This window comes from Arachis ipaensis, chromosome B10, assembly GCF_059453495.1.
Source record: "Arachis ipaensis isolate K30076 ecotype BB chromosome B10, ASM5945349v1, whole genome shotgun sequence".
NCBI lineage: Eukaryota > Viridiplantae > Streptophyta > Magnoliopsida > Fabales > Fabaceae > Arachis > Arachis ipaensis.
Window position 1 is genome coordinate 50,285,270 of NC_142435.1, and position 72,089 is coordinate 50,357,358.

At 34.3% G+C, this 72,089-nt stretch overlaps 1 protein-coding gene and 1 long non-coding RNA gene across 3 annotated transcripts; one reads left to right on the forward strand and one right to left on the reverse strand.

Annotated features, from left to right (window-relative positions):
* Window positions 1-6,999: 6,999 nt before the first annotated feature.
* LOC107623985 (uncharacterized) lies at window positions 7,000-10,526 on the forward strand. Of its 2 annotated transcripts, XR_001616713.3 has the most exons (4): window positions 7,000-7,257; window positions 8,849-8,920; window positions 10,000-10,079; window positions 10,319-10,526. It is a non-coding gene; the product is annotated as an uncharacterized LOC107623985 (long non-coding RNA). The 2 variants fall into 2 exon arrangements; XR_015907258.1 differs by having other exon boundaries at window positions 8,849-10,526.
* A 2,432-nt stretch (window positions 10,527-12,958) lies between these two features.
* Window positions 12,959-17,334, reverse strand: CYP707A4 (cytochrome P450, family 707, subfamily A, polypeptide 4). Its single transcript, XM_016326843.3, has 9 exons — window positions 16,938-17,334; window positions 16,517-16,841; window positions 16,085-16,234; window positions 15,554-15,802; window positions 15,291-15,380; window positions 14,240-14,318; window positions 13,740-13,846; window positions 13,448-13,566; window positions 12,959-13,307 (listed from the first exon to the last, which is right to left on the reverse strand). Exons 1-9 carry the CDS (start codon window positions 17,168-17,170, stop codon window positions 13,214-13,216), a joined length of 1,446 nt encoding a protein of 481 aa, XP_016182329.1. The 5' UTR covers window positions 17,171-17,334; the 3' UTR covers window positions 12,959-13,213.
* Window positions 17,335-72,089: the final 54,755 nt, after the last annotated feature.

A 72,089-nucleotide genomic window follows, 5' to 3' on the forward strand; every position in this document is an offset into this window, starting at 1 on the left:
AGAAATATAAATCTACAACTACCCAATACAAGAAAATAATAATAACAATTAAAGAAAGCAATAATAACATGAAAACACAAATTGCATTAATGGAAATCAAAATTAACAAAGTATCATGAACATAAAGGCAACAAGATAAAGAAAATGACAAGTAGAACAAGATGCAAGAACAATAAATTACACGAAAAAGTAAATGAAAACAAGAATTAAACCTAAATCTAAGAAGAATCTACCCTAATTCTAGAGAGAAGATGCAGCTTCTCTCTCTAGAATATGACCTAAAGCATGTTTCTAAACTATCCTCATTACTCTCTCCTTGTTCCTTCTTGAATTTGCCTCAAATGTTTCAGAATTGAGTTGGATTTAGGCCTCAGTTAGCTCAGAAATTGCCCCCAGCGTGTTGCCTTTAATGAGGTCACGTGCCGCTTGTCACGCGTACGCGTCACCTTGATGAGTTTCTTCTTCACGCGTACACGTCACCTTGAATCTTCCAAATCTTTATTTTCCATGAATTCTCCATCTTGCATGCTTTTCTCTTTACTCCTTTGATCCATTCCTTGCCTCTTAACCCTGAAATCACTAACAAACATATCAAGGCATCGAGTGGAATCAAAGTGAATTAAATTTAACTAATTAAGGGCCTAAAAAGCATGTTTTTAACCATTAAGCACAATTTGGAGAAATTCATAAAACCATGCTATTTTGTTGAATAAATGGGAGAAAAGTTAACAAAATCCACCAAATACAATACAAAATAAACCATAAAATTATGGTTTATCAACCTCCCCACACTTAAACATTAGCATGTCCTCATGCTAAATTCAAGAAAGACAAAAGGGGTAATCAATTTATTCAATGCAAACTATCTAAATGCAAGCTACCTACATGCATCTAGCTATTCTAATTACTATCTATCTATATATATATAAGCATATATGTGGTCAAAGTGAGTCAAATTTCCAAGAAATCATATATGCACAATCAAGGGCTAAATCAATCATATCAAAATACATTCACAATTGAATTGAGTTATTCAAAAGATTTCACAAACTTGCAAGATAAGCAGTGATCAAATATGAAAATATGGAATTGAGCAATTGAACCCTCACTGGATGTGTATATGCACTCTAGTCGCTCAAGTGTTTAGGGTTAATCCGCTCAAATCTCCTCTAATCATGCTTTCTAAAAGTTTGTTCTTCATCTAACCAATCGACCAATATTTAGTGTACATATGCAAATATCATGAGGGATTTTCAAGGTTGTAATGGGGCTAAGGTAAGGGTGAGGATATATGTATGGCCAAGTGAGCTATCATTTGAATCTTTGACTAACCTAAGTTCTTACCTAATACATACACATTTTATACAATTCTAACATCAAACTTAGCTACCCAAAGTCTCACTTTTATATCTATACACACACACTCATGTATCACATTTAATTTAATTACATATGCATTGATTTTTTATTAAATTTCACATTGGGATAATTTCGTCCTCTTTTTATTGTTTTTTTCTTTTTCTATTTTCTTTTTTTTATATATATGAAAGCATAATATATACAAAGGACATCAATGCATATGGTTTTTATACTTTCACATGAGTATACACCCAAATTCTTAATATTTCTCAATAAAAATAAAACACATTCTCATCAACCAAAGTTTCCACATTTCTCCATACTTAATTAACACATACACTCACTATTTAAGCTAACCAAAGATTCAAATAGGACAATTAGTTATTTTTCCGCTTAAGGCCAGTGATGTGGTAATATAAAGAACAAAAGGGGGTTGAATAGGCTCAAGTGGCAAACAAAGGTAAATGAAATGGTAGGCTATTTGGTTCAAGTGAACTATAATCAAATGATGGCCTCAATCATATAAATGCATTAATATACATTAAATAATGGACATATAGAATGGAACAAACTAAAGATTGCAATCATAGAGAAGAAAATACACAAGAATCAAAATCATGGTTAAATAATGTAACCATGCAATTAGGCTAAAAAAACTCACAGGTTGTGTGTTCTTAGCTTAAAAATCATATTCCAAACTATATATATATATCATGCAAGTCTCAAAAAAGTCTTAACTCAATCAATTTGAATCTTAATGCCCTTTTTAACAGAAAAGAATTTCTTGAAAATTTCATCAAATTGACTAACATTTATTATATACTAACTAAATGCTACAGTGTGATTGTGAAAAGTTAAAAATCCTTAGTTTATTTCCCATTTTCAACCAAATCAATTTCTCATATGCAACGGAATAGATTAAGCTCAATTATGCGTATTTTTTTCAGTCACAACTAATAAAGCAAAATAACTATATATATATATATATATATATATATATATATATATATATATATATATATATATATATATATATATATATATACTATCAAACTAAAAAGTGTAGATAAAACTAAAAGCAGAAGTATCTGGAATGGTTCACCAAAATATAAACTCTGCCGATATCGGCAACCTCCCCACACTTAAACGACAGCATCATCCTCGATGCTCCTCAGATCAAGTCGAATGAGAGGGGTCAACGCCTGCATCTCCACCATCGCCTATGGGTGGATGTGTCTCTGGCTCTGTCTGCTGAGGCTGTGGCTCTGGCTCTGGCTCCATAGAGGTCTGCGACTCGGTAGGGGCCTGTGTCTATACAGGGGCCTCATGATGGGTCTCCTCTAGCTCAGCCTCCTGCTGCTGAGCCTCCTCTGGCTGAGCCTCCTCCTCCTCCTCGGACTGGTCGGATGGAGTGTCGGGCTCAAAGGGGATATCAGCGCCGTCGGAAGTCACAATCCGCCTCAAGTGCTGATAACGGTTCTTGTTGCGACGTTCTATCTGATCCATGCACTCAAAGAGACGCTGCACTAGATGGTAGATCGACTGAGATGTGGATGATGGTGCTGGTGTAGAAGGTGCTGAAGATGCTGCTGAAGGTCCTGCTGCAGCTGAAGAAATAGTCGGTGCAGTAGCTGCGGCAAGTGCAGCTCGGTCTCGGCATCGGGCTACTGGATGATCACCAAACCAGTTCCCATAGGGAATGACTTTTTCTTTCTTACCATGAAATGTCGGTGTCTCATCTCCTTGCTCCCAGGGTACCTCAGCCTGGTGAGCTAACTGTGTGATCAAACAGGGGAACGGCAGGTTGCCTCTGACGTGGGCCTGGGCCATGTTTCACCTTATGAGTCTTGGAAGGTAGAGTTCCTTCCCCTCCAAGACACACCATATCAGAACAATCATATCGGCCTGAACCTCTGTAGCATGAATGCTGAGAATGACATAAATATTCAGGATCTGCTGCCACACCTTAGCCTCCTGCGTTAAATAATCAAACTTGATGCCTTTGGGAGTTGGTTTAGAATGACCATACTCCCAAAGGACATCAGGACGAATAGCAACAACCTGGCGCATTGCATCCCAATAAAAATCCATACAATGAATTGCCTTCTTGAGCTCACAGTATAGATTGGAAAACTTAACTGGGTTGGAGGAAGGCGTAGCTAGGTCAGCCTTCTCCGTCTCAATAAGTTGCCACGTAGATAAAGCTACATTCGCTAACTCAGCGGATGGCTGTGACCTTTTCCTTTTACTGGAGGTGGCCTTAGCTTTGCCTTTTCCTCTGTCAGCCATCCTGAAAAATAGAATTCACAAGATATAGAAAATCAAATAAAAGCAGAAGAATGGAAAGCAAACAGTATACAATCAAACAGACAGAAAATAAGAAACAGAAGAGTTAGAACTAAAACATGAGGTAAGTGTATAAAATGTAATTTCTTGGAATGGACGGAAGACAGAATTCAAAATCAATAAAAAATCGCATTCCAAGAAATTAAACACAATAAGATTTAGAATGCTTGTCCGTTAAGAAATACAAATTGTTATGCCTTAAAAGAATTTAAAAAGAGTTGATTGGAAAAGGAAAAATTAAAAAGAGAAGTTAGAAAGTTAGTTAAACCAAAAGTTAGAAAAGAAAGTTAGAAGTTAGAGGCATAACAATTAATGATATTAATCAGGATAATTTTAAAATTTTTGAAAGACAAACATACTCACATTCATGAAATGCAGTGCAAGTCATTGATGATGAAAGTGTAATGCAGCATAAGCACGAAGAGAAATGAAAGTCATCATCAATACGTTTGATCACTTAAGTGCAAAAATTAGTGTGGAAGAATTAAACATGTACTCATGTAATCGAAAGTAAACTGAAAACTAAGAGTTTATTGAAAATGGTTACAAAAGTAAAAATGCACCAATAATTACAACTGGAAAGGACCTCAATAAAAAAGGAACAAGATTAGGCCAATTTTGAAAATTTAGGAAAACAACTTCAATGGTTAAGGAAAAATTAAAAATGAAATAGAACCATGAAAAAGAAAAACTACTGACCTAACTTGAAAAATGAAAAACATAAAAGAGGTTCAAAATCGAATGGCCGACAAAGGCCTAATTCACACAGAAATCCGTCAAATAGCTCCTTGATGCCGTCAATCATTAATTCAAATATAAGGGAACCAAAAAGAGCGGAAACACCAACCGACCAATTCATGAATTGAGTTTGGTAATAACCAAATGAAACCAAAGTCAAAATGTACCAAATTCAATTCATAAATTGGAAATTAATAGCACAAAAAATTTAGAAAAATTTGGCAGCATTCCAGCAGTAAATTGAGTGTTCCCGAAATACAATTAAGCAGCAAACTCAGCCCATATGAATTCAAAACAATTCCAACTTAAGCAGCAGCATACGAATTCATATAAACTAAAGTAAATAATCAATTATGAGCAGCAACAAAAGCATCAACACAATATATATATATATATATATATTGAAAAAGGAAATCACCAATATCATCACATACATGAAACAATCAAGCATAAACAGCCATTCAGACAACAAAAACATCAAAATTCAAACCTAAGAAAAACTAAACATGCAATTCTGAACTAACTAATTCAATAGAAATGAAACTAACTACTAAAATTAAAACTGAATTTAATTAATAGATATGAAAAACAGAATTGAAAAACAGGATGAAACTGGAACCTGAAGGAAGACAGAAATGAAAATGGAAAAGGTCAGGAAAACTGGAGGAGGGAAGAGCTGCTGCTCCAGAGGTGGCAGAAACGGCGGTCCGCGGTGGTGGTAGAAGCACCAGGGGAACTGAGCAGAAACAAGGGCATGCTCTGAGACAATGCTCGAAGAATCAGGGAAGGTGGTGAACTGAATAGAGAAAAGGAGAAGAGGGATAATAGTGGTGGGTGGCAGGGATGGCGGCGACGAAAGTGGCCAGAAAGGAAGGTGAAACGGGTAGAGAAAGGGGGGAAGAGAGAAAAGGAAAAAAACAAAGAAAAGGGAGGAGAAAGGGTGGTCGGTGATGGGTTGCGGAGTCGCTGGACTGAGGGATGGTGGTCGGAGAGGATGGATGATGGTTGTTATGGAGGTAGGAGGGGAAGAGAGGGAGGCAGATAGACATTGGGGAGAAGATGAAAGGGTCACGTGAATGAGCTAGGGCTCCTCGCGTCAGGGGTTAATGAATTCCATCCACGCGTACGCGTGGGCGACGCGTAAGCGTGGAAGGGGAAATGGGCACTGATGCGTACGCATAGGAGGAATCTATGCTAGACGCACAGTTCCCGCACGCCTTCAGCACAACTCTCGGTCAGGACCGTGCGATGGCGGCACGATCCTGGCACGTTTCCTTTAGGCTCCAGAATGAAGGGCTCACGCGTATGCGTGAGAATGCTATTTTTTTTTTTCAAAGAAGCATAAAAACAGAATTAAACACTCTCCTAACCTATTAACACTCTAAACTAACCAAAACTTACACTTAATAAAAATCTTTAAGGTTTTTGAAAACTTTTCAAAGATTATTCAAACAAAACTTTTATATATATATATTAAATTTATATAACACAAAATCTTTATTATTATGTTTATATTTAATATTATAATTTTGTTTCATACAAAATAAAATTTATTTAAATTTTAATATTGTATGCATAATATGTATTTAATATTATTTTTTTCTAAGATTCTAATATATCTTTTTTTTTTGGATTTGGTGCATGGATTTTCAACTTATATTTTATGAAGTATTTATTTTAATTCTAAAGTGCAGTAATTTTTTTTTGTATCGATATGTTGCTTTTAATATTCATATACTATTTTTTGTTTTGGACTTTAGCCCAATATCCAAAATTTGCAAAAAAAATTTAAAATTTATAAAAAAAAATAGTTAACCTGATTGCCTTTTTAAATCCAAACCATTCAAATAAAATATAACAAATAAAAAATTTAGATTTAACAAACTAACAAAATGTATATCACTTCATACTTAACAAAGATAGTTTAAGAATAAACTCAAAACTCTCCACGATCCAAGAAGACCAAGGCCAAAAACTCTTGAGACTTGTGAGTTAAAAGAGTCATCCAAAGTCGAATCATAAACGTCTTTAGACAGGTGATAATAATCAACTTCCATAATTCAAGATCATCTAACAGTTGTCAAAATTTTACTAAGTTATGTAGCAAAATGTTGTCGATGATCAACCAATGTCATTCCACCGACATTGGCTAGTGGTAATTTCAGGTGTTTGTGTTGGTCGAAGGCAAGGTAAGTTGTCGAGTTATCGTTTAGTTGATGTCGGTAGGTTCGTTTAGGTCTTTTGGTAGGCAGACAGTTAATTAAATGACTAATGTAAATCATAGGTGATTGGTTGGTATGGTGATATTCTGTCGGTCGACGATATTTTGTTAATAGATGGTTAGTCGATGCTATTGATATATCTTTCTACAAGACTGCTTCTTTCACTAAAGTCCAGATCCGAAGAACAACGATATTTGCATTGCCGCATTGGAGGGGATGTATCTTCGACAGCCATGGGATAGCTTGAGTTAGTGACATCTCTGTTAGGAACTTAGAATAGGAAACCGGGTTCTGGGTCAGGGTGGGTTGGGTGTTCGGGTTCGGGAAGGGATCATGGGCTAGTCCAAGACCAAAAGAAAAAAAAATAAAAACCTCTGCAATTGTTCTCTGCTGTACCGGATTGCGCATTACGACGTCGTTTAAGAAAGCGGTGAAAAATTGAAAATGGCTTCTGCACCTAGAAGAAGGAAAAAAAAAAAAAAAGAAAAGAAAAGATGGTATAAATAGCGGTGACAACAATAGCAATTAGGATTTAGGACCTACTTGCGGGGGCTTCCATTCATAGAGAGATCACAGATTTCAGATTAGAGAAGTAAGTGTTTTACCATTTCTTTTGTGATAGTGATTATAATTTTTCTTAATTATGTACTAATTTAGCATTCCATACGGGTAATGTTTGATTTATATTTCTTTGTTACCAATACATGTATCTTGAAATTAAAGAAAAAAAACATAGTAAAGTGCAGCATTTGAAACCGCCATGAAAAAAATCAAGTGATTCAAATCATAGGGTTTGTTATGCATGTGTTTATGTTTTATTAAATCTGAGAATCGCTTTCCTAAAATAACATGGAAGTAAATGAATAGCAGGTCAGCATGATTGAATTGATGTTTGGCCAAAGAAAGGATTGTTTTATGGTCACATTATCAAAAGTGACATGTGAATCGGAATTCATTTTTATTGTGAAATTATTTCAAAAGGGACAGATGACTTTTTGTCTTAACTCCAGGTTAAATGCATTAGCATTGAGGATCAACAAGATATTCTTGTATATTTTTGGAGCACATATAGTATATGTGCTAGAAAGAGTAACCACTGGTTTTCCTTGTATAGTAATCATTATAAGATAAATAAAAAGGTGGTGGCTATAAAATTTAGACAACCGGTTCTTGGTAACGCCAGTGTTTGTTTAAAGGGACGGAACACTGAGACAGGGATACAAAGACACAAAATCATGTTTGACAGATGAGACATAGAAGAGACATTGTGTCCAGAGACACTGAACTAGTGTATTTTGTGTTCATTTTGACAGGAAAAGCACAGAGATACTAACAAAAGACACAACTTATTTTTTATTTTCTCTTTTATTATTCTTGTTAATTTTTTATAATTATATTTTTTTCCAAATTTTTTTATTGAAAAAAATAAAAATAAATTGAATTTTCATAATTTGCTTTAGTTTATTACCAAACAAAATATAAGAATACAAAATTTTGTGTCTCTATCTTTTCTATCTTGTTCTCACTGTCTTGTCTTGTCCTGTGTCAGAAACAAACGCAGCTTTTGTGCCACATAGGTTGGCTCCAATAATTGCTCGTCTAAAGACTAGATGGACTTAAAAGTAACATTCTTTAATTTAATCATATTTTTTTTTTTTTCAAATTAAAAGTGTTGCTAAATAGTAAAAAAAATGTGACTTTGATTTTAGCTACATTTTTAAGTGTTACTAAAGCTTCATAGCCACCATAGCTGTATAACCATAGACACCATAGAACACCAAATAAAACTTCAAGAATGAGGGACCATGGACTTACGGTTGCCCCTAAAACCTGCATTAAATTAAATGTACTTAAAAGAGTATGCAAGTACTTTTCTAAATCAACCCTCACCCTTTGTGCTGTACCACTACCATATGGTTTCAGTTCATAGTCTTCAAAACTCTACACTTAACTTCTGCATCAATGATAGGTGTCTTAGTTAGACCCAAGCAAAAGTATCTGCTGCTACTGCTAATAACTTCTTAGACAATGGCTGATTTCACCATATTAAATGGACTATTTAACCCCATGGCAGTTGGATTATTCAATATCAGTTTGAGTCATTTTCTGTGTTTTTGAAATGTGTTGTCAACTTTGATAACTTTGGCATAAGTTTCAATTATTAAAAACATCTATTCTTGTAGAGGTGATTGTTTCATGGAAACGACTTAACGTCATAGGTAGAAGACTGGAGATCCTACTGGTTAATGAGATAAGTATGTGCAACATATACTACAAGATTTTGTAGCATACAATTATTCTCACATTTTGCTTTTCTTTGCTAACGATATTTTTTTTTTTTGTGTGGATTTATTCTTCGCTAACGTTAACATGAAACTATAATGTCTTTCATGGGCATGGAACCATTTTTTGGACTATGGCAGTTATTCACTTCTTTACAGCCCTGTTTGGCAGGGTCCGAAGAGTGTAGATGCATCAACTTTCACAATCAATCTGTTAAATTCAGAATACTGCTAATCTGCTATCAGTAAATTGAGGTTGATAACTTGATATTATTTGTTACTAAGATATAGTTTTTCATTTTTTTTTATCTGAAAAAAAGAGCTGATATTTGAGATTACCATTTAATCACACTGAAGAGTTTTATTTTTAATTCTTTCCTTATTGAGAAAATGCAACTTCCCTGAAATTTCTGGTTGCAGTATCAATCTCATGCCTCTTTATTTTGGCAATAACAGTCTTTTGTCCCTTCTTGTTTGGATTTTTTGTTTCCTATTTTCAGTTAATATTCTGGACGTTTCAGTTCAACTTAAGGTTTCAAGAAAACTCAGTGTTAACTGTTATGCCGTTATGGTGATAAGTCTTGAGTATCATTTATCTGATCTCAGTCAATTGACACACACTTATTGTAGTTATCATTCATATCAGTAACTTTCCTTTTAAGGGATGCTGTAATAATATATAAGAAATCCATTGTAGGATTGCATATTTCTCTTCTTGGAAAAGTGGGGTTATGAAAGCCAATTATCTGGTTGCATCATCATTCATTCATTCATTCGTCAAAGAGTGCGTAGCTAACTGGAAAACTAACATGTCAGCATCACTTCTGGATATTCTGATTGTTGAATCATTTACTAATCATTTTCTCATTCGATACGCAATCCTGTTTTTGATTATTCTCTAGAGATAAAGTGATACATTGACAGTTATTTTGAATCAGATGGAGCAGTAATTACTTATAGTCATTGGGTATATATATTTTTTTCTAACTGTACTTAGGTTAAAATGTTTTGACTTTTGATCATTCCATACTTGTCTTCCACTGAATTTTCAGATTGGAGTTAATTTGAATTACATGAAGGATGTTGGAGAATTTAAACTGCATGTGTAAAAAGAGCATTTCTTTGGTGAAGAGTAAGATTTTCACTAAATTTGTAGAGAATATGTGCATTGTACATGATCATTTTTTTATTTTTGGTAATTTTTTTTATTATAAAATGAGCAATTTTCACTTCTCATTGAAATGTACAATGCACCATAGCATTATCCGTGTAAAAAAAAAAAAATGTACACTGTATAAAAATGGAGCTATTTTAGTTATAGCAAATGATCTTGAACATCAATGGCTTATGTTGTTGTTGTTGAAATTAAAGAAGGGCTAAAGTGGCATCAGCATTACATGAAAGGGGTGGCAAGGGTGACACAAATAGAAAGAATGATGATCCTAGAGTCTGTGGACACAGTAACAGTGATGTTGATGGTGCCATGTGAGTGCTTTGTTGTACAATTGTTTTTATTTGTAATGAAATTGAAAGAACACTGTTGTATATAATATCATATGGTGATAGAATGTGTTTCAATTCATTTGCATTCTTTTTTCTTTTTCTTTTTCTTTTTCAAAATCTTGTCATCTTTGTCTTAATCCTATCACCCGAGTAACATTATTGATGAGTTGACAAAACGTGCTTCCAAGATATTACTTTAGCTTGGTAATAACAAAGCAAGGTTCCTTTCTGTTTTGCCTTGTTGCATGTAATGTTATGAAATCAATTGCAGCATATAGATTGTGTTAGGATATAAAACTATTAATGTGTTATATATCCCAGCATATTAAAGTTTTTATTATTAAAATCTTCCCAAGTTTGATCAGATATTTGATTATTTGTCCCTTTTCTATGGCTGCAGTACAGTGTTGTAATGAATTCCATGTATATGGTTTGAAATCACCTCTCTGTGGTCACTATGAATTTTAAGACATTCTTCTTTTGACATAATCTGTTATGGTTAATTGTCATAGTGTGACCTTTTAATAATTGAAGGGAAGTAAACCAACTTGGGTTGATCGAGTGATCAACTAACTTGTCTGTTTAAGTAAGTGTTGGAAGTTGTATGCAGTAATTTATTGGCTAGTAACAGACCTCAAATGGAGTTCTAATTTGTGACGGACTGATCTTTGATTTGTATAGTTAGAGAATACTGTGGAAAACCAAAATAATTGAAGGGAACTCTAAGAGCAAAGATTTAGTTGTATCCGTATGATTCCAAAGTCGTAAGTTTAAACAGTAGAATCAATCGCTAACATTTACATTAAGATTAAACTATCTACATTACACATTTTGGCTGTGATCTTTTTTAAGATTCTACATAACGTGAAATGCTTGTGCATTAAGTTGCCGTCTTTTTCTCTTATAGTTAATTGCTCTTATAAGTAATTAAACCATATACATATGAATCCTCAACCTTAAAATTAATAATAATAAAAAGAAACCATAGTTATCTTTGTCCTGTTTTATTACTATTAGCATTTCAACTCTCATGTACAATTGAATTGATGGTTTAAGCTTCGCGATTATTCCATTTATGGGACCGCGATCATGAAAGTGCATGCTATATGATATTATTGATTTGATTCAAAGAAGTATTATACTATTATTCACAAGAATATTATACTTAGAAAGATAGCTTTACACGCTAGAAAAGGGAATGAAAAAGGAAAGAGGAGCGGGTAGGGATCTAACTTATAACATGATATGAAATGTGATAATGATGCTAATTGATTGCATATGAAACTAAACCATCTTAGGTAGTGGTTTTGTCCCCTTTTTTTTAATATAATTTTTGTAAGAACATGTTCATTAATTGAATTGAAGGTTTATAAAATAGAGACTAGAGAGCATAAACCTAATGAGTTAATTCTATTGATTAGTGGATAACATGGATGAGATTTCTCGTTCAAGTGGTTATATTCAACTCGAATAGATTAGTTAGAAAACACTAGAAAAGTCTACGACGATTTTGCACCACATTGCGGCTAGATCGAAAGTGTTCGTAAGGTCGTCAAATTTCTAACCTTTAACCCTAAATCTTGATCCTACGACGCAAAGAGAGAGGGGAGGGGGTTTGTTTTAGCAATGGCTTCCAAATCTCCAACCATAGTCCCATAAGGTTCCAATAATGTGATGTACTATGTTTTGGTCCCCTCCTCTCCACCAAAGATGATCAAGCTTCATGCCCATGAAAGCCTTCGGATCCCTTTGGCTAAGGGCATCTTCCCTTTTATGTTGGCCAATTAATTCCCAACATTTGGCTTTTTTATGGTCACAGCTCGTGGCCTATACGTTAAGCAATGTGAACTCTCAACCATGAAAACCAAGACACGTTGCATAAGCTATAGTTTGATTTTAGTTTGCAGTTATGTAAACAAATTTTGCCTAGTAATAATATATGGTTTTGGATTTGCCCCCTGAATGACGAAGCTATGCGAGACATGGACTAGACATAATATACCAGTAAAGGGATTAGACATGTGTTAGACTTATTCATATAGTGATATTAAGGTAATTAGTGATAGTAGAAAAAGAAAGTTATGGTATAAATATTGTATCTACCTCTATCTTATTCTAACTGATCTTATAGGATAAAGAATACCATATTGAAATGATATTTTATCATGGCTTTAGAAAATACGCTGAAATAAATTAAAATTTATTAATTTGCGTTCTTCAAATAAAATTATATGGATTAAAAACAGGTGTAAATTTTAATCCATACAAGAGATAGATATAGAGGTGGTATCTAATGAAAAAGGTGTCTCTATATATAGGTCTTATAGGGTATAGTCTCATTGAATAATGGTATAATCAAGAACACGAGGTAAATATGTTAAAATTACAGAGAATCTAGGACCACTGAGCCATAGAGCTTCAATAAATAAATAAATATTATAAATAAAAAGAAAAGAAAAATAGTTGTAATATCTTTATTATTTGTACTACTACCGGTTACACTTTTCAGATCAATTAATGCACTAAGCTATATATGCCAGCCACCATTCATTCATAAATATTGTGGATACATGCATTAGGTTACATGAACCTCACTATAAAAAGGAGGTTGGTATTTAAATTTTGGGTTAAACAAGAGGAGAGATTAATAAGATGAAGCCATGGAAGTCCTGGTAGCAAGGAATAATAATTTCTAATAATATATATATTATTTGAATAATAACCTCATCAATTTTATCATAATAATAACATATATGCTCTTTTCTAATCGTTTCTCCAAAATCTTGTAGGTAGACCATGAAGAGGGACAGGGAATGGGCTATATTGAACTCCATTCTGATTTTCAACAACTTCCCACCTGCCAGCAGAAATTATTGAATAATGAGCATTATAGTGCATATATATGTAAATAAAACATTAAAAAATGTCGTGTCAAAATTTGGCACCAGAAAATAAAAAAGGAGGCAGAGAGAATTGAAGAAATTAAACAATGTTTACCTAAATTTGGTGACCAAATGGTGAATTAAAATCAGCATGTTCAACTTTGCAAGCTCATTTCCTGGACAAGAGTGAACTCCGTTGCCAAATGGCATGAAAGTGTTGGGTTTTGGAGCCATCTAAGATTCAAACAGGAACCATACGTGTTTTAGAAAATTTCAATTAAAAATGATATAGTAAATTGATATTTTATTATTATTATTATTATTATTATTATTATTATTATTATTATTATTATTATTATTATTAGGGGAATAAATTATTTTCAAAAAGCATTATTAATAAAACATACCTCAAATCTTGAGGGGTCAAAATTGTGAGGAGCAGGGTGGAATTCTGGATTATGATGGATGTTCCTGAATAGTGGCATTACCTTCCAACCTTTTGGTATGAGATATCCTAATCATACACATCATGGGAAAAAAACAAGAATTTATAAATCACGTAGGAATAGGCAGCTGATTTTAGTATACACATAACATAATTTTAAGAGAAAAGGATAAATAAGTTCCTAACCTTTTGTTCTGCGGATATTTTTGTCCTTGATCATTGAAAAATACTTTTAAGTCCCTGACATTCACAAAACTTTGACGGATCAGTCCCTCCGCCCAAATGCCTCTGTTAGGGACTGATCCGTCCAAATGCCTCCGTCAAGAATTAATCCGTCCAAATTTTGTGAAAGTCAAAGACTTAAAAATATTTTTTAATGGTCAAAGACAAAAATATCTGCGGGATAAAAGATTAAGAACTTATTTATCATTTTCTCTAATTTTAATAGTATAGTATTTTTACCTTTATATTCTACATCAACCACAGCCTCCCTAAATGTAAAAGATATGATGCTTGCCATCCTTAGGCTTTCCAATATCACCTGCAATAATGCGTCAACATCCATAGACATGAGATCCATTCAAGAAGTTGTTTTTCCAATTAAACCAGAACTTAGAACTTTTTAGTTTTTTTGGCACATTAAGGAATGCATGCTTAAAAAAATTGTATGTTTATGTAATATTTTGTTATATGAAAAAGTCTAAAGCTCAGCAACTTTTGTGTTTTCTGACCAGTACTTAATCATCAAAACAAAAGTGAATAATTTTTTATCATTAGATATAATCTTATACCATTAAAAACACTATTAATAACCAATTGATGGTTACAAAATATCAAAATTGCTGCTCCTAGCATTCCTCTTGTTATATTAATTAATAGAACAACTTTAATAGACGTACGAGTTTATTTGGAAATAATAAATCTTAAGAGAAATATTGCAATAAAGACTTTTTTAAACAACCACATTAACAAATTATATCTACAAGTGTTTCCTAAACATTTTTACATAAATTAATCACAAATTAAAAATATTTAAATTAGTAAATAATAAATATATCCCTTTCATTTCACATTAACTGTTTTTTAATTTTGCATAAATATTAAGATAATTATTAATTTTTATTAAAAATATAAATAACTAAAAGAAAAAATAAAAAAAAATTTATATTATTTTCTTTTTTTATTTGATAAATAAAATTAATTAATAATATTTAATTTATAAAAAGCAAAAATAAAAGAGAAATGTTAGGTAACTAATAATTTTTTTGAACAACATAAACAATTATCAATCAAATCAAAACACACTATACTTTCAAATCACCTACTTAAATTTTAATATTAGAATAACCATCCGCATACCTAATAAAATGAATATTAGATATATCTATTATTCACGTTGTTTAATATTTTTATTATCTACTTATACTTTTTCAAAATAAGAAGAGAAAATTAATTTGAAACAGAAGAAATAGTACGTATAGGTTAGTAAAAGCAAAAAGTATTTATGACGTACCCTATGAGTAAATGGCATATTTCTGGTTTGACCCCATGTCAATGGCATCTTCCCTTGTTCAGTTGCTTCATATACCGCCATCTGCTCTGCCTACAATTCATACAGTGTAATCCCATTATATTATACTGTTGACTCATCAATAAATAAATAAATAAATAATTTCAACGGTTTAATTTATTATGGCCTACATAGATTTGGAAAATCTTTCCATGGGGACAAAAAGCAAAACATGAAAAATTAAACTTGATGAACTAATAACTTACTTTGATTGCTTCAAGAAGTTTCTGGTCATCATGAAGATATTTGAGAATCCATGTTAGAACACTTGCTGTTGTGTCCTGAGCCGCAAACAGAACCCCAATAACGTTATCTGCTATTTGTTCATCCGTTAATGTTTTCCCCTTTTCATCTCTGTAGTTCAACATGTGACCCAATAGATCCTTCTCCATCAATCTTTGCTCCTTCCTCTTGCTAATTATTTCACTTATTATCTCCCTGATCCTCTTCCTAGCCTTTAACATATTTAAACAAAAAAGAGAAAACATTAAATACGTGAAGAATGGAACATTTTACTTGTTTTTATTTCTTTTTAATTTTTCAATTGTAATAAGTTCTACTGTAAGTGTTAACTGCTTTTTTTTTCTTAAAAACCCAACCATATTACATAAACATGGAAAATACAGGTTGTATACTGTCAAATTAAAAATGTTAAAAGAAAAAGATGAGTAGGTTTCAATTGTAATAAGACTTTTGATTATTTTTCTTTAAAAGAAAATAATGTAGAAAAAGCTTACCAAGAGTGCTTTGGAGTATGAAGTTCCACGAATCATTGTTTGGAAAGAATTGTAGCCTTTCTCAACTATGCTGTAGTTCTCTTTAAGCTGATCTCTATAATTTCCTTCCAAGTTACCAAACACTGAGAGGATCCCAATGTTGAAAGAGAACTGTCAACAAGTGAGTTAGAAAAATCAATAATATAGATCATGACCTTACAATAATAATGGAGGACCCATATATTTATGAGGAACGAATCAACAAATAATAACAAAATCCAAATCCAAATCTAACGCAATGCAATAAAATTAAATCATCAAAAGAGACAATATTAATGGATACCTTAATTTTATTTTTATTATTATCGCATTCATCACATCAAAAATATACTGTTGTTAAGAGAAGATGTACATGAATGATTATATTTTTAGAAAGTAAGTAATGAAAGGAACCTTTTTCATTTCTTGGAAGGCGTTGACGACGTCTCCGGCGGAGACCCAGGATTCCAAGGAGGAAACAACCTCGGTCTCGATGTCCGGGATGAGTCGGCGGATGGTGTCGGGGGATAGGGAGTTCTGGACAAGCTTCCTTATAAGGGTATGGTAGTGGCCTTGGTGGAAGAACAATGCAGAAGGACCTATGAGCTTCTCTTTGCTTTTTGGGTATGTTGGCTTGAACAAGTGCGCGTGTGTCACCAACACAAACCGCGCACCCTCGGGACTCGCCAGCATCACGCATGGACAACCTAGTATGTGTGTCTTAAAAATCTCCCCATATCTGCACACCATAGGAACAATAAATAGGTTAGTAATAATATCAATAAACTTATTTATTTATGTCTAACAGAACCTATTCTTTGATAGTTTTAAGAACCTTTTCTGTTTGGACGCGAAGAAGATGTTAGGGTCCTGCGAATAAAGCTGAAGAGTCTCTCCAACGTAAGGCCAACCCATTGAACCAGGTGGAAGCTTAGGCTTATTAGCTACGTTTTCGACTTTGTCTCGTTTCTTTGTTAGAAGATTTGAGAAGAAGAATAAGAACAAGAGGAGGAAGCACATCCATGATAGTAATAATAATAAGGTAGATATAGAAGCACTAATCTCCATACAATATTATTATAGCGCCTTAGCTAGCTTTTTCTTCTTTAATTGGTGATGATAACAAAGGATTATTCAAGTTCCCGCAGTAGTTTGCGGGTGAAGAGAACGAGGAAATTATTAAATGGAAGAATAGGGTAGCTTGCGGTGTTGTGTTCTCTTTGTTCAAAGTTAATGAAGGATACGTTGGAGTTAGATGGTATATATAGAGGCAACAAGTACGCACGGTTGGGAGGCATGGGTCTTTATCTACATACTAATCAAATTTCAAATTAATAATGATTATCTTTTTTAGTTAGATTTTAGTTAAAATGAGATTTCAAGGTACATATTATTGTGAGTAAAATACTGTGTATCTAATTCATAAAAAAAGTCATTCAAATATATATTACTTTTGGAAACATAAAAAATAATTAAAAAGTCGATTTTGATTTATTTTAAGAAGTTATTAAGAGAATAATTAGAGAATGAATTAAAATTCTTTATTATTATTATTATTATCATTATTATTATTATTATTGTAATTTTTATTTTCAATAAATACACTGAAGATTTAAAATTTATTTTTTTTAAAAAAAATTTTAATAGATAAGTCTATTTAATATGAACGCTAGAAGCAAATTCTAGTTTAACAATTTGAGTTATTATAAAAATTGTTCACGTTTAACCCAAAATGTTTGAGCGCTACTATGTATAGTATATATACACTACTACTGTATGGATAACTGCGGCCAAATAGTCAAATGGATCGGACAAATAAAGCATTTCTGATGGATCTCAATTCTCATGGATAAATGTTACAAAAAGAATGATGAGGTGTGACGTGAAGAAGGAGCCCTTATATAATCTGTGTGGTCAAGGTTTCGATTTTAAGTATCTAAGATGGGAATGGTTTGTAATTGTTTTTGAGCTTTTTTTTATTTTGATTTTTTTTATGGAATAAGAAGATGTATTATTATTATTATTATTGTTATTATTATTATTATTATTATTATTATTATTAATTTAGTGATGATTAATATTATAGTTTTAGGTTAAAAGCTTACAAGTGTTGCTGATGTATGTATTTATTATGCAGAAAATTAATATGTTTAATAACAAGTTTAAATGACCATAGACTGCACTCATCCTCATTGCTGATCTATGTCAAATGTATCTAACATTCTAACTAAATATTCTCTTCTTTCTTCTTTCTTCTAATTGTAACTTACGTGACTAACCCTAAATTAAAAAAAAAAAAATTTCACAAGTAAAACAGAAATGTTTAAAATAGAGTTCAAGCATTAAAAAAAAAAAAAAATTATAAAGTATTGACATTGAAAAGAAAAAAGAGAAAAAAAAGTCAAAAGTTAAAACTAAAAGAAAAATAAAATCAAAGGTTAGATCAGAAGAAAAATCAGCGTAGCAATAATTTTATTTTTGTGTTATCATTCTAGTTTATTGAAATTGTCCTTTTCATACATGTACCATTCGGGTAAGAAGAAGAAAGTGAAAGTTTTGTATCTTTGTTGAAAATCAAAAGTCACAATTAAAACTTGAAGCTAAAGAATGGATCAATGTTTTTAGATTTTTGAAGTCAAAGAAAAAGGAAGAAAGAGAAATAGCTAGATAAGAATTCAAGCCAACTCTAATCACTGCTGCTGTCTCATTTTTTCTCTGTGTTTCTGCTCTAACTTTTAGGAAAGAAGAACAAAGTCAAAGATGTTCAACCAATCTCAAAATTTGGAAGCTTTACTCTTATTTAAAAGGATAAACGGCCAGAAATTGAAGTAAAGAGAGTGAACATACCATTTGGTCTTCATAGCTTTCGAGTCTAACCTCCTCTTTCTTCTTCTTCATGATTTTACATTAAATTTTCTATTCTTTAGTTTTATTCTTCTTTATTTTTCAATTAATAAAAAAAGGCAAATATATAGATATTAGTAAAAGCCATTGAAAAAAAAGACAAAGAGAATAATATTGGAGAAAAATAAAAAATTATGTCAAATTCTTTTGTATGTATTTTTGCTTTATATTCATGATCCTGAGAGGATTCTCTTACTAAGTTGGATGAACACTTAGTGATTAGAAATCTAGGAAGTGAACCTAGCCAAATCAAGTTTGGATAGAAGTTTAATTGGTTTGTCCTTAATAGAATATGGTTAAATCCTTAGGAATTAGTGTTTATAATCTTTGATAAAGATAGTGAAAATTTCACCATAATGGTGGAGACTGAATGTAAGTAACATTGCGCAAAGTGAAAATTGTTTATATGACTGTGTCATTTTTTTTTTCTCTATTCTATTTCTGATTTCTTTCGATATGAGACAAAGTGAAAATTGTCTCTTATTTAATCTATCTCACAGAAGTTATAACAAATTAATACACTCAAAAGTAACTTATTGTCTCTATTCCTATTCAATTGTTAAAAGATAAAATAAAATTATCTCTTACACAATCAATTTTGTAAACTCAACAGTAACTCTAATTTAAATTTGGTTTGACGTTAAAAATATATAAATTTAAAAGATGTCATAAATTTAACCCTCTTTTTTATACTACAACAACAATAACAATATTATTATTATTAGAAGATACTCTAATTTTAATTTAACTTTTAAAAATTATACTTTTTGCTTCCACCCACATTTTATTATTTATTAATTTTTATTCAATTAATTTTTTGGGTACTAAAAGGATTTATTATTGTCAACATGTTTTAAAATCTCGGGACATATTTATCAAAAGTGGAGTTACATTTTACTTATAAATAATTTTTGGTTATTTACAAACTTTTTCTTTAAATTTTGATCTAATAAAACTTTAAGGTGATAAATCAAACATAAAGTGAAAATAAAGCTGAAGAAATGTTGAAGCCGTAAAAACAAATTAATAATAGAGAATAAAATTGGTTAATATTTAAATTCGTCTTTGAAAGATCACGTAATCTTTATTTTTGTTTCCGAATGATTTTTTTAATCAAATTAGTTCCTGAAAGATAAAATGTAAATCAAATTAGTCCTTCCGTCAGTTAGATGATGACGTGTCATGTTAAGAGTCATCCCTCAAATTTTAAAAATTAGTCAAACTAGTCCTTATATAATTTTTTTTTATTTTTTTTATAATATTAAATTTGAAATATTTTTTGATACTACTAATTTTAATAGAAATGTAATTGACAAACAAAATATTAGTAATGATATCTTTTTTTCTTAAAATTTTTTTCAATAAAATTATCTCTCTTTTAATTCTTCTCAAAATCTCTCTTATTCTTTTCTATTCTAAAACATTTTTCTTACATTATTACATTTTGTTGGAATATATATATATATATATATATATATATATATATATATATATATATATATATATATATACTCAAAATCAAAATTTATATATGTTAACCTAAACAAAGTTATAGCACTATTTTTTTTACTATATCTTTTTTTTTCCATCACGGTATTACTTACATATAGAATATAATGGTAGTGATACTTAGAGTCAAAATTCAAGAAGATCCACCAATTTTGTTTCAATTCCAAACTTTACAAAATATTGAAAATTTGTTGCTTAATTATTATTATTATTATTATTATTATTATTATTATTATTATTATTATTATTATTATTATTATTATTATAAACGAATTGCTTCTTAAGCATAATACGTGCAAAGATCATAATAAATTTTGTGTGTTTCATATGTTTGAGATAGATTATATAATTTTTCTTTTAATTTCACAAATCAATGAGATAAAATAAAATAGGAAACATTATACCTATGCATAATACAGGCTACTCCGCACTAGTACATTATATAAATAGATATGTTTCGTATTAAAATAAAATTTCTTTTGTTTTAAATGAAATATTTAAAAAATTATATTAAAATATTAAGATTCAAAAAGTTATTCCATAAATCAGTTTTTCAATTATTGAGTTTTACTATATAAATTAAACAATAATAACAATTATAATTTTAAAAAATTTTAAAAATTTAAAATTTAAAATAATTACTATATTATTTAGTAAAATTTAAAATATTAAATTTTAAAATATATAATCAACAATAATTTGATAAATTCATTTAAATAAAAAAAAATTCACATAAAAAATTACAATTTGAAAATGTAAAATTTTAAAATACAAATGACAAAATAACTTTATAAAAATTTAATTATTTTTATTATTTTATGTAAAGAGAATTATGTTTATTAAAATTTAAAAATAATATTAAAATTAGTAGTATAAAAAAAGATTGTAAATTTAATATTATAAAAAAATTATATATATAAGGATTAGTTTGACTAATTTTTAAAATTTGAAGGATGGAAATAACTTATATCTGGACTTTCAAGGATTATTTTGACTATAACAAACTTTTTTACATGTCAAGTGCCATGTGTCACTGACCTGCCACGTGGCATGCCACGTGTCACTAACCTGCCACGTGGCATGCCACGTGGTACTTCACATGATACGTTATCATCCAACTGACGAAAGGACTAACTTTCTTACATTTTATCTTTTAGGGACTAATTTGATTAAAAAAAATTATTCGGAGACAAAAATAAAGATCGCGTAATCTTTCATAAACTAATTTGAGTATTAACCCAGAATAAAATAGATAACCTTATTTACATATATGTTCTTTCTGCTAGGAAGGAAAATAGGATAGGTAATCTATTAGGCCTATAACATAATCTATTATAAAATAGGTTTGAAATCAGACTATTTTAAATACCTAAATTTTTTAATTAATAGGCCAGATTTGGATTTATAAATTAGCTAGTCTACCTGTTAAATTTTTTTAGTTTGATTACGCATAAATAAATATATAAATAATTTTTTATAAGAGTTTAATTTTAATGTTCTGATAGTTTAAAATATTTTACGCGGTGAATATGTAAAAAGTAGTTATTTTTTTTAATGTGACGTTATGTAATTGAATACATGTGTAAAACGATTTTATACTGACAAAATTAATTTTTTTTCTAAAATTAAAAAGTTATTAAATATTTTAAATTTATTATATTTTATTATAACTACTTTTACATATTTTAAATATTTTAAAAATTTAAATATTCCTATAAAATTTAAATTTAAATATTTTCAAAATTTAAATATTCTTATAAGTATTAAATTTGACATATTACATATAAATAATAGTTTTTAAAAATAGTTTATTTTAAAATAATATTTTTAAATTTTTTATTTTTGTAAAGAAAATTATCAAAACTTTTAACATGTTTCAAACTAAGCCAGACTCAATAACAAGTAAATTTAGTACTTGAAAAAAAAAGTTTATAACAGATTTCAGACCAGGTTTAGGTCAATTAATTATACTATCAACCATGTTACATATACACCAAAATCAGCTACCAATATAAAGTATACGTTAAAATACAAAATATATATTTAAAATAAATTAAATTATACATGTACTTATATATAAATAATTAAATACATAGTGGTTAATTTTAGTTACTATTTTAATGTACAAAAATCATTTTTATTACATTAAAGATTTGACATATTAAAGATGAAATACGACCTGATCTATTTCTACCCCTAATTAATAAGTAAGACGCAATGAGAATATGCTTTATTAAAAAATAGAATGTGAAAGCAAAAACGTAAAATTTACACAATTGAAACAAAAAAAATTACTAAATATTTTACTAAAGAATATATAATATATCAGAGTTGCAAAATTCAGTAACCACTCTGACCTAGACCAATCTTATGCAAAATGATCTTAAATGGATAATCACTCTAGTCAAACCAAATCTTTGGCTCAAAGATGCAAATTAGTAATTTCTGATATTTCATCTAAAATTAAATCTCAATTACATCTAAAATATTAAGATCAAATAGTGTAAACACTAAAAGAGAAGATACAAAAAGACAAAACAAATCTTTCTTACTAATAAAAAAGAGAGTAACTAATGGTTTAATACACAAAACAAATGTGGAGATACAAAAGTTAAAGAAAAACATTAGAATTAACTCTCCAACAACCCTAATTCCAACTCATGAAATACCATACAATAGCTTAAATTTTACCATCTATTTGTGCTACTCCTATGTGGTATACAAGAGAAAATATCTCATGTTAAGCTTATCATCTTTGACAAAAGATAAAGAACGAGATACAACACTCTTCTAATAATATCTACCTATTTGTCCATTTTCATTTTTTAACTAGTAGATAAATTTTGATTTTTTACGATCGCCACCTCAAAATTAGTTTTGATAATATTTTCAAAATTTTCACTTGAAATAATATATTAGTACGCAAATCTAATTAATATAAAATATCAAAATGAAGTCTCCACAAAAAATCAACCAATGAAATTGATATCTAGAGAACATCTCCACCATCTTCAACAATATTTGTTGAAGCACTTGAATCACGTTTATTCATTGGACAATCTCTCTTCCAATCAATGACCTTTTAGCGGACAATATCAACATCTTCTATCTTGATAAATTCGTTTAAGGTTTGGATTTTCTAAAGTTTGAATTTCACTTTAGAAAATAAAGTGTGATTTTTTATTATTTATTTTATTGGTGGGACCAAGAATAAATATGAGAGAGAAATTATTAAAGGATAAAAGATCACACTTTACCCTCTAAAGTACAAATTTAAAATTTAGAAGATCCAAATTCTGATGTTTAAACCCAAATTTAGACTTTTTTACTCACCAAAGCAATTGTTGAATCATGATGTGATCACTCCTATCACGCTTCACCTTTTCATAACTCAGAAGCGAGGATTTAATCTCATCAATATTTAGATGTTCTCGTCCGATCCTTAGATGAACACTTCACGAAAATGCTTGTACGAATGAGGTAATGAAAAAAGAAACGCCATGGCCTATTGCTCTTCAGAAAAAGTATCGCCCATATTATTTGACTCTGTCACCAAACATGTGAATTCTACAATATGAGATATCACCAAAGTTCTTTCTGTCATGCAAAACAAATAAAAACGTTGTAAAACACATAGACGATTGGTTATTGTTATCTTGGTCATGTATAATGACTCCAACTTGGTCCACAGTGTGGCAGCTATTTTCTCTGAACGGACTTCTGCAATACATCATCCGTAATGCATAAATAAATAGTGGAGAGAGCTTTCTAATCAATTCTTTTTCAATCTGAATCATTTTTTACTGTGCTAGTGATGTATAATTTAAAGTCCACAAACTAACTGGTAAGTGCACCGGATCGTACCAATTAATACCTTAGGTGAGTGAGGGTCGATCTCACGAGAATTGATGGATTAAGCAACAATGGTTCAGTGAATTACTTAGTCAGACAAAAAGAAAATGATGTTGATAATTCAATAGCATTAAATAGTAAATTCAGAGAATTAAAAAGCAAGCAGTAAATGGGTTGTGAAGATTATATGAGAGAACAATTAAGGTTTTGGAGTTGTTTATCTTCCAGATTTCTATTTCTTACCAACTATTTTAATCATGCAAGATTCAATTCATGGCAAACTATATATGACTAAACCCTAATTCTTTAGTGATTTAGTCTCCTCTAACCTAGTTAACCGTCAATTCTTTGGTCACTTAAGTTCAATTAGAGGGTTAAGTTCAATTCTAGTTTATGTACCACAAAAATCCTAATTACCCAAATATAAGAGGATTATATGTCACGTATCCCGTTAAATCCAGATAATTAGTGATTTAAGAGAAATGATTTTCAAGCTGTTGTTCAAGTAAATTTCTTTTCCAAGGTTTACAAGGACTCAAATAGAATAAGGGCTATTCTTTCGATCTACCCAAATCATTAAGATGAAGAACGAAAATAAATTCTTGAAATTGAAATCAATACATTAATTAAAATAGAAGATTAATAGTATTAATCCATAGAATAAACAGAGCTCCTAACCTTAACAGTAGAGGTTTAGTTGCTTATGGTTCATAGAGAAAACTAGGATTCAAAAAACTGTAAACTATAGAATGATGTGCATAAAAGAAAAAGAGTTCCCGAAAAGCTAAATCTTTTCCAATTATAACTAATCCTAATTAATGTAAAATATATTTTCTAAAACTAAATAATATCTTTTCTTATTTGTAATTAAAATAAAAGTTTTAATAAAAAATAAATAGAATCTTCGAGCAAGCTTTTGAGGAAACATGGACCAGCGTTTCCCTTTGAACTGGCGCCTAACTTCAAGATATTGGAGTTATGCGTGGCCATTGCTTCATCCGGCGCCTAACTTGGGATTCTCTAAGTTAGGCGCCAATATGGCCATACAGGTTGGAGACAAAGTGTATACTATTATATATCGTTGGAAAGCTATGGAAGTTAGCTTTCCATTGCTACTAGAACCGCATCAATTGGATCTCTGTAGTTTAAGTTATTCCTGTTGGAGTGCAAGGAGGTCAGGGTTGACAGCATCATTCTCACTTTCTTCTCTTCCTTCTATACAACTCTGTCAAATCTGTCCGAATGCTACCTAAAATAAAAAAAATTGCACACAACTCAAAGTAGCATTCATAGTGGCTAAAAAGTATTTAAATCTTGATTAAACTTAACAATTCGAATACAAATTCACTAGAAAAAGAAAGGTAAGATGCTCACGCATCACAACACCAAACTTCCTCAAGCAACCAAAACTACTACAAACTTAGGATGTGAATTTGCATGAGAAGTGAGTGCTCAATTAAGCTCCTGTCTTTTCTCAAAGTGAGGTTTATACACTGAAGCTCTGAATAGTTTTGGCATTTCACTATCTTTTGAATCTGAGGAAAGTCACTGTCATTTGGAACTAGAATCCAGATAATATTATGAATTCTCTGGCCTTTTTACTTCGGATTAATCCTTGAACACAGCAAATTTTTTCTTGTTCTTTTTCTTTGGTGGTTTGCACCTTGATCCTAGCCATGACTTTAAATGTTTTGTCTCAAGCTTTACTTGACACAAAAATACTACAAGCACTTGACTGGGGAACTCTCTTTTAGTTCTGATTTTTTTTTTTCAGTTACTCCCAGACAGTGGTGCTCAAAGCCTTTGGAATACTTTGTTAAATGCATTTGATCTCGACTCTTAGTGATATATCTCAAGGATTACTTGACACATTCACACCACAAGCATATGACTAGGAAAATAACTCTTTGAGCTTTTAATCATATTTGACCTTCCTAGCCATTGAAGATCAGAGCCTTGGACCTTACTTTTCTTTATTTTCTTTTTGTTGTTTCTTTTGCTTCAAGGATTAAGCTTTTGTTTAATTTAGAGAATTCATAATAGTTATCTAAATTCCTATTCTTCATGCATCAACATCCTTTGATTCAAATTCAAATATGCACTGTTCATATCATGCATTCAAAATCACAGATAACACCACTATATTTAAGTAAATAAGACTACTTTTAAACATAGACTCAATTTTCATGTAATACATCACTTCTTTTCTTTTTTTTTTTGTTTAGATTCAAGCTCAGTGAACAGTACATGAGACAACCTTTTAAAACTAAAAGCAAATAACAGAATGAAACTAAACCTAAGAACTAAAAATACTAAAGATCATGCAGTAGATCAAGGAAAGCAACAGAAAGAGGACAAACATTATTTTATTAAGCAAAGTAAATAATTATTGTTAATTATTTATGATGATATGTTGCAGGCCAAAAATAAATATAATGAAGCAGCCCAATTGGATGAAAATAAAAACAAGGCTGGAAGGCTACTAATCAACAACAGCCCAACTCAAAGTAAGGTTTATCTATTCTAATGGGTCACAAAATAATAGAAGCCCAAAGGTGATGAATAGAAAGCAAACGGGTTGCATGAATGAAGAAAGCCAACCCAAGCCCGAGTTGCTCACCCAAGTTGATCCTACCGAGCTTCTCATACAAGTTTGAAGTATACACTATCTCTTATTGCTTCGGTCAGCAACAAAATAAAAGAAAGAGAGCTGTGTTCCTCCTGCTACTTTTATCAGAGAAGAAAGAAAGAGAAAGCTTAATCATAAAGCAAAGATCTAATCACCCACATCAATCCATATTAAATTGAGTCAGAAATTAAAAGGTGATTTATTTCCATTTGCAAGCAACTTACTTTCTTCACTTCATCTCAAATCTTCTGCTTTACCATTTTTGGATAAATGAAAAAAGTGTTCTCTGTTCTTCACTGCTGTGCATCTATGGTCATAAGTGTGTCTTGGGGACCAAGTTAGTTTTCAATGGCTGAGATAGGGTCTTACCATTGGAAACATTTGTTTATGATGACATGAGGCTTTCGGTCAAGAAAGAAGGTCAGACTCAAACTTCCAATTTGGGGATTAACTGGGAAAAAGGTGATGTGGTGTGTTGGTGAAGCACACTGCTCAAGAAGTTGACCTAGGAAGAGCAACCAAGCAACATGCAAGGAGATAAAAGAAGATTTTCTGTTCATTCAGAGGCAAGGAGAGATAACCCAGTGTATTGTGGTTTTGTTCTGTGAAGAAGTTCTTTGAAGAAGTTTCTCTACTTGGACAGTGCTCTCTTTCAAAGAAGCATTCCGCCAAAAATGAAGAACTGAATCAGAGACATGCAAATCTGGTTTATCACATAGCAAAGAGGCTGTTGATGAAGTCAATCTCCTTCATGTTATTGCAAATTGTATTTTACTTTTCAATGTTTATCTTTCTGTAATTTCTTGAGTGAAAAGGCATATTGAGAGAGCTCAAGTAAAAGCCATGAGTGGAAAGAGGCTAAGTGATACACTTGAGAAAAAAGCCTAGAGTTATTTTCAAATTTCTTTAGGTATGTCTTTGTCTTGTATCTTGTACCTGTGAGGTATCTCTTTCTTAGTTGGGTTAGCACTAAGAGTGAATAGTTAGGTATTAGCATAGCCAATGTCAAGTTTGGTTAGAACTTAAGTGTGAAAGGATTGTGTCAATTCTGTGGAATTGGTGTATGTAATACTTGTAACTATAGTGGAAATTCCTCTATTGTTGAGGAGGAGACTAGATGTAGGTTGAATAGCACAAGGCAACCGAACCAGGATACATGCTGGTGTTAGCTTCTCTCTTCTCTGTAATATTCTGTTTTCTGATATTCATGAGACAAAAAAAATTGTCTCATAAATTTCTGCTGCTGAGTTCAAACAGAATCAGAATTCAAAGTTTGCTTTAAAGGGTCATTTCAGTAACTTAAAAGAAAGGCATAGATTCAACCCTCCTTCTCTAAGCCTACTACAACCTTCAAATGGTATCAGAGCTAAGGTCTCAAGAGTCAAGCTTAACCGCTTGGAGTAAAGATCCAATGGCAAACAACTTGGGCACAACCACAGTTGCCTGCACCCTCACTAAAGGCCAGCTAAATAACCGGCCACCTTTCTTCAATGGGAAGAACTATGCCTACTGGAAAGAGAGGATGAGGATCTTCATCCAATCCATTGACTACAACATATGGAAGATTGTTATAAGCGGTCCCAAGAATCCAACAAAAACAAGTGCTAATAGAGTGGTGACTCCAAAAGAAGAAGTTGAATGGAATGAGGACGACAAGAAGAAGATGGAGCTGAATACTAAAGCTATCAACCTTCTTTACTGTGCTATCAACTTTGAAGAGTACCGAAAGGTGTCTAGATGTAAGATAGCCAAAGAAATCTGGGAAAAACTCCAGGTTACACATGAAGGCACTAAACAGGTCAAAAAAACAAGGATTGATATACTGCGAAAGGAGTACGAGATGTTTAACATGAAGGATGGAGAAAGCATTGATGAAGTATTTGAGAGATTCTCAATCATAATCAACAACCTTGATGCTATGGGTACAAACTACACAGAACAAATCTTGGTGAGAAAACTCCTTAGAAGCCTCACAAAAGAATGGGAAACTACTGCCACTGTCCTAACCGAGAGCAAAAACCTAGGCCCCATAACCTATGATGAGCTGAGAGGAAAACTCCTAGCCTATGAAACCACACACACAAACCCGGACTAAAAAAAAAGGGAATAGCCCTCAAGTCAAAAGTAGAACCCAAAGAGAGTGAGTCTAGTGATGGTATTTCAGATGATGAACTCATGTTTTTTGTTAGGAGATTTAGAAGAATGATAAAGAACAAAGGCAAGTACAAGGGTTCAAGCTCAAAGAAACACAAGATGGACTTGAGCAAAGTGACGTGTCATCATTGCAAGGAGGCTGGACACTTCAAGCTAAACTGTCCCAAGCTCAAAAAGGAGAACAAAGGTAAGAAAGAAAGGAAAAGAGTGCTCATGGCAGCTTGGGAGGATCTTGAGAACAACTCAAATGAAGAAGAAGAATCTAAAGGTGAAGATAAAGACGCTTCATGGCTGGAAACAATAATCTTGATGAGGTAAATTACTATGATTTGACCATAGATGATTTACATGCTATTATTGATGATCTCACTTTAAATACATCAAAGTTGCTAGATAAATACAATAAGTGCAGATCTGAAAAAGATGTGTTGAAAGCTGAAAATGATTTTTTAAAAGAAAAGTGAAGGAAACAGAAAGTGCTTTGGACATTATTGAAGAAAACAGATTTCTAAAATCTGAACTTGAAAAATTAAAAGGAAAGCACATTGTGGATCCTTCCCAAGAGCTAATTACTGAAAATAAAAGATTAAATGATATGATTAAAAGGCTGAATGGTGACTTAGCAAAATTTGCTCAAAGTTCTAGTAACTTGGACAAATTACTTGCAAGCCAAAGACCATTGTTTGAAAAATCTGGTTTAGGTTACATAACCAAGGAAAGTGCAGTTTTTAATGATTCCTCTATAAAATTTGTGGCTTCTTCATCAAATACTAAATACCCATCCAACCAATCTGGTATTGGATATGTTCCCACACTTGAGGAGAAATTTGATGAAGTCTACACAAGTGAAACTGAACCTTCACCAAGAACCGAATCCACTACAAACAGGCCAGGTTTGGAATTCAACTCGAAAAATGAGGTAGCTTTCAAGAAACCACCTTTTTACAACAAAACCTCATTTTCGAAAAATCCAAAAGTTTTCAAAAATTCTGGTGAAAATGATTTTGCAAAGAGGAATAATTATAACGAAAATCAGTTTGTCAAAAGAAATGCACCTCTTCCAAAAACCAGTTTGTCAAAAAATTTGGTCACTCATATGCATAATGTTTCATTGAAAAGAGAGTTGTGGGAAACCAAATTTATAATGTTGTTTGTGATTTCAATGCACTTGGGCAACCAAGATGGATTAATTTTAAAGGATCCAAATTAATTTGGATACCTAAGGTTATTTGAAGCTTTTCATGCAGATTTGCCTAGCATCCAAAAACAAAAAGGATATGTGGTACTTGGATAGTGGATGCTCAAGGCACATGACTGGAAGGTCAACTTACTTCATCAAACTAAACAAGTATGATGGAGGTTTTGTGACCTTTGGAGATGATGGTAAAGGTAAAATAATTGCTGTTGGAAAAGTAGGTAATGAACAATCTACTTTCATTGATGATGTATTTTTGGTATGTGGTTTAATTTAAAGCACAATCTTTTGAGTATAAGTCAATTGTGTGACTTAGAATATTTAGTGATCTTCAAAAGGCTTGAATGCTGTGTTATAAATGAAAAGACAAATGAAGTATTTTTTGTTGCCAAGCATTTTAATAATGTGTATGGACTTACACTTGATGAACTAAAGGATCAAAATGTATCTTGTTTTCATTATAAAGAATCTGAAAAGTGGTTATGGCACAAGAGATTGGGCCATGCAAGTATGTTTCAAATAAACAAACTTGTAAAGAAAGAATTAGTAAGAGGTCTTCCTTTGATAAAGTTTGACAAAGACATCACTTGTGATACTTGCCAAATGGGAAAACAAACAAAAAGTTCTTTTAAACCAAAGAAAGACATCTCTACTAAAAGACAATTTGAGTTGCTATACATTGATTTATTTGGTCCAACAAGAACTCAAAGCCTAGGTGGTAAACATTATGGTTTAGTGATTGTGGATGACTATACTAGGTTTGGTTGGGTTTTATTTCTTACACACAAAAATGAAGCCTTTTCGGCCTTTGAACCTTTTTGCAAGAAAATTCAAAATGAAAAGGATTTGAAGATCTCTTCTATAAGAAGCGATCATGGAACTGAATTTGAAAATAATTTATTTGAATCCTTTTGTGAGGAATTTAGAATATCTCACAACTTCTCTTATCCAAGGACACCGCAACAAAATGGTGTGGTGGAAAGAAGAAATAGAAGCATACAAGAAATAACAAGAGCTATGCTTTGTGAGAGTAATGTTCCAAAATTCCTTTGGGCTGAAGCGGTTAACACAGCTTGCCACATTTTGAATAGAACAATCATAAGGAAATTTTTGAAAAAGACCCCTTATGAACTTTGGAAAGGTTACCCACCAAACTTAGACTACTTGTACATCTTTGGATGCAAATGTTTTATTTTAAATAACAAAGATAATTTGGGTAAATTTGATCCAAAGGCATATGAGTGTTTGTTTGTAGGATATTCCACAACTAGTAAAGCATATAGAGTTTATCATCAAGATTCTAGGATTATTGAGGAGTCCATACATGTTATATTTTGTGATACTAACTTGGTGCAAAGTATTATGGAAGATTATGATGCAGGAAATCAAGCTCAAAAGGATGATGAAACTGTGCAAAATCATGAAAATGGAAATTCTATTCAAGCTGAACCAGAAACTGCAGTTGATGAAAATTCAAGAGACAATTCTATTTTGTCTCATGAATCTGAAGGAAATCCTGAAGCTAGCAGCACCCAGAATCCCTTGGTATCTGAATCTGCCTCCAAGTCCACCAGACCTCGTGAATGGAGATTCTTGAAGAATTATCCTAAGGAATTTGTTATTGGGGATGTCTCTCAAGGGGTTAGAACTCGGTCTTCAATAAGAAAGGCAAATGAAGGAACAAACATTGCCCTTCTCTCACAGATGGAGCCTCAAAATGTCAAGGAAGCCCTTGGTGACCCTTCTTGGGTAAAGGAAATGGAAGATGAGCTCCAAGAGTTTGAGAAGAACCAAGTTTGGACATTGGTTCCTAGGCCAAATGGAAAGAAAGTGACTGGAACCAAGTGGATTTTTCGGAACAAGCTAGGAGAGGATGGTAGCATTTCAAGAAATAAGGCAAGGCTAGTGGCACAAGGATATGACTAAGAAGAAGGAATAGAATTTGATGAATCATTTGCCTCTGTTTCCCGAATGGAAGCCATAAGACTTCTCTTAGCTTATGCTGCATTTTGTGGTTTTAAATCATATCAAATGGATGTGAAATGTGCATTTTTGAATGGTGTGATAGATAGAGAAGTGTATGTGGAGCAGCCACCTGATTTTGAAAATAAAGAGCATTCTAACCATATTTTCAAATTATCAAAAGCTCTTTATGGTTTAAGACAAGCTCCTAGAGCTTGGTATGAGAGACTTAGCTCTTTTCTTTTGAAAAATGGTTTTCAAAGAGGCACTACAGACACAACTCTATTTATCAAGAACTCTAATGATTCTTTCATTCTAGTCCAAATATATGTTGATGACATTATTTTTGGATCAGCCAATGAATCCCTTTGTACTGAATTTGGAAAACTCATGACAAGTGAATTTGACATGAGTATGATGGGTGAATTTAATTTTTTTCTTAGGCTACAAATTAAACAAACTGAAAAAGGTATTTTCATTCATCAAGAGAAGTATGCCAAGGAATTAGTTAAGAAATTTGGTATGAAAAATGCCAAACCTATGGGAACTCCCATGCACCCTAATTCAAAATTAGATAAGGGAGAAACTGAGAAAGATGTGGATGAGACTAGGTATAGAGGAATGATTGGCTCTCTTATGTACTTAACTTCCTCTAGACCTGATATTGTGCAAAGTGTTGGATTGTGTTCAAGGTTCCAATCCAAACCAAAAGAGTCACATCTTTCTGCAGTTAAGAGAATCATTAGATATGTTCATGGCACATCCAATTTTGGTCTTTGGTATCCTAAGATTGATGATTTTTTTACAGTTAGTTATTGTGATGCAGATTTTGCCAGTGATAGAGTTGATAGAAGGAGCACTTCAGGCTTATGTTGCTTCCTTGGAAGGTCCTTAAATGTTTGGTCAAGCAAGAAGCAGCCAACAGTGGCTTTATCCACTGCAGAGGTTGAGTATATAGCTGCTTCTTCTTGCTGTTCTCAACTTATGTGGTTAAAAACATAGCTTGCTGATTACAAATTAAATGCTGAAAACATTCCCTTACTGTGTGATAACATGAGTGCCATTAATATTTCAAAAAATCTAGTTTTGCACTCTCGGACTAAACATATTGAAGTGAAATTTCACTCAATTAGAGAACATGTCCAAAAAGGGGATATTAGCATTCAATTTGTTAAATCGGAGGAGCAATTGGTAGATATTTTTACAAAACCACTTGTTGAGGACAGATTCTGCATGCTTGGGACTAGTTTAGGAATTTTAAGTCATGATTCATTGTTTGAAAATTGCTGATGTGTAGAAGAAGAACCATCACGCTGAATTTTATCTTCTGAGCTCTAAACTTTCTTGGAATAGGGTTCTGAACTTTTTTTTTCAAGAACACTCTTAACTTGCTGCAATTGCAAACCTATTCATGTATTGTGCATGTCTTTTTTACATTTCTCATTATCATCATTTTAATTTTTGAAAAACTGCAACTTCTGTTTTAATTGCGCTAATGTCTTGTTTGAGAATTCTATTTTGCAGGTCAAAGAGACATTTGTTGAATAAGAAATGAGAGATCTGGTTTTTTATAGTGTAAAAATGGACATGGACCTTGCTTGAATCTTATTACACATGTTGTCTCTTTTTGTTTTTTGAAACCTTCAAGTGATATGAAACTCTCTTTTTGGTCCTAATGAATTTTTACCAAAAATTGGTCTTTTCATATTGTGAGTTTTGTTATATAAATATGGTGTTGCTGGTTGAAATATGATCTTTATTTCTCTTCCGAATTTTTCTTAGTATTTCAAAACGCAATATTTAGCTTTAACATGCTTCTAACACACTTTTTTTGCAGGTTCTGTTTTATTTTATTTTTTCCACCTTGATGACAAAAGGGGGAGAAAAATACATATATGAGACTTGATAAGACATAAGACTTACTGAGATTATTGGATATTATTTTTTATTAGTCTTGTGTTTGTTAATTGACTTGTGTTTATGAATTGAAATCCGTTTGACATGTTTGTGAACTGAACTTGGCTGACTTGTTTGTAAACTGAACTTGGATGACTTTAAGTCATTTGAACTTTATGTTGTGCTGGTGAATTGTTGCTTACATGCTGCCATATTTGGAAATATGTGCTTGTATGGATTATTATACTTTTATGCAACCATAGAATTGTAGATAAACATGTATATACATTGGACTATTGTGTTGGCCTTATTATCTGTGTCCTCAGGTTAAGCGATAAGCAACTCATATAAAAGAAGAGGGGGGGGGGGGAGCACGTCAAGTTAATATGGTATCATCAAAGGGAAGTCTCTAAATCTTCTGTTGCAGGATTTTAGTTCATTTCAAGTTTTGAACCTTACATTAACTCTTCCACCCTTGATGACAAAAGGGGGAGTAGTTGTATGTATGAATTGAATTTAGTAGCATATGAATTTTGCTTTTTGCTGCTGTATTTTGCTAATTTTGCTGCTGCAGTGAACTATGGATGCTTTACATGATTTGCTGCTATTTTGCCATTATTAATCATTGACGCTTTGTTCTGGTAATTTTGTTGTTGCTGTGAACTATGGCTGCTTTACATGATCTGTTGCTATTTTGCCCTTATTAGTCTTGATGCTCTGTTTTGGCTAAAGCATGATCTGTCATGAGCTATTAAAAACTATCACTACTTGCTGCATCTTTGGTTAGTATATAGCATTTATCTGGCTCCAAATAAGTATATGTAAACAGGAAAGAAGAGAAGAGCATAAATCCAGGGGGAGCTACTCTTGAAAAGGAAAAGGGGAGCAATATAAAAGCAAATGACAAAAATCAAAGGGAGTTCCTAAACCTTACTCAAAACTATTTCCTTTTGATCTTTGTTTTAAATATGTTTGTCATCAAGGGGGAGATTATTGAGTTAAAAAATTAACTAAATTAATTAATGATGACAAACATTATTTTATTAAGCAAAGTAAATAATTATTGTTAATTGTTTATGATGATATGTTGCAGGCCAAAAATAAATATAATGAAGCAGCCCAATTGGATGAAAATAAAAATAAGGCTGGAAGGCTACTAATCAACAATAGCCCAACTCAAAGCAAGCTGAATCTATTCTAATGGATCACAAAATTAATAGAAGCCCAAAGGTGATGAATAGAAAGCAAACGGGTTGCATGAATGAAGAAAGCCAACCCAAGCCCGAGTTGCTCACCCAAGTTGATCCCACCAAGCTTCTCATACAAGTTTGAAGTCTACACTATCTCTTATTGCTTCGGTCAGCAACAAAACAAAAGAAAGAGAGCTGTGTTCCTCCTGCTACTTTTATCAGAGAAGAAAGAAAGAGAAAGCTTAATCATAAAGCAAAGATCTAATCACCCACATCAATCCATATTAAACTGAGTCAGAAATTAAAAGGTGATTTATTTTCATTTGTATGCAACTTACTTTCTTCACTTCATCTCAAATGTTCTGCTTTACCATATTTGGATAAATGAAAAAGTGTTCTCTGTTCTTCACTGCTGTGCATCTACTGTCATAACTCATAAGTGTGTCTTGGGGACCAAGTTGGTTTTCAATGGCTGAGATAGGGTTTTACCATTGGAAACATTTGTTTATGATGACATGAGGCTTTCGGTCAAGAAAGAAGGTCAGACTCAAACTTCCAATTTAGGGATTAATTGGGAAAAAGGTGATGTGGCGTGTTGGTGAAGCACACTGCTCAAGAAGTTAACCTAGGAAGAGCAACCAAGCAACATGCAAGGAGATAAAAGAAGATTTTTTGTTCATTCAGAGGCAAGGAGAGATAACCCAGTGTTTTGTGGTTTTGTTCTGTGAAGAAGTTCTCTAAAGAAGTTCCTCTACTTGGACAGTGCTCTCTTTCAAAGAAGCATTTCGCGAAAAATGAAGAACTGAATAAGAGACATGCAAATCTGGTTTATCACATAGCAAAGAGGCTGTTGATGAAGTCAATCTCCTTCATGTTCTTTCAGATTGTATTTTACTTTTCAATGTTTATCTTTCTGTAATTTCTTGAGTGAAAAGGCATATTGAGAGAGCTCAAGTAAAAGCCATGAGTGGAAAGAGGCTGAGTGATACACTTGAGAGAAAAGCCTAGAGTTATTTTCAGATTTCTTTAGGTATGTCTTTGTCTTGTATCTTATACCTGTGAGGTATCCCTTTCTTAGTTGGGTTAGCACTAAGAGTGAATAGTTAGGTATTAGCATAGCCAATGTCAAGTTAGGTTAGAACTTGAGTGTGAAAGGATTGTGTCAATCCTGTGGAATTGGTGTATGTAATACTTGTAACTATAGTGTAAATTCCTCCATTGTTGTGGAGGAGACTGGATGTAGGTTGCATAGTACAACGCAACCGAACCAGGATACATGCTAGTGTTAGCTTCTCTCTTCTCTGCAATGTTCTGTTTTTTGATATTCATGAGACAAAAATAAATTGTCTCATAAATTTCTGCTGCTGAGTTCAAACAGAATCAGAATTCAAAGTTTGCTTTAAATGGTCATTTCAGTAACTTAAAAGAAAGGCATAGATTCAACCCCCATTCTCTAAGCCTACTACAACCTTCAGCTTCCTTCGGAATTATATATATATATGCAACCTATCTCCTCTATACTCTGATATCTTTTCTTTAATCAACACAGAACTCTCACTAAACCACCCTAGTTAACCTACCCATAGTACTTTGTAATCCTAAGTCATCGGCTGTAAACATTAAACAGAAACTACCTCTTTTATCCTATTAAGTATACCCTTACTCGTCCTAAACCTTAAATACTAGCTATCATACCTTAAAAGCAATTATAGAGGTTTAGAAAGTTAGAGGAATGGTTCAAAATTTCAAAAATCTACCTTTCAGAAAATAGGAGTTCCACGTACGTGTCACTCTGTTCGCGTACGCAAAAGTGAAAATTTGGACTGTCTCGCATATGTGTTACTGGTCCGCGTACGCGAGCTTCTCAAACAACAAGGTTTCCCCGCATCGCGTGCCATATGGTCGCATACGCGGCTTTGAAAATGGGCATCCCACGTATGCGTCACCATTCCGCGTACACGGAACCTCTGGGCAGAGCCCAATGGCCACGTCACGAGCGTGTTCGCGTACGCGAGCTACGCAGAGTAGGTAAAAAGTTGTTAAGTCCATAAATTCAGTTTTTTGCACCTAACTTCCGACGTCCATAACTTTCTTTACAAAACTCCAATTCCCAAAAATTTATACCGTTTCAAAGCTTTCAAAATTACCTTTAATTTGAAATAAATTTCATTCAAAACCTAAATCCAAGGCTCAAGTTATAGACCGCCGAGGTTGGTTAAAAATCAAGCTTTACCAAAAATCACCAAACCACAAGTTTTCCATATTTTTAATTCCAAAACCCTTATTTCCTAACCAAAACAGCACCAAACATGTTCAAACCATATTCATAAACCATCCATTCATTTCACAACATACCACATTCTAAACATCCAATCTAATCAACTTTTACAATCACAATTTTCCCAAATTTCAACATTAAACACCAAAAATCTACATTTCATATTCATGTCATAACTAATCAATCCAACCAACCATCTCAACACCCAATTACATCAAATTCGACAATTATCATCATTATTCACTAAACATAATATTTCATATATTCATCTTATCCTATGGTCAACTAGCCTAAGTTTTCACGACACATTATATCTTAACTATGAGAAACGAAAACCATACCTTGGCCGATTCCTCCCTAAGCTCAAAACCACCAAAAATTCAAGCTTCAAGATTCCCAATCAACTCCAATGATTACAGCCACCAAGGGTTTGTTCCAAGAGCTCCAATTCACCAATTCAAATTCCAATTTAACATAAATTCAATCTAATTCATACAATTCACTAAATTAGCACTAGGGTACACAAAATTGGGTAAACCACAAGACTTTAGAGTTTTCTTACCTTATCCATTGATGATTGGAGTATAATCCAACAATTATCTAATGTTAGATTGCACCTAAACCACCAAAATTATCAAAATCACTCAAAACTCAAACTAATTTCATGGAAAAGAGGGGAATAGAAAACTGGGCACAATATATAAAGAGACTTACTACTTAGTTTGGATAAAATTGAAGAGGACTCCGAGTCAAACACATAGCCACAGATGACTCGTTAATCAGAGCTCCGAATTGAAAGTTATGACCCTTGTATGAGGCTTGGGGGAGGTGTAAAGCACTAATAAGGAGATGTCCTTCAGATATGTTCAGTGAATCGGTGAAGCTCCAGAACTTCTATGAAGGTCTCTCTATGAAAGCAAGAAAGGCACTGGATTATTCTTCAGGAGGGTCACTTCATATGATGAAAACTCGAGAGGAGGCACATGATCTCATTGACATGGTGGCTAACAAACAGTACTTCTACTCCTCAGAGAGACAAGCAACTCCAAAGATAGGTGTATATGAGCTTGAGGGTGTGGATGCTATCCTAACCCAAAATAAGCTAATGCACCAACAAATCCAGCAGCAGATGGAAATGATGGCAAAAAGGATGGATGACCTTTAATTAGGAGTGAATAGTGTTACATGAGGGTTCTCTTCCCCCCTCATTCACACCGTTCTGCACACACACACTCTCTCTCTCTCTCTCTCTCTCTCTCTCTCTCTCTCTCTTTTGGATCTTTGTTGCTGAAACAAAGGGTGAAGGTGATGATATATAGGTTGGGCTTGGGCCCAATATGGGTCCGGTTCAATCGGTTTATCCCGTTGGCCCAACTTTAAGTCAAAACCTTTAAAATTAGCATTGAAATTTGTATTTTAATTAATTCTACCTCTTTAAACTATAAAATTTAACTTTTTTAATTTATTTCATTAATTATTAATTTATGGGTTAATTATTTATTAATTTCGTAGGTTTTACATCCTATCCACCTAATTAGGAATTTTGTTCCCAAAATTCAGATTCAGTTACCTGAAAATAGGTGAGGGTAGTCTGTCCTCATTTTTGACTTAAGTTCCCGGGTGTGTTTTCTCAATTCCAGTTCGACTCCAAGAAACCTTTACTAAAGAAACTCCTCTCCTGCATAGCCGCTTAACACTGGTATTATCAATTCTAACCGAAGTTACTTGAAGCGTTAGATTTTCTCTCAGTTGCACTGGTTCAGGTTCTAATACGTGATTGGCATCATAAATGTATTCTTGAATCTGCGAGACGTGAAATACGTTGTACCGGTTCGAAAGATGTGGGGGTAGAGTTACCCGATATGCCACTGGCCCAATTCTCTTCAGTATCTAAAACGGTCCATTTTTGCCGCTAACTCAGGTCCCAAAGCACTTTGGCTTCAACCCCCTAGTCTTGATTGCTCATCGGTTCTAGTTTGTTGAAGTAACCTTTACGAATACAGGACTTCCTTCTTGAATTCTCTAGGCTTCGGTCGGCTTTGCACAATTAAAATCTTAGCTCAAATTTGGTTGATTTTCTCTCTGTCGTCTTGGCTATCATTTTGGGACCAAAAACACTTGATTCTCTGAGTTCATTTCTATTTAGAGGCGATTCACGCACCGTCCAACCTTACAATCTTTTTTATGTATAGTCTCGTCAATATCTCCGATAAATAGTTTGCTCCGATGGATGGATTGAACTTGGTCACTTGATTCATGTTTGCCTAACAACATCACCTTCTTTCCTAGACCTTGGCAATCTGTTACGAAATCAATGGCTATTCTTTCTCACTTTCAGTGTAGAGCCTTCAATGGTTGCATCATTTCAAATGTCTTCTGGTGGTCACTCTTTACTTTCTAACATGTCAGCTACTTAATCACATGTGCCGCCATGTCATTTTTCATTCTGGACCACCCAAAATATCTTCTTTGAATCATGATACATTTCGGTAATTATAGGGTGAATAAAAAATCTGTTCTCATGAGCTTCAGACAATAGTTCACGTGTCAACTTTTGACATTAGGCACACTAATCTCTTCTTATACCTCCAAATTTGTTTCTTCATTCCTCCAAGTTTCTTTCTTGTCTTCCTCAATCTCTTCTTGATTTCCTTGTTTAACAGACTTCAACATCCTTGATAGCTCCTTATCCTCTTGCCGCGTTTTTTCAAATTCTAGCCTTACCACTATTTGGAAATTATAATAGATTCAGTTTAATACTTTCAGCTACTTTCTCAATACCCAACTTAAGATCTTAACTTACTTAACAGTTCTTCCTCTTTGGTCATCCAAGCAATACTCAGAGACTTCGGTTGCTGTCCGTTCTCATCTTCTTTGATTAAAACTGAGGCTATAGGTCGGGTAAGTACTGGGGGGTTGACCTAAAAGGCTTTAAATTCTTTAAAGGCTTGCTCGTTGATGACAAGTCATCTTATGCTAGTTTCACAAGCATTTTTGACTTGTTTTCATTAGGTTTATGCACTTTCTTGCACAATAAGTAAGTAATTAGATTGAAATTTCATGCATTACTTAGTTCAATTAGACATGGGTATTTATGTCCTTTTTCATAAGGTTTTATGCTAATTTTGCTTGATGTTATGAATGATGCAAATACCTTGTGATTATAGCAAACTTTGATGCAATTTTTTTATTGATAATAGGATAAGAAGAGGCAAGAAAGAAGCAAGAAAGAAGAGGAAAAAGCAGAGGAAGAAGCAAAGCAGAAGAAGTAACACAGGTGGCCAAAGTTGGCTCACCAACGTTACCTCAAACGTTGGAAGGGGGATATGCAACGTTAGTGCAATGGGTGCCAACGTTGGTGAACCGACATTACCTCCAACGTCTTGGAAAAGTTTTAAAAACTGGAGCTGGAAAAATTTTGGGCGACGCGTATGCATCGATGACGCGTACGCGTGAAAGAAGAAAAATGTTGAATCCACGCGCACGTGTTAAATGGCAAAATTAACCATTCATGCACTATGCGTCGATCACGCGTACGCGTGACCAAGCCAACGCTGGAGAGAACGTTGGTGGATAAATGCTACCTGCAATGTACGCGATAAGAAGCCCAAAATTGCTTTTGGAAAACTTGCATCGATGCGTATGCGTGGGCCACGCGTACGCGTAGTTGCAGATTTTGGCCAGACACGCAAACGCGTGAGCGACGCAAACGTGTGAGCGACGCACACGCGCAAAACGCGATACCAACGCGTACGCGTGGGCGACGCACACGCGTGGTCAGAAAAGCGTTGGTGCACCAACGTTGAGTCAAATGTTGGCGCCAATGCTCATTCCTTTGAAAATCATTTTTTAGCCAAACGTTTAACTCAATGTTTTCTGGCAAACGTGAGCACCAACGTTGACATCAGCTTTAGTTAAATTAAGCAATCAAAAACGTGAATTTCCAATTACCCCTCTTTAACAACACTAAGACCCATTCTAGCTTGCTTTAATCAAGGCCAAGGCCCACATCCAAATACTTGAAGATCCAATTGAAGATTATAAATAGAATAATGTTTGAAGATGAAAATGGAGGCTGCATTAGAAAAGTTCTGGTAGCAGTAGAAGGCCTGGGGTAGTAGTAGTAGGAGTAGAAGTAGAATAGAAGGCTCTAGCACCTGGAGGATTAGAGACTCCAGGGGATGTAGTGTAGAATTTTATTTTGATATAATTTTTCTCTTCTGCACTTTTACATTTCAGATTGTATTGAACTTCAGTTACCTTATGCAATTTCAATTTCTTGCACTTCTATTCTTCTGCAGTTTTACATTTATGTTCATATTCAGTTTGATTTACTTTCATGCACTTTAGTTTCTCTTCAATTTTTTTTAGAGCAATGATCAATTAAACCCCACTTCATTAAGGGAAGAGCTCTATTATAATTCACATCATTGAGTGAATTTCTTCTTCTTCTCAATTTGTTTGGGTAGCTATTGGATATCCTCTATTTTGATTGAGATTCATCCACTCCAGAAGAGGGTTTGAATCTGTTGAATGCTTGTGTGAGCCTCGGAAGGGGAATCATGAGCATTAGAATTGAGGCTCTATCCTTAACTACTCTCTTGATCAACACCATTCGGGAGGAATTGAGATCTTGAGAGTTAGTGTGGCTTATGGATGAGAGACATGCACTTAACCTCTTCTCATGACAATTAGATCAAGGAATTGGCAAGATTGATTGTGATTAGAGAGATTGGATAGGATCCAATCAATTTCAATCCGCTATAGAGCTACTCATATGATTGAGAAAGAAGTTGAGACCCATTTGATTCATTGTGGATTTTAATATCTCCAATCCCTAATAAATCTTGTTCTCTGTTACTTCTCATTTACTTTCAACACTTTACATTTCTTGAAATTTATTTTCTATTGATCCAATTCCACCCAATGCACCAACTGTTTGCTTGACTAGACTAATCACCATACTAAAGTTGCTTAATCCATCAATCCTCGTGGGATCGACCTCACTCACGTGAGTTTTACTACTTGATGCAACCCGGTATACTTGCCGATTAGTTTGTGCGAAATTCAATTTTTTGCCCATCACTCGCATTCTAGGGTCCACTCAAATTGCTTCGCCTTTCTATGGATTGAGTATAGGGGTAGTGATTTCAATGTTGACCCTACTAGAAATATGGATAGGGCTTCCAACCTTCCATTTAAGTGTTGAACTTCTTTGAGATGGGTTGGGCTCTTCATGTCTAGTATAGCTCTGCACTTGTCTGGATTTGCTTTTATGCCTCTTTGAGTTAGCATGAAGCCTAAGAATTTTCCCGCCTCTACTGCGGAGGTACATTTTAAGGGGTTTAGCCTCATCTCATGCTTCCTTATTGTAGAGAACAACTTAGAGAGATCAGATAAGAGTGCTGAGTCAACCTTGGTTTTAACAAGCATGTCGTCCACATATACTTCCATAAGTTTCTCTATGTGAGGGGAAAATACTTTGTTTATTAGTCGCTGGTATATGGCGCCAGCATTCTTTAATCCAAAAGGCATTACTACGTAACAATAGTTAACCTTTGGAGTGATGAATGAGGTCTTCTCTTAGTCCGGCTTGTATATCGGGATTTGGTTGTATCCCGAGTAAGCGTCCATGAAGGACAACTACCGATAACCTGAGGCCGAATCGACAAGAAAGTCGATACTTGGAGGGGGTAGGGATCCTTAGGACAAGCTTTGTTGAGGTCGGTGTAATCTACACACATCCTCCACTTTCCATTCTGCTTCTTCACTAGGACCACATTCGCCAGCCAAAGTAGGTACTTTACCTCCCTTATGAATCCAGCTTCTAATAGGGCTTGCACTTGTTCCTCTATGACCCGTGTCCTTTCCGGTCCAAATTTTTGACGATTTTATTGAATAGGTTGGGAGCCCGGTACACGGAGAGCTTATGAGACATCAGGTCAGAATCTATACCAGGCATGTCAGAGGCTTTCCAAGCGAAGAGGTTGGAATTTTTTCTTAGGAGGTCAATGATTTGCTTTTTCAGACCTTCTTCCAAGTCAGCCCCTATATTTGTTGTTTTTTTCAGGATGATCTCCAATCTGTACCTTTTCCACTTTCCCTCCGGGTTGGGGACAAAGTTCTTCCTGTGTTTGAATACCTCCAAACTCGATGGTGTTGACTTCTTTTCCTCTCGGGCTGCCTTTTAAGTTAAGGCATTCATTATAACACTTGCGCGCTAGTTTTTGGTCTCCCTTTATGGTAGCAATTTCTTCTTCACTGGAAAACTTGATGCATAGATGAGGCATAGAGACAACTGTTGCAAGCCAGTTTAAGGTTGTCTGACCTATTAGGACATTGTATGCTGAAGCGATGTCAACTATGATGTAGTTGATGCTTAACGTCTTTGACTTTGCACCTTTTCCAAAAGTAGTGTATAGAGAGATATAGCCAAGAGGTCAGATCAGTGTGTCTCCCAGTCCGAAGAGGTTATGTGGGTATGCCTTTAGATTCTTTTCTTATAGCCCGAGTTTGTCAAAAACGGGTTTAACCATTATATCTCCTGAGCTACCTTGATCTATAAGGGTTCTATGGAGGTTTGCGTTGACGAGGATTATTGTTATTACCACGGGATCATCATGACCCCTTAAGCATCTTCTTTAGTGAACGAGATGGTGGACAGGTCAGGAGATCTGCCATCTTCCCCAACTTGGTAAACCTCCTTGAGATGCCTTTTTCATGATGATTTCAATATTCCTCCTCCAGAAAATCCCCCATTAATTATGTGTATGTGTCTCTCGGGAGTTTGAGATGGACATTTCTATTATTCTTCATCTCTATTTATCTTCCTTTGGTCGTCCGATATATCCGCTAAGTACCTATCCAGTCAACCTTCTCTTACCAACTTTTCTTTGACGTTGTTTAAATCATAGCAGCCATTTGTATAGTATCCAGAGTTTGTGATACTCACAGTACTCTATCATACTTTCTGCTTTTTTGTGTTTGATTGGAAGAGGAAGTGGAAGTTTTTCCATATGACATATCTCTCTAAAAACATCTACAAGAGAGACCTGGAGGGGAGTATAGTTATGATACCTTCGAAATTTTTTCCGGGTTGTACTCCTCTTTTTTCTTGGGTTCTTTCTCCTTTTCCCAGGGTGGGCAGGGAAGGCTAAGCCTCGGGAGAGGTTCTCTAAGTCAGAAAATTTTCTCTATGTTGATGTTTTCTCTGTCCATTCTTGACTTCGTACAAAGAGGTCGGGTGTTGCTTGGATATGGATTGAGAAAACGGCCCTTCTTTAAGATCATTAACTAATCCCACTATCACTGCTTCAGTAGGTAGGTTCTGAATCTCCAGGCATGCTTTGTTGAATCTTTCCATGTAATCTCAGAGTGTCTCCTCGACTTCTTATTTAACACCCAGTAAGCTTGGGGCATGTTTTACCTTATCCTTCTGAATTGAGAATCTGGTAAGAAACTTCCTTGCCAGATCGTCAAAACAAGTTACCGACATGGGTGGTAAGTTGTCGAACCACTTCATCGCAGCTTTGGTCAAGGTCATCAGGAATGCTTTGCAATGGGTAGCATCAGAGGCATTGGCTAGGTACATCCAACTTTTGAAATTACTGAGATTGTGTCTCGGGTCGGTCGTTTCATCATATAGATCCATGTCAGGGATTTTGAAGTTTCGTGGAACCTTGTCCCGCATGATCTCTTCTACGAACGGGTCTTCTCCTCCTAGAGGGCTTTCTTCTCGATTTGCTCGATTACTCCATCTTCGGAGGTCAGCTTCCAATCTTAAGAGCTTTTCTTCCAACTCTTTTTATTTTCGTACCTCTTTTCGTAGTTCTCATTCTGCTTTCTGTTGTCGTTCAACTTCTTGTTTAAGCTGTTCTAGTCATCCACAATGACCATGGACTAAACCTAGTATCTTCGTTGGATGTGGAGGTTCTTATTCTTCTGATGGATGCACCTTTGATTGAATCTGCCTCGGCTGGGGGTTTCCCGACGTCCCTTCTCGGTGAGAAACATGTGTTCTTTCCCGTGGTGGAGGTATTGCAAGTACGAGGTTATCTCGGTAGGGACAAGGTTTTGATTCAGACGCCGTGTGGCCGTCTTCAAACTGATTATCATCCATTATCAAGGATTGAATTCCAGGTTCCCGGCAACAGGGCCAATCTTTTGAGGATTACCTAAAACATTGATTTTGGGCCTGAATGTGAGGTCTAGACTCCTTTTGAGGCAGCGTCCAACTTGTTCTTTGTGAGGAGGTGGGGTAGTACCTGTAAGAGACTCTAATGCTTAAGTAGCAAGGGCTTTAAGTAGGTTTTTAGTAGCTTAGAACATGAGTATACTTGAAGAGTGTCAGGGTATTATAGTATAGATGATAAATACCTTTGTTGGAGTAGTTCCACCTTTATTGGTGGATAACCGTTCCCTTTATCTTGGAAAAGTTCGTTAGGATCTATCTTTTAGGAAGATAGAGATAGTGGGAGAGATTTGGGAAAATAGTTACTTATTCAGATAAGTACAAGCCGATCCCTTTCACTGCGTCCAACCTCTTAAAGAGGTTGGGTATTCAGTAGAGGCCATCCTTTGGGTGGACCTTTTGTCTTTATTGGGCCTGTCTTTATAATTTGGGCCAGGGGTTGAACACTTTTAAAATGATATTCAACATATTTTTTTAAATAATAAAAATAAAATAATACAACATATATGATAATTATTAGTTGAAATAAAACATAAAAAGAATTTTTTTTGCGGATACGCGGATATACAGATACCTACATAAAATCCGCAATCCAATCCTATTGGTGTGCGGATCTGATAGCCTTGTGGATCGGATCCATATCCGCAATTTTCGGATCGGATTCGGATAAATACCGCAAATATGCGGATCGGATTCGATCCATGAACACCCTACCCATTAACGTGAGCGTTTGTATTTCGTGCTCTTTAATATTTCCTTTTTCTTTGTATTCCTTCTTCTTTTTCGTGTGTTTTTTCCGCATCATCGTTCTTTTATTATTGCTTTTGTTGATGCATTTTTTTCTTTTTCTCCTCCTCTTTTTGGAGGTTTTGTAGCATTTTGTATTTCTTCTTTTTTGTTTGATTTTTTTATCTTATTTTTATTCTTATTAAGAGGATAAAACAAGGAGAATTATGAGAAAGTGAAACAATAAGGTGAAACAAGAAAGAGAAGATGAACAAAAAAGGAAGAAGAAGAAGATGATGATGATGAAGAGGAGGGGGAGTATTGAGTTATGCAGAATTTATCAAAAAATAATACCAAAACTTTTTAACCGTGACACAAGAAGTTTTTTAGTTTTGATACCGAAATTTTTTAATCGTGACACAAGTTCTTGTTAAGAGGGTGAAAGAAGAAGTGAAGAAGGAATGAGAGTTTTGAATTATACAAATTTTTCAGAAAATAACACCGAAAATTTTAATCGTGACACAAAAAATTTCTTAATTTTGACACCGAAATTTCTTATCATTAACTAACTGTGTTATGTTTAACTAAGAAGAAGAACATGATGATGATGATGATGATGATGATGATGGTGGTGGTGGTGGTGGTGGTGGTGGTGGAGGAGGAGAAAAAAGCAGAAAAATAAGAAATCAAATTAGAAAAGAAGAAGGAGGAGGAGTGTAACACCCCATTACCCTGAGCCTTACCTCTAGCCGTAAAGCAAAGGATAACAAAGTACCACGACAGTTCTAAAGCTTATAATATATAATATATGTATGAAGGGGTAGCAATATTAAAAGTCCGATGAAGGAATACAGCTCAAAGCCGCATAAAGCGGAATTACAATACACGAAACATTCACACACGATACTAATGCGCGTAGCTACAAACAGAACAAGACATAATAAATATAAAACCTTGCCGATAGCTCCAGGATACACAAAGTAGTAATTAAAGTAAACAAGACTAATCGTAGCCTGCGGAGTTTAGGCCGGCTAGTCAAACTAAATACAACAGAGTTTTGAAGTTTAAAACAACAACAACCTATCTCTCAAAGTTTTCAGAAATAAAGCCTCTAAGTCAACAAGGTTATATAAATACAGAGGGTGAGAGAGAAAATACTACTACAAAATAAAACAGAAATGAACAAGGGAGGAATCGTTGTATCCCATAGCCTTCACCAACCTAACCTCTGTGCGATCCTATCGCCACCGCCTGCCTAACCTCCTCAACGCTAGACAATCACAGATAATGCAAGAAAGTAATACACAGGTAATATTCATATATAGCAAGTAATTCAAGAAGCAAGTAGGAATATTATACAATTAGGCAAACTCAAGTAATCAAAGCAAACAAGCACATAAGAGATGCATATGATGAATGCCTGTCCTATTGGCTCGTGATATCACTTGTCGGTCCATAATTGCCAACCCGACACATCCTCCCGGATGTAGCCTTTCTGTCACGCCAGAGATATAGTGCCCTGCACACTTATGCAGCAGGGAGTTTGCCATGCTAGGGATATAGGCCCCGCACATTTCATGCAGCACAGAAGGAAACAATAACAACTACTCATGCAGCAGAAAAATCTACTATGCCAGGGATATAGGCCCTGCATATTCATGCAGCAGAGAAATCTGTCACGCCAGGGATATAGGTCCCGCACACTCTCAACAACAACTACTCATGCAGCAGAGAAATCTGCTACACCAGGGATATAGGCCCCGCACACTGTCATATAATCCAGTAATTTCATCATTCATTCCTTTCCAAGTTTTCAACTCATCATAACCATCACCGGTTTTCAACTTCTCAAAAATCTCTTCAACCATATACTTAACAACTCAATACTCACCACTCAAGCTAGAAAATTACACAAACCTTCCAAAACCTATGTCACATGGCTCTAAACTCATAACTAAGAATACCCTTTTTATTACTTTATTATTTTCTCCCTAAATTCAAGATCCTAAAATTGGCGAAAAGATTTTAAACAAGTGTTATGGAAATTTGCAAGCTTGCTAGAAAGGTAAAACGGTTAAAAACAGGGCAGTGTGCTTACGCATAGGGTTGTGCATACGCACGCCCAGAAGAGTTTTCCCAACTTGTGTGTACGCATAATGTTGTGCGTATGCACAACTTGCAAAAATTACAGGGTGTGTGTGTGTACCAGAGTGTTTGAATGCCCTCAACACTAGGCATTTCCCTGTGTGTGCATGTGCACCAGAGCGTGCGGACGCACATTTTCTAAAAAGCACAGGGTGTGCGTGCGCACAAGGGTGTGCGTACGCACAAGTCAAAACATAGCCTCTGATCTGAGTACGCGCACAGCAATGTGCGTGCGCACACAAACCAGAAATCACAAATTCTGCAACATCACAGAATTCATATTTTTGACACCAACTTCCAACGATCATATCTTTTTCTACAAAATTCTAATTTCCATAAAATATATACCATTTCAAAGCTCTTTGAATTATCTTTGATTTGATACAAAAGTAAATCAATTTCAAAAACTGTAGCTCAAAATATGATCCGCCAAAGTTGGCCTAAAATCTATTTTTATCAAAAACACTAAAAACACAATTTTTACCACAACTCTCAATTTAAAACCAAATCAAAGCCTACTCAACCATCATAAACCATACCATACACAACAACTTACCATTTCATATCATTTCCATCAATTCCACATCTAATTCACTCAACCATTACACCATAAATCATTATAAATCCAAAATTTCTAATTTACTCATTAATCAACACTCATAATCATTATTCACAATTCTCACCAATCCATTCAATTCATCAAACCTCCTTACTCTTTTACTTTCAACATGAACCACTATAACCAACAATAAAAAATCATCATCAACATCCACTTTCAAACCTCAACACCCACCAACATAACTCATCAATAATCATCATCTAACAACATATATGTCATCACATTCAAACTCATTCAACCTCCATCCCAACCATCATCAAGCATAGCATTTATATACAATTAATCATACAATCACATCATTCAAACCTATCTTAAGATCAACTAGTCTAAACTTCCAGAAATATTACATATTACATAAAAGAAACCGACACCATACCTTGGCCGATTTTCACGCAACTCAAAACCCCAAGCAAAGCCACCAAGCTCAAAACCACCAAGCATCACTCCAACAAACTCCAAAACTCAATCTAACATCATACATATATCAAAATCAAAATCTAAGATTCACAAAATAACTAAACACAAGGGTTTAGTGAAACATTACCTTACCCAATGAGATTAGAGAAAAAATTTAATAATATTCCAATGTTAAATCACCCCTAAACAAACAAAATCACAAAATCTACTAAAAAACCAAACCCAAAAACACAAAAAAGTTAGGGCAGGAAACTGGAGCATGAGTATAGAGTTCTTACCAGAAAAACTTAGATAAAAACAAAGAGCTCGATGAGAGCTTCGTGTGGCCGCAAACAGGCATCAATCGGAGCTCCGTAGCTCAAGTTATGGCTCCCGGAAGGTGATAATGAATAGTGACAATGGGTTTCACCCCCCACCATCACCTATCCGAGCTCTCTCTCTCTCTCTCTCTCTCTCTCTCTCTCTCTCTCTCTCTCTCTCTCTCTCTCTCTCTCTCTCTCTCTCTCTTCCAATCAAAATGAGCTTAAAGCTCATTAAACACACATATATATGTTGGACCTTGGGCCCGATTTGGGTCCAGTCCAATCCGTTAGCGATTTTAGCCCGTTTGGCCCACTTTGGGCCAAAACCTTTAAGATTAGTGCCCGGTTTTTTATTCTAAATTATTTTTGTCCTTTCAAAATAATAATTTTAATTTCCAAAAATCTTATTTTCCAAAATACGCGGTACCAGTCAAACTAGAGCCGATACTGCTGTCTTAAGCTCGGGTATATATTTTTACAAAATCTTTCCATAAAAGATATATTTTCCAACTCAGAAAAATTCATTGAAATCAAATTTTACCTTTATATTTTAAAAAGAATATTTTTATATTTTTGAACCTATTTCGGGCAATAGAAAATTATTATTTCATTAAAGCAGTTAAGCCGATTCTTACAAGGAGAAAGAGGTGGTGATGATGATGATAATGACGACGATAACAAAAGAGAAAGATGAGAAAAAAGAAGGAGAAGAAGCAGCAGCATAAGTGTAAGTACGAAGAAGAAGTACTTGCATAGTTAGTGATGCGTGGATGTAAAATACATTATATCAACTTGGTTGGACTTTTGGTTATGTATCTTACTTGATTGTAGAGATTGTTTTATTTTTTTAAAGTTGTAACAATATATTTGGTAAATCAAATTAAAAATAATTTTTAAAAAGCACAAGTAACAATAATTGTGTTTAGTAATTAATTTTTAAAATTTAAAATATTATAATTTACAAAAATCTATGGGTTAAATTTAAAAATTAATTAATATACGAGGTTATATTAGATTTTTAATTTTAATAAGTACAAATCAACTTTGAAAAACTTCCCTTAGATGCTTTCAAAAGTATCTCTATCTTCTAAAAGCTTAAAATATAATTATATGGTCTTTTTTATTTACCAAACAAAAAATAAAGAACACTTTTTCGAAAAATTTTACTAAATCAAACCTAAGTAAGGATTATGTAAAAAGAATTGGAAATCAACCTTTTTTTCAACCAATTTTTTTTCCTTTGCTCTTTCTCTCTTTCTTTTTTTTTGTTAGTTAATGATGCGTCCGTATCTTTAGTAATTTTTATTATATTTTTTTATATTTTCTTTATGTTTTCTTAAGTTTAAATACATAAATCTCTATCAATCCGATTAAAATCAACTATCAGTGCTACTTAACAAGTTTCATAGTATTTTTAAGGTAATACAGAATTTTAAAAATAAGAAATTCAAGTAACAGAACAGGAGCACTGAGGAAGCAAAAGGTGTGCCTACACACACAAAGGAGTGCACACACTAGTCAAGGAATGCATCTGAAGGTGTGCGTATGCACGAGTCAAGATTTTTGGAAATACGTGCCACACAGGAAAGAGAGCATTTACACATCCTTAGCATCATCACCAGCTAAGGAACTTCTGAAAAACAGTCCAACAAACTCCCAATAACTTCCCAAGATCAAATCAAATAACCTCCAAATTTGATTCTCCTTGATTAATGACTCTCCTTGATCTTAGATGGATAAACATTTGTATTTAAATTTATTAAGTTAGTTTTTATCTTATTTTAAATTTAAATTAGAAAGTTATCTTAACCACTCAGGTTAAGATAAGATTAGTTTTAGAATTTGAATTCAAATTTGAATTAGTAGAAATTTTAGTATAAATAAGTGAGATCACTCACTGAGAAAGGCAAGTTGTGGGGGCGGTTCTCTTCAAAAAAAAATTTACAGTTTTAATTTCTTAAAGATTTTATGAAGAACAAGAGTTTCTAATTCTTCTCAATTAAGGTTAGGAGCTCTGTTATTCCATGGTTTAATACATTAGCTTTTCTACTTTTAATTTATGCAATTGATTTCTTCTTAAGAAAAGATTTTCGTTCTTCATCTTAAAGAGTTTGAATATGTGGGAAAATAATTCTTCTCTTATTTGAATTCTCTTAACCTCTTAAAAAAGTTGATTAATTGAATTAAGCTTGAAAACCGATTCTCATCATTCTTAAGTTTTGAAACTGGATTGATGAGTGACATAAAATCAACTAGGGACGATTCTTATGAATTGTATGGTTTTATAAATCAGTGAGCATTCTTCAACTCTTTTATTAAATAATTGACTAAGGGATTATCGATTAATTAGGTTAAAGAGAAATTAAATCACCAAGGAACACTACAAGGTTTTTGTTTATTTGTGGCGGTTTTTTTTCTTATTTGTGGAGGTTTATAACTCCCACCAAATGGTTTGTGGGGGGTTTCTAAAACCTCCAAAATTTGAGGTGCCACGAGGTCTTTTGTGGGGGATTTTTAAAAACCTCCACAATTTATTCAGTGGGGGGTTTTGTGTGAGTTTAGTGGAGGTTTTATACTGAACTTTTGTAGCAGTTTTAAATCACTTTTGTGGCAGTTTAAAACCTCACAAATTGACTTTTTAATTTGACACAAATTAACTATTTTGTGAGATTTTCAAACCTCCACAAACCTTGTAGTTATTTATTTTTAATTTCAAATCATTCATTAATCTCAATTTAAAACGCTAAACATTCATTAATCTCATCTCATTTACATATTCTCAAATTAAAAATTTATTTTTTAATATCAAAATTTAAAAACTAAATCTTTTGATGATTATCAGTGGCTAAGAGAAGGGGGTTGAATCTAAGCATTCTTTTCGCTTGATAATACTTGTTGGCCTTTGAAACCACTTCTGGAAACTTTTTGTCTTTTTATCTCGTAACTAGCCACGAGACTTTTTCTTTTGTCTCGTCCCCAGCCACGAGACTTTTCTTTTTGTCTCGTCACTCAGCACGAGATATTTTCAGTTTTATCTCCTGGGCAGCAGAAGCAGAAATAGAGTAGAAGAAAGAGAGAATTACAACAAGATATATCCTGGTTCAGTTGCTAACTGCAAGGCAGCCTACATCCAATCTCCATCACAACAATGATGGAATTTCACTATAATCATCCTTGATTACAAACACCAATTCTCCCTAGAAACTACCCTTCCTATCCGGGACAAGTCCAGAATCTAAACCCAAACTGAACTTGACTTGGTCACTGCCAAGCTTTCAACTGTAAAGTGCTAACCCAACTTACAAGGGGATTCCCATAGAATCATGAAACACAACACAAATGTACAAAAGAACTCTAAGGACATCTATGGCTTTTTCTTTTAATTTTGCACTCTCTGCCTTTTTTCGCTCTATGGCTTTTTCATTACAAACCTCACTGTTTGCCTTTTTTCATGAGACTCAAGACATGACAAAATTAAACAGAAAAATTACAAAATAAAGAACATTGAAGGAGAAGAAATCTGTTAGCTTGGGGAGCTATAGAAACTCTGTGCTCACTCTTTTCTTTTTCTTGAATCAAACCCTGACTGTTCCCCCTTACTTATAGGAAGAAGCCTTCAAGGTTGAAACCAAAACAGACCAAGCCAATCTTCTTCTTCTTCAACTTGAACCGGTTCGGCCAAAGAGAGAGAAGAGATAACTCATGCAAAATCCAACATGCAATTACCTCTAGTCCTTCCTTGGTCACCATTCTTCATCAATCCGAGCCCTTCATCCTTGCCTTGCTCTCCAAGATGAACTTCTGGCCCTTGATGCTTCATGATGATGATAGCTTCATCTGCTCCAATCTTTGCCTCTTCCATCACGTAGCCACTATAGCTACCTCCTGTGATAGTTGAGCAGAATCAGAGACAAGCCATCCTCCCAAGATTCTTCTTCTCTGTTGGCCGAGATCTTCACTTCTATTTTTGGTATGGAGGAGCCAAGATCTCTTCACAAAATCTTACCATAAGTGAAAGAGGATCTTAGCCACAGTATACTTTTAGTTTGCTTTTTTTTTGCCATCATTGTGATGGTCTTGTTGCTTGCACCATCTTCTTTTCGGTGGCTAGGTGTAGCTTCCATGGTTGCTGGGTAATGACCAAAATAGAAGAAGAAAAAATGAGAGAGAGAGACGATAGAGTTTGAAAGAAAAGCAATTAAATGAAATAGAACAAATTAATTAGAGTAAGTTGCTTTTGCTTCCCTGAGTTGCGTGTAGCAATAAAGCTATCAATCAAATCAATGACTACTTCTCTCTCATAGTTCCCATACAAGTATTAACTTCACTTTAAGGAAATTTGAATTCCACCACATGGTTAAAACTTGAGGTCTGTTGGAGGCAAAGAATATTTGCTTTCCCTCAATAGGTTTCAGACCAAGCATGCAAAATTATTTGGGCTTGTATCAATGATAATTAAGACTGGCCCAACTAACAAATTACTTCAGCCAAATCTCTTAATCATTTTAACCAAGGCTGAGTATTTACAATCATATTGGGCTTATAATGATCATGATTGAATTTGGCCCAAATCAATTCAGCCACAATGATTTAAAATCAATTTGTATCAATGCTGAATATTTTTCAATCAAATTTGGCTTGTTGCTGATTTCTTTTATTTTCGGCCCCCAAGCATACCTGCATAGCGAAAATTAATTTAATCAACATATATGAATTAATATTTTTGCAGTTAATCAAATTAATAATGTTTAGTCATCACAAATGTTAATCTAGAGTTTTCCAAACTCATCATCTTTTATAACACAATTTCTCAATATAAGACATAATTCTAAATATAAAAAAATTCTCAACGTCAATAATTCCAAACATATATGATATTATTCTACATAACTTTAACAGCTCCACCTCCTTTGATCATAGACACTTTGTTCTCTACAGCCTCATTCAGAAGATCAACTTTAAAATATTCAAATATGCTGGTTAAAAACATACCATAGGCAGATTTGCCTTTTTGGTGCTCTTTACCGATTCCCACATGTGTCAAATCATAAGATAGCCAAAAGATATAGGAGTAGATGTAACAAGTGCAAAAATGATGAGAGAGTCAGAGAGTGTTACTCTATTATGGGAGCCGCTTTGAGGAGTCAGGATGTGGGTGATAATTCTGTGAAGCAGAGAGTTGGTTGGTCCGAGGGCTTTGTGGGTAGGAGTAGTGCCATCCAAGCCAGAGAGATTCTCACAAATGTGTTGAAGAACAACTTTATAGGTGACGCCGACCTGTGAGTCCCACTTTTCGACCATGTATGCTCTCAGCCCTTCCTCTTTGTAGTCCAAGGCCGTCCCAATGGTTGCAATGTCAAGGGTGATGTGAACTCGCTTCATATATGAATGGATGGTGCCATCAATCAGTCTCATGTTGGCATAGAATTCACGAACTAAGCCAGGGTAAACCAGTTTTTGAATAGGAAGCAATGGAGTCCATTGAAGCAGTTCAAAAAGGGAAGATACATTTATCCCTTTGTTGGTGAGAGAGTCAAGGTTGACAAGATAGGTTGCACAGAGATGACACTTTTCTAGAACCTCTTTGTGAAATTCATATGAAGCGCAGGAGTTGAATCTCGCAGGATCATAGTGAGAGTGTGTTTTGCTGAATTTGTTCTTGAAATCCAAGGATTCCAGGTTTGATGGTTCCTTGGTGTTGTGCAGAGCGAATCCTTTTGATTTCTGAGCACTCTTCCCAGGCGTGGCTTTCTTCGGTGGAGATGGTGGTAGAGACAGAATGGGAGATGTGTGAGATTCTTCCTCTTTCTCCACAGGAACTTTCTCTTTCTTCTTCCTTGAAGAAGTTTTCGTGGCTATGACCTTCCTTCTCATGGTGTCGGTTTGCTTTGAGGGAGGTGAGGGAGAGGATGATGATGTAGAGTGGATATGGATATGGATATGAGATTGTGGTGTGGACGGTTTTTGAGAGAAGAAAATCTGTTCGCTTTTCCTAGGGGCAGTTTTCTTTTTCATGGTAGTGAAAATGGAAAAGTGGAAGGTGAAGGGGTTGAATAGAAACCGAATGGAGTGAGGGAGGAGGGAGGTTAAGGAAGCATTAAATGTGGAGTGGAGAGAGAATTAGAGGGAATTAAATGACCATTAAGTGGCGGTTAATACCCAAGGAGTTTCTCTTTTATTTGAAATAAATTGAAAGGTGGTTTCCTAGAATCAAGGGATTAGGTGAAGGGAAGGATTTGATTTGACAATAACCACTTCTAATAAGATTTGATGGGACATCAAAAAGAGATTGTGATTTACATAGAGAGAAAATAACAAAACGGTCAGAGTGGGGTCAAGGAAATTCGGTGGGGCTCATGAGAATTAATTTTTGGCGCTGTCTCCCCCTTGATCACAGCCCTTCCAACACACTCTTATTTTTATCTCGTCCATTCCTACGAGACAAAACTAAGTAGAATCAAAATTTCACAAGTTATTAATAGAACTTAAATCAATCATGCCCAAACTTTTTCTCAAAGTGCAGAATCTGTCTTCACAGAGGGGTTTTGTAAAAATATCCGCAAGTTGGTCTTCAGATTTTACAAATTGAATATCAATAGTACCTTTTTGCACATGTTCTCTAATGAAGTGATATTTTATATCAATGTGCTTAGTTCTTGAGTGCAGAACAGGATTTTTTGAAATGTTTATAGCACTCATATTATCACAAAATAAGGGTATACTATTGATCTTTAATTTGTAATCTTCCAACTACGTTTTTAACCAAATTAATTGAGAACAACATGCAGATGCGGAAATATATTCAGCTTCGGCTGTGGATAGAGCCACTGTGGCTTGCTTTTTGCTTGACCACATGTTGAGTGAGCTTCCAAGGAAGCAACACATGCCGGATGTACTCTGTCTATCCACCCTATATCCCGCATAATCTGCATCACAAAATCTTACTGCACAAAAATTATCAGATTTAGGATACCACAAGCCATAATCACTAGTTCCCTTAATGTATCTAATGATGCGCTTAACGGCTGAAAGATGGAATCCTTTTGGGTGAGATTGAAATCTTGAACATACACCCACACTTTGAACAATGTCCGGTCTAGAAGAGGTAAGGTACATGAGTGAACCTATCATTCCTCTATACCTTGTTTCATCCACATCTTGGCCATCATCATCCTTTTCAAGTTTTGTGTTAGGATGCATGGTATTCCCATTGGTTTGGAACTTTCTAGGCCAAATTTTTTGATAAGTTCCTTTGCATACTTTCCTTGGTGAATAAAGGTACCACTAGGAGTTTGTTTAATTTGGAGGCCAAGAAAGAAAGTAAGCTCTCCCATTAAACTCATCTCAAACTCACTAGTCATGAGTTTTCCAAACTCTTCACACAAGGACTCATTGGCCGAACCAAATATAATGTCATCCACATAAACTTGAACTAGGAGAATATCATCATTAGATGCTAAAGTAGTGTCGGTGGTACCCCTTTGAAATTGATTTTCCAACAAGAAGGCACTAAGCCTTTCATACCAAGCTCTTGGAGCTTGTCTAAGACCATAAAGAGCCTTAGATAGTTTAAAAACATGATTTGAGAAATCTTTATGTTCGAAACCAGGGGGTTGTGCCACATACACTTCTCTATCAATAAAGCCATTAAAGAAAGCACATTTAACATCCATTTGAAACATTTTGAAACCCTTATGGGCAGCATAGGCAAGAAGCAACCTAATTGCTTCCATTCTAGCTACCAGAGCCAAAGACTCATCAAAATCTATACCTTCTTCTTGATCGTAACCTTGGGCCACTAATCTAGCCTTGTTACGAACAACTTGTCCATCCTCACCAAGTTTATTTTTAAACACACACTTAGTACCCGTAAATTTTTTACCATCCGAATGAGGTACTAGTGTCCAAACCTCATTCTTGTCGAATTGAGCAAGCTCTTCTTGCATTGCTTTGACCCATGATGGATCTTCAAGAGCTTGTTTGACATTGTTGGGCTCCATTTGTGACAAGAGGGCAAAATTGCTTGGTTCGGATTGCCTTTTGGTTGAGGATCTTGTTGTTACACCTTGAGAGGGATCACCAATGATAAAGTCATGAGGATAACCCCTCATAGACTTCCATTCTCTAGGCTTCCGGAGTGGTGTTGAGCTTTGATGAGCTTCTGGTGGTCTCACTGTTTCAGTTTCTCGTGCCTGCTCAAGAGACAAAATGGAAATGTCTCCTTCAATCTGACGAGACAAAACTGGACTGGCAGATTCTTTATTTTGAGCAGATTTAGAATTTTCTTCATTGGTTCCTTTATTGACATCATCTTCAAAATCTGTATCATCATCTAACACAGCACTGAGAATTGAATTAGAATCACAAAAAATAACATGTATGGATTTCTCTATGGTCCCATGTTCTTTGAGATAAATCCTATAGGCCTTGCTAGTGGTGGAGTATCCAACAAACATCCCTTCATAGGATTTTGGATCAAATTTACCAAGGTTTTCTTTATTGTTAAGTACAAAGCATTTGCATCCAAAAACATGAAAGTACTTAAGATTTGGAGGGATTCCTTTCCATAGCTCATAGGGGGTTAGAACTCAATTCTTGTGCTGGTTGGTCTTCAAACGGCCGTCAAAGAAATAGTGATAAGAGTTGAAACCTCTCTCTCTCTGACATCCACCAAGCCATTAAGCCAGTGTAGAACATGGGCTGCTAGACAAAGTGCTTCCCGATGAGATCCTTTGAGACTGAATGCTTTGAGTTGGGTTCCTTTCAAAAGCTTGAAGTGAAAGTCGGGAAATAGCTAAATTAACCCTAAACTTGCTTTCGTTTTTGCTTAATGGTATATAGGTGAACCTGAACCAGGTCGAATCTTTTCTCTTCCTGACCCCGACCCTGAAGTAAGGTCGGTACTAGGAATCCATCAATATCCATCCGGGGATAAAGATAGAATCAATGCGGCGAGCAGTCCACTGATTATTAGAGTCTCGGGACTGCCTTCCACCACTTTTTTAAAAAAGGAAATATCAAGTATCCTTGGATTCCAAGGGGCCTTTCACAGAGGACATCCTTCTATACCCGTCCCACTCTCCGGTAAGCGCACAACAAAGAGGGACAACAGGTGGAAAGGAGCAATCAGGGGGGGACTCAATCTCCCAATTGTTCTCTCTTCATGCCTTATATATATGCAGGACAAGAAGGAAAATCTTCAAGATGACATCTGGGGCTTAAGGAATAGAATAGGCAGCTAGACTTTGCCTGCTTTCCGGCTTAGACTTATTTAGTGAAGTATGCCAGTTTTCTAACTCTAAGTCCTTGCTTTGACTCTGCCTCTTTGGACTCACTAGCCCCCTGATGGTTTGGGGCTTAGCCAAGACTCATTTTTTCGTTAATTGAAATTTCCATCTTGTCGCTTATTTTTGGATTGAGCTCCACCAAGTAAGGCCACCTCTAAAGTTTGAGAACCTGCTAGAAGTTGGATTGCTAAGGCTTACTAATATTATATAAAGGATAGGATATTAAGACTATCAAAGAAGATGAACTTGCAGGAGTCTCCTTATATCAATATTTTCATCGCATAATAATTCTATTACGCGGTCACACTGGTTTGTTTTATTAATAGAATCTATTCTTTTAGATTTCTTCAACCCTTTTCTAATAATTGTTCTATTCAAAATGTAACAAGCTGTATTTACAGCTTCAGCCCATAAAAATCTAGGAATCTCATTCTCACAAAGCATGGCCCTAGTCATCTCTTGAAGGCTTCTATTCCTTCTCTCAACCACCCCATTTTGTTGAGGGGTTCTAGGGCATGAAAAGTTATGAGCAATTCCAAAGTCATCACAGAATTTTTCAAAGTCTTGGTTTTCAAATTCTCTTCCGTGATCACCTCTCAAATGGGAAATTTTTAAATCTTTTTCATTTTGAATTTTCTTGCAAAGAGTTGAAAAGGCATGAAAAGCATCATTTTTATGAGCAAGAAAAAGTACCCAACCAAATCTAGAGTAATCATCTACCACCACAAGACCATAGTGTTTACCTCCTAAACTTTGAGTTCTTGTTGGACCAAAAAGATCAATGTGTAACATCTCTAATGGCCTTTTGGTTGAAATTCCATCTTTTGGTTTAAAAGAGGATTTTACTTGTTTGCCCAATTGACAAGCATCACAAGTAAGATCCTTATCAAATTTGATATTTAGAATTCCTCTAACCAAATTTTTCTTAACTAGCTTAGAAATTTGGTACATGCTAGCATGACCCAACTTTCTATACCATAGCCATTTTTTAGATTCAAGAGAAGTAAAACATGTTACATTTTGTTCTTTCAAGTCCTCAAGAGTCAATCCATATACATTATTTCACCTTTTAGCTTCAAATAAAATATCCTCAGTTTTCTCACAAACAACCAAACACACAAACTTTCTAAAAATAACTTCAAAACCTAAATCACACAATTGGCTAACACTAAGTAAGTTATGTTTCAAACCATTTACAAGAAGAACATCATTTATACAAGATGAAAAGCTTTTACCAACTTTCCCAACAGCCACTATCTTTCCTTTAGCATCATCACCAAAAGTGACAAATCCTCCATCATATTCATCAAGCATTATGAAGAAGGTTGTCTTTCCGGTCATATGCCTAGAGCATCCGCTGTCCATATACCACATATTTTCCTTCCGTTTGGATGCTAGGCATACCTACAAAACAAGCTTAAGTGACCTTAGGTATCCAAATTTTCTTGGATCCTTTCACGTTAAACCATCTCTTATGTCCTAAGCCATTATAATAAAAAAACAACCTTGTAAACTTTATCACATATCATCCTTTCACCAAAAAAGCATTGTATGGGAAAGTGTCCATTTCGGTTACAAAGTCTACAAAATCTTGGGGTTGCTATTTTGTTAAAGCTTCTTGGGTTTTGAAATCTTGTATCATTGGAAGATGAAGCAAGGTTTTCAAAATGAGATTTTTCAATAGATTTATAGAACCCCAAGCCAGCTTTATCATAAAGAGATTTTTGGCTAGCCAAGTTGATTCAGATTTTCAGAACTTTGTGTGAACTTGGCTAAGTCTTCTTTAAGCTTTTTGACCTCTTTAAGCAACTCTTCATTCCTTTTAAAAAAATCAACATATGCAACAACCGAATGGTCACTTTCACAACTCCTAAGTTTGGCTTTTAACTGCTTATTTTCTTCAACAAGATCACAAGCAGTTTCGGCCTCCCTTAGCTTTTCTTTTAGAAATCCATTTTCTGCTTTAAGAATGACAATTTGTTGTTCAAGTTCTTGATTATCCAGTAAAAAGCATCTTATTTTTTCAGAAAGATGATCTATCATAAGATGAAGAGATTCAGTGTCAGGGTTAGGAATGATTACCTGCTCAACGTGGTTAGCCATAAGGCATGGTTGAGACTTTGTTTCAGATTCTTCATCGTCTTCAGAGTCATTTTCAAGATCTTTCCATGATGCCATCAGTCCCTTTTTCTTTCCTTTTTTCGGCTTTTCTTCCTTCTTCAACTTAGGACAGTCGGACTTGAAGTGGCCTGTTTCCTTACAGTTGTAGCAAGTCACCTTGCTGAGATCTTTCTTCTGTTTTCTTGAGCTGCCTCCTTTGCCTCTCTCTTTGAGCTTCAGCATTTTCCTGAATTTTTTTTCAAACAACACAAGTTCATTTTCAGATGAGTTATCACTGGATTCATCATCCAGAGGGTTAGTAACAGATGAGAAAGCTATTCCTTTCTTTTTTGAATCCTTTTTTAAATAGGTGTTTTCAAAAGCAAGTAAATTTCCTCTCAAATCATCATAAGTCATGGAGTCAAGACCACTACTCTCAGAAATAATTAATGCTTTTGTTTTCCACTCTTTTGTGAGACATCTCAACACTCTTCTCACTAGCACAAATTCAGGATAGATTCTCATAGCATCCAAGCCAACAATAATGGTGTTGAAGCGCTCAAACAGCTCATCAATGGATTCTCCTTCCTTCATTGTAAACATTTCATACTCTCTGTTTAACATATCTATCCTGGTCTTTTTTACAATGGTGGTTCCTTCATGAGTAACTAGGAGTTTGTCCCAAATTTCCTTTGCCGTTGTGCATCGTGATACACGTCGGTACTCCTCGAAGCTGATAGCACAGTTGAGTAAGTTGATAGCCTTGGCGTTGAGTTCAACCTTCTTTCTGTCTTCTTCGGTCCAGCTTGCTTCTGGTTTAGGAGTGACAACTCCTTCGGCACTTATGACGGTTGGATATTGAGGACCTTCAAGGATGATCTTCCAGAGTCTGCAGTCTACTGCTTGCACAAAGATCTTCATTCTCTCCTTCCAATAGGTATAGTTTTTCCCATTGAAAAGAGGAGGTCTGTTGCTTGATTGTCCTTCAGTCAGGTTGTAGGACACCAGATTTGAGCCACTGTTTTCTGCCATTAGGATCTTTTCTCCAAGCTGCAAAGCTTGATCTCTTTGAGACCAAGTTCTGATACCAATTGATGGTTATCAGTGGCTAAGAGAAGGGGGGTTGAATCTTAGCCTCCTTTTCGCTTGATAATACTTGCTGGCCTTTGAAACTACTTCAGGAAACTTTTTGTCTTTTTATCTCGTAACTAGCCACGAGATTTTTTCTTTTGTCTCGTCCCCAACCACGAGACTTTTCTTTTTGTCTCGTTACTCAACACGAGATATTTTCAGTTTTATCTCCTAGGCAGCAGAAACAGAAATGGAGTAGAAGAAAGAGAGAATTACACCAAGATATATCCTGGTTCAGCTGCTAAGTGCAATGCAGCCTACATCCAGTCTCCATCACAACAATGATGGAATTTCACTATAATCATCCTTGATTACAAACACCAATTCTCCCTAGGAACTATCCTTCCTATCCGAGACAAGTCCAGAATCTAAACCCAAACTGAACTTGACTTGGTCACTGCCAAGCTTTCAACTGTAAAGTGCTAACCCAACTTACAAGGGGATTCGCAAAGAATCATGAAACACAACACAAATGTACAAAGGAACTCTAAGGACATCCATGACTTTTTCTTTTAATTTTGCACTCTCTGTCTTTTTTCGCTCTATGGATTTTTCATTACAAACCTCACTGTTTGCCTTTTTCCATGAGACTCAAGACATGACAAAATTAAACAGAAAAATTACAAAATGAAGAACATTGAAGGAGAAGAAATCTGTTAGCTTGGGGAGCTATAGAAACTCTGTGCTCACTCTTTTCTTTTCCTTGAATCAAACCCTGACTGTCCACCCTTACTTATAGGAAGAAGCCTTCAAGGTTGAAACCAAAACAGACCAAGCAAATCTTCTTCTTCTTCAACTTGAACCGGTTTGGCCAGAGAGAGAGAAGAGATAACTCACGCAAAACCCAACATGCAATTACCTCTAGTCATTCCTTGGTCACCATTCTTCATCAATCCGTGCCCTTCATCCTTGCCTTGCTCTCCAAGATGAACTTCTGGCCCTTGATGCTTCATGATGATGATAGCTTCATCTGCTCCAATCTCTGCCTCTTCCATCACGTAGCCACTGTAGCTACCTCCTGTGATAGTTGAGCAGAATCAGAGACAAGCCATCCTCCCAAGATTCTTCTTCTCTGTTGGACGAGATCTTCACTTCTATTTTTGGTATGGAGGAGCCAAGATCTCTTCACAAAATCTTACCATAAGTGAAAGAGGATCTTAGCCACAGCATACTTTTAGTTTGCTTTTTTTTTTGCCATCATTGTGATGGTCTTGTTGCATGCACCATCTTCTTTTCGGTGGCTAGGTGTAACTTCCATGGTTGCTAGGTAATGACCGAAATAGAAGAAGGAAAAATGAGAGAGAGGGACAATAGAGTTTGAAAGAAAAGCAATTAAATGAAATAGAACAAATTAATTAGAGTAAGTTGCTTTTGCTTCCCTGAGTTGCGTGTAGCAATAAAGCTATCAATCAAATCAATGACAACTTCTCTCTCATAGTTTCCATACAAGTATTAACTTCACTTTAATGAAATTTGAATTCCACCACATGGTTAAAACTTGAGGTCCGTTGGAGGCAAAGAATATTTGCTTTCCCTCAATAGGTTTCGGACCAAGCATGCAAAATTATTTGGGCTTGTATCAATGATAATTAAGACTGGCCTAACTAACAAATTGCTTCAGCCAAATCTCTTAATCATTTTAACCAAGGCTGAGTATTTACAATCATATTGGGCTTATAATGATCATGATTGAATTTGGCCCAAATCAATTCAGCCACAATGATTTAAAATCAATTTGTATCAATGCTGAATATTTTTCAATCAAATTTGGCTTGTTGCTGATTTCTTTTATTTTCGGCCCCAAGCATACCTGCATAGCGAAAATTAATTTAATCAACATATATGAATTAATATTTTTGCCGTTAATCAAATCAATAATGTTTAGTCATCACAAATGTTAATCTAGAGTTTTTCAAACTCATCATCTTTTATAACACAATTCCTCAATATAAGACATAATTCTAAATATAAAAAAATTCTCAACGTCAATAATTCCAAACATATATGATATTATTCTACATAACTATTACTGTTTTTCTTTAAAAAATAAAATAAAACAACAATTTCAATATTTTAATATCATCTAAATTCTACTTACATCAAAATCTCAAAATAAAAATATGAATGCAAAGCCACTCCAGCAAGAAAGAAAGTCTTCAAAACTATGTTCTCTAAAAGTAACATATACACAAAGTGAAATTGCATTGAACCTAGCAAAAGGAGCCATCACCACTATGTTAGGAAGACATGCCATAAAAGTGACATCAAAAGAACCACAATGTGCAGGGAAATTGGTGTTTGATTATTAAGGATTTGCCATAAAAAAATCGTTACATGATTAGAGTGAAAAGTGAAAAAAAAGATATTAATCCAAAAATTTTAATATTTCCGAAACCTTAACTTTCTTAATCGTATTATCTTTACGTTACCCAATGCCTTGCTTTATTTCATTGCTGTTTATATTTTAAAGTTTTTAAAACTCTAATTGTTTAACTAGATTAGTCAATTGATGATTGATTGTTTAATCTGTTAATTTTTATGGATTGATATTCACTCAGCTCACCATAAATTATTATTTAATACAACTCAATATATTTATTGATATTTTGTAATTTGTAAAATCCGCACCAGTTAACAAAAAAAATTGGTACTCTAACTAATAGACTGTTGACTAGAATAAATAACAAACTACTTGCCCCCTTTTTAGTACTCTATGGACACATTGGCACCAGGTTCTAATATAAAACAGCAACTATCGAATAAATTTGAACAGATTCCTGGTTAGATATGAATAGATAATATGATAGGTTTTCGAGTGGAAACTGATACCGAAAAAAATATAAAAAATCTAGAGATCTCACTACCTTTTTTCCCTTGTATATATTCCTTGTGCTTAAGGAATCAATGTGGTTCACAATTTCCTCCGACCATTCTTGTGTGTCCTTTTTATTTGAATCACAAAATTGTGAAAGTACTAATATAATAAACAGTGATATATACTTAAAATTACTATTAGAAAAGGACTACAAATGAATAAAAAATAACAAGTGGAGATATAATTATATCATGTATAATAATTGTGCTACTAGTATATTTGTATATATGTGGCATCAACCACCGTGTGATGGATATGTATTCATAGATATTGATGTTGTACATGTTGGTATTTGGTAGCATTCATTATCGTGTCATTGGAATCTTATCTTAAAAAAAAAACTACAGCTAAACAATAAAAATATTAAATAATATAAATAATAAATATATTAGATATTTATTTTACTAAATATATAGATAATTATTTTAATATTAAAATTTAAATAAATAATTTAAAAATATAATATATTTTTATTTAATTAATAATTATTTATATTATTTAAAATAGTAATTGTTTACTTATCACTTTCCTTTTAATTGTACAGTTTTCTTCATAATTGCACATCAACATATAAGATTGACAAAACATACACTAGGGAAAAAATTGCTTAATTAACTCAAACAAAAAGGGGGCGGGACCAGGGACATAAAAGTTAGCGAAAGAAAATACCATTATAATGTATACTACTATATATTTTCAAAAGGAAAAGAGAAAAACTACATTTCATTGGATGATAGTTTAAGAAGTGTTGAGCTCTTTAAGGAATTACATAAATATTTATAACAAGCATAGCCCCACAAGTTAAATTCCCCATGTGTATGTTAAGGATTATGTTATTATATTATTTGAATCCATATATATATATATATATATACACATATCCTTTTGGGGGGAGAGGGAGATGAAACAAAAGAAAGATTAACAAGAGTATTAAAGGAGAATAAAGGTGTGTTATTGTTATTTTTTATTATAACTTATATATTTTAATTTTTAGTTATACAAGAGTTGTTTTCCGTTTGTTAAATATTTAAATAATTGAATCCCCAATGTGATGTAATTGTCATGCATGCTAGCTAATGGGTAGTAACCATTGAAGTCAAAACCCTACTTCTTGAGTTGTAAGTTACCTTAAATAAATTTTGTTTTCGGGTGATTATATTATATCCGTGATTTAGTTGGTGTCCTTATTCAATGACATGATTGAAAAAGTATCTCCCCTAACAACAAGAAGAACGACCATAAAATTGATTAATTTCACCAATTTAAAATAAATCAATAAATATAAAATAAATAAATAAAATAGAGAGAGAAATAAATAAATAAATGAAGTGTGGTGGGTTTATGTGATTTCACAATTAAAGAATATCGAGAGGCAAATCTAGTTTTGCCGGCTCGGGTTCATGTGGGAGCATGGGACCCAGTGGTACGGCGGTGCATTACAGCTCACACGTTAGAGCCGTTGTGATGGAGGAAGTTCCAGATCGGATGGACAGCAATGCAGAGGGACCCACAGAGTGACATACGGTGCCAGCGTGGAAGGTTCGCGAGGGAAAATCAGGTGTAGGTGGACCAGCGAGTCACGATCAAAGGGCTTGGGCACGTGTCAAGATCAAGGTGGTCCAGGCCCCAGAGACTTCGGAGACTCAACGAGAAGGGGCTGGTACACTGTGGGGCTCTCTCTTTCTCCATTTATGGCATTTCTTCCCTTTCTTTCTTGCTTCTATTTTCCTCTCACCCTGTTTATACCGTTCATTTTTCCTCTACCAAATATAAAAAATCATTCCACACAAAAATCAATCATTGAATATCTGTATATAAATATATATTATTTAATTAATTTTTAAACTACATATTTTATAATATATTAGTTTACTAATATAATATATTTAGTAGTTATTTTTTATATACACATAATAATAAAGTTTTTTATAAATAAATAAATAATTTATTTATTAATATATATAATCTCAAAAATATTTATATTTTTAAATTGTATTATATATTTTATTTATTGTGTAAATAAAATAAATATAATATATCTTGTTTAAAAAATAAGATATAAAAAGTTAAAAAAGATATATCTCATTTATAGTATAAACAAGATATGTGTATATTTATCTATAAACAACAAACGTATAAAATAATAATAAAAAAAATATTTATAGTATGATTTAGATCAATTACAAAAAATAAAATTGATATAATTTATCAGTCTAATTTTATATGTTAATCTAGTTAAATTTATTTTAAAAAATTTTATGTATATATTTAAATCTATTTTTTTAATCTAATTCAATTCAAATTATTATAAGATGGATTGGACTTGTTTATTTAATTTTGTTAACAAAAAGTAGCTAAATATATAATTATAAAATGCTTAAAATTTAAACTTTAACTAAAATGAAAAAAAGAAACACGAAAAGTCAAATATGGTGCAATTTGCAATGTGAAGAGTTCAATGTGGAGAATTGGGAGAAATAAAAACTACATCTGAATTGGTGCATAATGATAGAAAAGAGAGTTTTTTTTTGTGACTAAAAAAAGTAATTATTGAATTTTAAATTTAAAATCAGAGGAATAATTTTAAAAAATACAGATTAATTACTAATTTGGTATTTAAAAGATTCAGTTATTGATGAAAAAGTTTTTAAAAGATGTTATCAACAAAACAGTCCTAAAATAATTTGAAAATACGACAAAAAGAATCAATAAATATTATATCCTTTATAAGTAACAAAAAATGTTTATATTTAACAAACGACTTATCCATTAGATCTAAATTTTTGTGGCAATATTTGAATAAATATTTAATAGATCCACACAAAAATTTGGAGCAAAACACTACAAGAAAAACATTGAGAAGCGTCGGAGTTATCGTCGAATACAGCGGCGGCACTTATCGTCAAATTTAGCGTCGGATTTGATGAGCAATTCGTCAGGTCAAAAAATTAATGGCGGATAGTGGCTTTCGACTGGTAAATGTTGGCGGAAAACCATAAGAAATGGGCGCCAACTCAACTGTAGCGTCGGATTTACCGACAGACTAATCCGACGGTAACCAGTAACCACGCTTAATGGAAACGCTGCATTTTGATGATTCGAACCGTATTATCGTCAGAAATATTCGCCGGTAAATCCGATTATAATAGTGCCCTAAATTGGAACCGTGAACCCCTCCCCCTTCATTTCGAATTCCTCTTCTCTCTCTCTCTCTCTCTCTCTCTCTCTCTCTCTCTACCTTCTCACCTCCCAATCTCTCTCTAGCCTCTGCTGCCGCCACCGCAGCTCCAACTGCCTTCGCTCCCGATGCTACCCTGCCCTGTCGCCGTTGGAAAGTGTTTAGTGAATTTTAGGTGGTTATGACAGGTTAGTTTAGTATATTGAATTCTGATTTTAGCTGAAAGTATTTGGAATTCTTCTGAGTTTTTGATTGAGTTGCTAAAAATTGCTGTTGATTTTATTATGTTTGTTATCTTTAGTTTGTCTATGTTAACTTTGCTTATCTTATGTGATTGTTACTGTGCGGTTTGTTCTGTGATAGGTTGTACGACCATCCATGGGAGACCTACACGTAGATCCCAGATGAGACCAGAGAGCGTTGGTTTCATAAGTGGGCACTAAGAACCCAATTTGGTTAGAATTGATTTACTATTTTTGAACTGTATTTTATTCCAAGTTGCTAACATTGGTGAATCGATCACTTTTGTGCAGTTGAAATTTATATGGGATGCAAAGCATGACCTCATGATCTACAAGATATACGACCACCGTATAGCCAAATATTTTTCAGCAGATAATGGGTAGTGTTCATTAGGGGAAAGACCACCTGACGAAGTGGATCCATCCAAACATCAAAAGTGACCTGGTGGCTGACTTTAGAGATAACGAGGCCTTCAAGCGTCGACGTCTAATGAACATCGCCAACAGGGCTTCCCCAGGTTGTCGGGGTATATCGGTGGGTCGGCGACCTTCATGAAGATGAAGACGAGGCTGGTAAGAATTTCCTCATTGTTTTAGTAGTTTCTTGAATAAGTTAGAAGATTTTACTGTGTTTAATTTCTTTTTTCATTATGAAGTTACTTAAGTAGTTAGTAGAGTTTAAGGTGTTTAATATTCAGTTTTAGTGAATTTTGGTGGTTGGATAGGTTGCAATAAGTTAGATTAGGCTGAAAAATGTTGGATTGTTTAACTATTTGCTGATTCTTGCTGTTAAAATTGTTTGGAAAATGCTTCACTATGAAAACAATGATGGTAATTTGGTTTGAATGGAACCCTTAAAGGGTGGATAAATTCGAGTTTTAGGGGAGACTCTGTCAAAATTTTTATAAGGTTTTCATTGAAATCGAAAAAATTAAAATTAAAATTTGCTTCATATGTATTTGTCTATCATTCTTTAATTTGTTCATTTATTTTACTATTTGTGATATGTGAATTTTGTAACCTAAGTCGTTGGATCGTGAGGCCACACTGGCGGAGACCTTCAAATATAAACATATGTTGAAGAAAAACAAGGAGAGATTTGCTGATGAGCGGTCGCGGCCCATTATGTGAGTCTAAATTAATCATAAATTTCAGTTTTAATTAGTTTTAAGTTCGTTTATTTAACTATAATCCTAATCACAACTAATGTGTGTGACACAGGATTCGTATCAATAGAGGTTGGAGGCTGTGAGCCAGCAATCTCAGCCGCCCAGTGAAGCCGACGAAACTAGCTCAGAGACCTCAGTCGTGGATCCAGACAGGATTTGGCATGAGACTACCTCCGAGCCCCACAAGAATCGCCGCTTCGGGTTGGGCTCGTTCTTCGCCAGGCTGATAAACCCATATTTTATGATATATTTTGTGCTTAATCTGAGTGATTTATTCAATCCTTCACCCACTTATTCATATTAATTGCATGGTTTTACTTTCCCTTCCTTATTATGTGATGTATGTGAAAAACATGTTTCCTATGCTTAAAAATAATTATTTTGATTACCCTTTATTTCCATTCGATGTCGTGATTCGTGTGTTGAGTAGTTTCAGATCTTCTAAGGCAGGAATGACTTAAAGGATGGAAAGGAAACATACAAAATTGGAAGGAAAGCATAAAACGGAGTTTTTGAAGAAACTGACAGCCACGCGATCGCATGGGCGACGCGGCCGCATGCCAGCGCGAAAAGACATTAACGCGGCCGCATGACTGACGCGACCGCGCGCCTTGAGCAAAACGCATATGACGCGGATGCATGACTGACGCGACCGCGTGACAAGGAAAAACTCCCAATGACGCGACCGCGTGACCCACACGGACGCGTGACAGAGGCCACGCACCAGAAATTACAGAAAACGCTCATAGCGAATTCTGAAGCCCTTTTTGGCCCAAATCCAAGTCCAGAAGGCATAGACCAGATGTTATGAAGTGGGAGAATGCATCCATTCAGGGAGAGTCTCCAATTAGTTAGTATTCATGAATTAGATGTAGCCTTGAGGGAGGTTCTCTCCTCTCTCTCTTTAGGATTAGGATTTAGAATTAGGATTTTATTCGCTTTCCGGATTATCTCTTTTTATCAGGTTCAATATTCCTTTTTATTATGTTGTCAATTTAATTATGAATTCTTCTATGTTTCAGATTTCTCTTTGAATTAATGTTATTTGAGGTATTTCAGTTTAATATTGCTTTCTTTTATTTATGTTACTTTTATCCCCAATCTGAAGACATTTTTATTCCAGTAGATTTACTTTTCCCCTTTTGGTCTTGGTTAAGAAATCAGTAACTCAGGAGTTATCAAAATCAAACATAATTGATAATCGTTATCTTTGCTAATTGAATTGAACTTCAATAATCCCAATCTTTCCTTAGGGATTAACTAGGATTTGAGGATCTAACTAATTAGTCACTTGACCTTCCCTTGCTCTAGCAAAGGTTAATTAAGTGGAATTAAGATTCAATTTTCATCATCATTGATAAGGATAACTAGGATAGGACTTCTAATTTCTCATACCTTGCCAAAAGTGTGTTTTACAGTTATTTATTTAAATTACAGTCTTTTACTTACTTTAATTGCAATTTAAATTACTTGTTCCTCACCTTCGAAACCCCAATTTACAATCTTCATAACCAATAATAAGAACATACTTCCCTGCAGTTCCTTGAGAAGACGACCCGAGGTTTGAATACTTCGGTTATCAATTTATTTAGGGGTTTGTTACTTGTGATAACCAAAACGTTTGTAAGAAAGGTTGATTGCTTGGTTTAGTAACTATACTTGCAACGAGAGTTTACTATAACTTCTAAATCATCAATCCTCAGTTCCTTCACAGGGGCCTCTGCTCCTCTGCGTTGGCGGCTTCCTCTACCTCTGCCTCTACCACCAGCCCTACTAATGTCCAGGAAATTATCGACCAGAAGGAGGAGGTCCAGAAGATAACACAGGATCTTCACCAGCAGCAAGAGTAGTCTAAGCAGAGGTATCAGGAGATTCATGCACGCATTGTTGCCAACTCGGACCTCAGGGAGAAGCTAGAGCAGCTCGATAAGCTGCGACAATAGATGGAGGAGTACAACTAGCAAATGCGCGCTCGAGGCAATGGCGCCGGCGGCGATGCTGCTGGTAGGGCATAGCCGGCAACACCTACTCTGCCG

Bases quoted from the DNA above. Each gene is read 5' to 3' on its own strand.
- CYP707A4 (XM_016326843.3), bottom strand. From the start codon at position 17,170: ATGGAGATTAGTGCTTCTATATCTACCTTATTATTATTACTATCATGG. The intron at 15,381-15,553 runs GTAAGTTATTAG...TATGAATTGTAG, and splicing joins AACTTCTTGAAGCAATCAAA to GCAGAGCAGATGGCGGTATA. The intron at 14,319-15,290 runs GTACGTCATAAA...GCATTATTGCAG, and splicing joins ATATGCCATTTACTCATAGG to GTGATATTGGAAAGCCTAAG.